The following is a 70,942-nucleotide window of genomic DNA, read 5'->3' as shown; positions in this document are numbered from 1 at the left end:
TTCTTTTTTAGGTAGGCTCCAGGCCCAGTGCAGAGCCCAGCACAGGGCTTGAACTCATGACCCTGAGATCAAGACCTGAACTGAAACCAAGGGTTAGATGCCCAACCAGTTGGCTGAGCTCCCCAGGCACCCCAGTGGCAGAAACTTCTAATCGTATGTCCTGTCCTTGGGGCAATATTGGAAGAACTGAAGTGAAAACCCCCTTTTAATTTATGTAGTGCTTGTTGTTGCTCAGGGCCCCATCAAATATGCAAGAGTTATGGACTACTACCCAGGAGCTAGGGCCTAGCAAATAGTTAAGGTGAAGAATGTGTTGAAACTCAAATCCAAATTTTTCTAGCAAATGGTGAGCCTCCATTCTGATGTGGGCATTGGGAACACTAGAGTTGTTTTTTTGTTTGTTTTGTTTTTTTTTGTTTTTTACCAGGCTGGGAATGGTTGCCCTTCTCAGTTCCAAATGTAACCTCTGAATTTAATAGACTAGGAGGACCCTTGTGTCTTATGGGAGGGCAGGAGCCCATCTTCACTCAGTGAGGTGTTCATTCAGGGCTGTGACAGCTCATGAGACAGAGTTTTGGCTAGGTCCAGTGAAAAGTTTTCTTGGCGTTTAACAAATACTAGCACATTTGAATTACAGATTAATTAAAGATAGTGGGAAAGAAAATCAAAAGGAATTCATTTTATCCCCCTACGTCTATACGTCCATTCTTAGACAGTTTTAGTGTTTTAGGGCTCTGGGTTTTTAAACATTTCACATATAGTTTGAGGTTAGATTGGTTCCATGAGTTTAACCGCGGACCAAGATGGTCCATTCCAATAATGGGAACTGGGGGAGTCTCCAAGGGACCAACCAGGAAAGAAACATCTTTTAGCAAATCTGGACCGACTTTATTTTTTTTTTTATCTCTTTCACCCTCCCTGGGAGGGGGCAATCTTAATAGTTAAGTTGGTAATTTTGCCTTTAATTAATTCTCCTCCCAATCTAGTCCTCTCCTGTGAGGATCCATTTGAAGCATGGGTGCTCCCTGGCATTAGGGAGGTTTGAGCACCCACGTCCAACAGAGCCAGCCAGTGCATTTACTCTTTGGTGCCCCAAATCATATGTTACAAGGGTGATTTTCTTCTAGAAGGGTCCTCACTTCTGTGGCTGCTGAATCCCTACGTGGGGGCTGTCCTGGGTGCTGATGGAGGTCGCAGGTAGGGATTGAAAGTGTGGCTGCCTCTGAAGGGGAAGCCTTCTGTAGTTTGTAATCTAACCCTAGCATTGTAATTCCTCCCCTTATTTATTAGAGAACATCCAATCTGGGACCCTCTTGTCTCTCAGGGTTCAATATCAGTTCTGATGGTTAAGTTTATGTGTGACCTTGACTGGGCCATGTTGTGCTAAGGGTATTTGGTCAGTCGTTATTCTGGGTGTTGTCTGTGAGGCTGTTTCTGGAGGAGATTCCATTTCAGTCAGTGGACTAAGGAAAGCAGATCGCCGGCTGCAGCGTGGGCGACCAGCAAGCCATCAGTTAAAGGCTTGAATAGAATAAAAATGCTGACCCTCCCGTGAGTAGGAGGGCGTGACTTCCTGTCCAACTGCCTTGAGCAGGGACTTTGGGTTTTTTGTTTATTTGTTTGTTTTGTTTTGTTTTCTGCTTTTGGACTCAAACTGAACCACTGGTTTTCCTAGGCCTTGAGCCAGCAAGTGTTTGGACTGGAACTATGCCGTTGGCTCTCCCGGGGCTCCAGCCTGAGGACTGTAGATTTTAAGGCTTCTCAGTGTCTCTACCCACGTGAATTCAATTCCTCCTAATAAACCTCTTTCTATATGTGTACATCCTATTAGTTCTGTTTCTCTGGAGAAACCTGACTAATGTATAACCTATCTTGTTTTCTTAAGGTTCACCCTTAAGCAGAGGCCTGGCTGTAGGTGGTTTGTTTGGTTGGGGGTGGGGGTTGGGAGGGAAGGGGGAGGGGGACAGCTTCCCTCTTGATCCTGATTTTGATTTGGGTCAGATGGCCCAAACACTTGGCCCTGAGTTTGTTTTTCATGAATCTCTATTTAATTCAGGGCAGCTATGGTTTCTTGTATTGTTTTAACATTAGCCATCATTGTCAGGAAAGATGACTTATATTTGTCAGGAGCCTCCCCGCCCCCCCAGAGAAACAACTGTGTGGACTCAGGATTCAATTCCGCCTCCTCTAACTTGCCAAGTCATGAGGCACACCATCTGTTACCTGATAAGCCCACTCCAGCACTCCCAGCTGATGGAGGAGATCTTTGGGCTCAGCTAGCATTTTCTGTTGACAGTCTGCTCAGGTGGATATAAAGCCTAATGTAGGGTGGGTGGTCCTTGAAGCCGTAAAAATCCACATCAACAAGGTATGCGTGGAATGGGGTCTGCAGCATCATCTGGGGGTCATTCCCACCTTCCTGACCAATTGCTCAGGGTCCTGAAGTAGGCCCTCCACCTCCCATCCTGTACTATAGCGGCCAACTGGTTGTGTTTTAGCCCCTATTAGGTGGAACTCTGAATGGGCACGTTGGGTTGGGGGTAGGGGTTGGGGTGTGGGTAGGGAGAGAGAGAGAGAGAAGGAGGAAGAGGAGGAGGAGGAAGGGGAGTCCCCACCTTCAAATGAAAACCAGCCCCTCCTTCTTGGCCCTCCCCTCTTGTCTTTTGGATCTATATTACCTTGCAGGAGGTCTTGGGGAAAGGGTAGGTTCCCTTTTCCACAACCATGGTGGTATCGTGCTGCTTGTTCCTCTAAAAGGCACCAGTTCTCTTCCCCACGCCACCCCCCCAGCCTCCTCTCCATCTTGTCTCCCGGTCCTGGTGAGGACCCATCAAGGGGAAGGCCTAGTGTGTCTCTCCTGGTGTGGAGCCTCTGTTCAGCCCCCTCCGGGGTTGGGACTAGAATGGCATCTGCAACAGCCGATCTGGGGGCCACAGTTTCAGAGTTAGGCCAGCTGTGTGCAAAGGTGCCTCCCCCAGGTGCACTCAGGAGACCAACCTTGGCCTGATGTCTCTGCCACATAAGCTTGTTCAGCTGCCTTAGTGGTCCCGAGATGAAGATGGCCTCTCCTCTAAGAGGACGGCTGAGGGACTGGCCCATGACAGGGAGTTCCTCCCACCATAGCTAGGATGGGGTAAGGGTAGCTCACCCTCAGTGCGGGGGCTGGCAGGGGGCAGGGAGGCACGTCCTCCTGCCCCTTCTCTGTTGGTCATCGCCATTTAATGGTGAGCCTAGGAAGGCGAGCTCAGTGCCTCTGACCTCAAGAGTCAGTTTCAGTGGCTTGGCTTCATTCAAAGACTGGTGTAACTGCCCTGCTGAGGTCACCAGGCACAGGGAGACCATGATAAATGCGAAATATAGCCCAGAGCAATGCCATACCCAAATGAGGCAGTGGCATTCCAGATTCTGAATCCCAGCCATTTGAGGCTGTCTCGGATTTTTGCCAATTGGTACTGGGTCCCCCCCGCTCGTCCATTTCCTAATTATCTCCAGAAATCTGCTCTTGCTCGTTGCCGCTGTGTGCAGGAGTTGGAGGTATGGGGCGTACTGAGCATGGAAAAATATATGACCACAAGGCGGCAGTAGCACACACAAGTTTCATCGGGCGACATTAGGGTTCGCCCGCAGGGTGAGTGCTTGGCGAGGAGAGTCTATACGGGGGCGTCTGGGCGGCTCAGACCGTTAAGCACCTGCCTTCTGGGGTCCTCGGATCGAGCCCCACCTCGGGCTCCAGGCCCAGCGGGGTGTCCGCTTCTTCCTCTCCCTCTGCCCCGCCCCCTGCCCTGGCTCTTTCTCTGTATCTCTCTGTCTCAAATGAATAAATAAGACCTTTTAAAAAAATCTAGCATTCTGAATATTTGCAGCTACCACCAAGTATGCAAGGCCCAGTAGAGTGTCTATTCCGGTCAAGACCCATTTAGAAAAGAAATAATAATTATGTGGTATGAAAGAGGTGTTAGCTAATGAATGCTATGGTGGTAACCATATTGGAATATGGAAATGTACCAAATCAACACCACTGCACACTTGAAACTTAAGTAATGTTACATGTCAGTTATAACTCAATGAAAAAACAAAGGGGGCATGTGTGTGGCTCAGCCGGTTAAGCATCTGCCTTCAGCTCAGGTCATGATCTCAGAGTCCGGGAATCGAGCCCCACATGGGGCAGGGGGCTCCCTGCTCAGTAGAGAGTCCACTCCTCCCTCTACCTCTCACCCAGCTCATGCTCTCTCTCTCAAATAAATAAATAAAATCTTTTTAAAAAACACCCCCCAAACCCAAAGACTCTTTTAAAACTTCCCAAGATTACCAGCAGTGGTCTGACATAACTGACTTGCCAGTTTATTTGTGGGGCCTTCTCCAAAAGAGTCTGCCCATAGTCATCCAGAGGTCTCTTTCTTGTCATTCGACAGGACAGAGATCAAGATTTTATTTATTTATTTGTTAAAGAGAGAGATCACAAGCAGGGGAAGCAGGCTCCCTGCTGAGCAAGGAGCCGGATTCCGGGCTCCTTCCCAGAACCCCTGTGATCATGATCTGAGCAAAGGCAGACACTTAACTGACTGAGCCACCCAGGTGTCCCTCAACAGGACAGTTCTTTTTTTTTTCTTTTTAAATATTTTATTTATTTATTTGTCAGAGAGAGAGAGAGAGAGAGAGTACAAGCTTGGGGAGCAGCAGGCACAGGGAGAAGCAGACTCCCCACTGAGCAAGGAGCTTGATGCGGGGCTCGATTGCAGGATCCCCAGGATCATGACTGGAGCCAAAGGCAGACAGCTGATCGACTGAGTCACTCAGGCGTCCCTCGACAGGACAGCTCTTGTTGACATTTTGTGTCTCAGTGGGTGCTGGAGGAAAATGTCTACACTGCTGCATCTCTCCCATGTCCACTCATTTCACAGACCGGCAGGGCTGCCTCAAGCCGGCACACCAGGATATCCACTTGCCAGTTCCTTTGCATCCTGGAAACGGGCTCTTCTGATGGGCATTGACATGCTCTACTTATTGTGCCATTTAAACTCCCCAGTGATTTTCACAGGACAGGTGACCCCCATGGGGACCCCTTTAACAGTCCAGTTTTCTATTCCCCATCTGCCTGACCATATGGCCAGCCCAGCGACTACTACCCATTAGTCAGTGAAAACTCAAACATAGTGGTTCTTACCCTTGCTCTATTTATCCATCAGTGCAAGGAAAACAGCATGCAATTCAGCCCGCCGAGCTGATTTGTTCTCACTTTCTTTAACTAGAGTTTTTACAGCAGTCAGCTGCCGTGTGGTGGCCTTCCAAACAGGATGTCGTCTGTCCACGTTGGAGTTACCATCTGTGGACTCAGTCGCTTTTTGTTGTTCCGTGTATGCCTGTTCATAGAACACCACTCCGTTTAGCAATAGGATCTGGCGGCTCCTTGGGAGATTCCAAAGCCGGCCCTCAGGAAAGGGGTCTACCCACTTGGGAATAAGATTTCTAGCATTCTTCTGGCAGCATGTTCCTATGTAAACCATTTCCATTTAATTATTTAACACTTCCGGCTATTGCCTTTCTTCTCGGAATGTTTCTCTGACATTACCCAAGACATGAAGGGTATCTCATATTTCAAGGTCATTGTATTATCTTCAGTCATGGGGACGGTTTCAAGGACCGCCTAATAGCAAGGTAACAATTGTTTCTCAACCAGTGTCTATTATATTTGCTATCTGGAAATTTTCTGGTCCAGACTCTTAGTGATCGCCACTGGGTGGCGCTCATGGACTTTTGCCATAGGTTCCCATCTACTGCCCATAGGTCTTCTATGCTGTTTCTTTATTTTTGAAGATTTTATTTATTTATTTGACAGAATGAGATAGAGAGCACAGCAGGGGCAAGAGGGAGAGGGAGAAGCAGGCTCCCCAGGGAGCAGGGAGCCCGATGCAGGGCTCTATCCCAGGATCTTGGGATCATGACCTGAGCTGAAGCCAGATGCTTAAGCAACTGAGCCACCCAGGCACCCCTTCTATACAGCTTCAAATTAGGAAACTGTGTGGGGTCTGACAATTCTGTAGGTTCCCATTAGCATGTTCAATTAATACTGGCCGAAGGGTAAACTTCCATGCCTTCTGTTCTCCAATACTAGGTAGGAGAGGAGATCCGTAGTCGGACTCATCCCAATAATACAACAGATAAGGGAGATGCAAACACTTCACATAAAGTCCATTCACGCATTTCGATTTTCATCCAACTTTTCATCTTAATCTCATCAACTATTACATCCCAATGTTCTCCGAATCTAGCTGTATTCTCTGCTAAGACCTCACCAACAGGTTTTGGAAAACTGCATGGGGATCTCATGTCAAGGAGTCCCAGAAACTTTTTCCCTACCCTGACCTTTTTACTCACTCATGTTCATATAGCCTTAGGTCCTCAAGCCAGGGATCTTTCCATGGGATTTCTGGCTCCTTTATCAATCTTTATCCTGATTAATTTGCCAAACCATGACCCCTGGTAACTCAAGGTCAGTTTTCCCATCATCATTATCTTTGCCTTCTGGCCCTTTAAAAAAACAAGATTTTATTTATTGAGGGGGAAGGCAGAGAGAGTAGGACTCGATTCCAGGACCCTGGGATCGTGACCTGAGCTGAAGCCAAATGCTCAACCAACTGAACTACCCAGGTATCCTGCCTTCTGGCTTTAAAAATTCCTCCAGACTAGGGAGAATAGAGTGGATTCGTTTAGGGCACGCCACTGTTGGTGGACCAGCAGAGGGCCCATCAGTCCACCGAACCTCCAATAGAGCTGCATGAATGCCTTGGTTCTGGCTCTGTCAATATCTGCTTTATTAATCCTATCTCTCAATAACTGTTTAAAGATTTTCACCCTGCTTGGACAAGTCCCTTGACTCTCCCTTTTGTACTCCCCATTCTTTTGTGCATCACTCTAATTTTTCTTAGCACCTATGATATCATAATTGATAAGACATATATATTTAGTCATTCAGATGACCACGATATATTTCTCAGATGTACTTGGATTTCATCCACAGTTCCTAAGAAGGCTTCAGAAACCTAAAGGTGACATGGGTGTGTTGATACTAATGAAGGTGACTTCTGGATCCCACCTTTGGGGAGGCCTGTTGCCAGGAGGACCAACCATGTGATTAGAAGGTTGGAACTTTCAGCCCCACCCCCCACCCCTTGACCTCTGGGGAGAGGAGAGGGACTGGAGGTTGAATCAGCCGATTGCCAATGACTTAGTCAATCATGGCTATACAATGAAGCCTCCATAGAAACCCAAAAGGACTGGATTCAGAGAGATTCTGGGTTGGTGGACACATGAAAACATGAGGACAGTGGTGCTCTTTCCCCATACCTTGCCCTATGTATCTCTTCATCTGGCTGTTGCTTTGTATTCTTTAATAAAGTGGCAAATGTGTTTCCCTGAGTTCTGTGAGCTGCTCTAGCAAATTCAAAGAAGTTCACAAGAAAGTTCTGGGAACTTCTAATTTATAGTTAATTGGACAGAAGTAAAAATAATAATCTGGAATTGTGACTGGCATTTGAAGTCCAAGGAGGAGGTTGCTGGAACCTCCAGTCTGTAGCTGGTCAGTCAGAAACATAGGTAACAGCTTGGGGCTTGTCACTGGTGTCTAAAGTTGGAGGTAGGGGTGGGTGAGGGGATAGTCTTGTAGGACTGAGCCTTTAACCTGTGGAATCTGATTCTACCTCTGGGTAGATAGGTCGAATTCTCAGAATTGGGTCAAATTCTCAGACATCCTGCTGGTGTCCTAGAATTGCTTGGTGTGTGTGTGTGTGTTTAGGGGGGAGCTCCCTTCCCCTACTTTGGAGTTAGGTCTGGAAACTCAAAAAATGTTGGTGTCAGTAGAACATCTGTAAGATCCAGAAAAAGTTGATGTTACTGATCCAAAAAACGAGATAATTCCTTGTTCTGATTTTATTAAATTAGAATCTGTTAAATAGAACCTTGGGGAGCCAGATGGTGAGCCCAGGTTCAACAGAGAAATTGAAAATAGGGAGGCTTATTATTCTTAGGTCCTGAAGAGACACACCTTGATGGGCCACATGGTGAGGTCAAGGCATGGTGCAGGCAGAGAGAGAGGTAGGGTCTGGGGGACAAGTCTTTATTAGCGTCTGTGGGTACACTGCTTTGGGGTTTCTGGTCTAAGGCCAGATTGGTCAATTGAAACCATAAAGAGTGAGGTTTTGGTAAGTTCCACAGGGTCTTAGACAAGGGGCACGCAAGGGGAAGGTCCTGGGATGGGGGAAGTCCTGTTTATCACAAAGGTCGTTGAGGAAATCATACCAGGAACTTACATTTACTTGTGATTCTCTGGGCTGTGGACACCACATGTTCTTGTAAGAGGTGACCAAGTGTCAGTGTAAGGCTTCTGTAGGCACTGGGTGCCCAGATACTTGGCTAAACATTATTTCTGGTTGCATCTGTGAGGGTGTTTCCAAGGAAGATTAGAATTTGAATAGATTGAGTAAAGCAGATTGCCCTTCCCAGTGTGGGTGGGCATCACCCAATCCATCAAGGGCCCAGATGGAACAAAAAGGCAGAGGAAGGGCTTTGCCTGACCTTTTGAGCTGAGACATTGGCTCTCTCCTGGCCTTGGACTGGGACTTACACCATTGATGTTCCTGGTTTTCAGGCCCTTAGACTTGGATGGGAACTTCTACAACCACCTTTCCTGGATCTCTAGCTTATAGACAATATCTTGTGGGACTTCTCAGCCTCCATAATTGCATGAACCAGTTCTCTATAAGAAATCTCATTATATTATGGAGGTTGTATCTTTTTATACAAGTTCTATTCCTATTTGGAAATATATAAAGTAATATAGAACAGAGCCAGTAATAAATAAAAATTTTAAAAAATATAATTGGTTGTTTCTCTGGAGGACCCTGAGTAATATATCCAGAGACCCAGTTGCTCAGGAGTTAGGTCTGTCATTTCTGAATTCCACTGGTAAATTTCACCTCTAGTAACTGATCACAGCATAGCTGCTATTTATACCATGGGTGATTTGGTATCTATCCAGGTGTTAAAGGTTCATTAACTTCCACTGCCTCATCTTTCCTTTTCTCCAAAAATACCTTTGCCGTGTTTTGGTGAACCAGGGTCATTCTAGAGAACGTCACTCCTGATGCCAATGTACGGTCTCCAGGATCACTTGTAGGTTTCATGACTCACTGGAAAGACTCAGAGAACTCAAAGAAGTGATCGTATGCATGATTGTGATTTATTACAGCAGAAGAACACAGATTAAAATCAGCAAATGAAAAAGGTGCCTAGGGCAGAGGGCAGGAGAAACCAGGTGCTTAGCTTCCAACTTCTTCTCCCAATGGAGTTACATTGACAGCACTTAATTTTCCCAACAATAATATGTGACAATATAGATAAAGTATTGCCAATCAGGGAAGCTCACTGGAGCCTGGAGTCCAGGATTTTTATTGGGGGCCAGTCTCTGGCATGGGTCACCTGTGTGCTTTAGCTCTTTAGTCTCCAAACCCTCTAGAGACCAAACAAATACAGTGTGATCTAAAGACCTGGACATAAAAAAATGTGCATTCTCCATAAATTAGATTGTTAGCATAAACTAACTGGTGTGGCCCAAAGTCTTAGGCATACAAAGACACTCTTATCAGGCAAGATATTCCAAGGACTCAGATGTTATCTCCCAGGAGCTGCTTAAGTGCCAATCCTGAAGACATTTGGAAGGTGTCAGGTTTGGGAAGCCCAGGCCTTATGAATTAAGTCTCTATAGAACAGTGTAAACAAACATCTCAGTAGGGACCATATCACTTTCTACTCCTGCTTAGAAAGGCCCTAAGGGGAAGAACAGAGTGTTCAGAGACCAGAGTGGTAGGTATTTTTATATTGGAAGGTGTAAAAATGTTAGCTCTTCATATGGACCACTTGTTGCCCTGCTGAAAGCAAATAAATCTGTCAACCAAAAATTCTACATCCAATCTATACCAGTAGTCAAAAAAAAAAAAAAAAAACCAGGTGAAATAAAGCCCTCTACATACAAAGCTATGAGAATTGATCAGCAGTAGACTTGTACTGCTAGAAATACTAAAGGGAATTACTGAATCTGATCCCAAATGGAATCGAGAATTATAGAAAGGAATGAAGAAGTGGAGAAAGCTTGAACATAAAAGGGAGGGCAAAGATATGCCATGAAAACACTGATAGAAAGCTGTTGGAGCTACACCAATACCAAAGTAGGCTGTCAAGTAGAAGAAATATTGGTAGAGATAGAGAGGGAAATTTCATAATAATAAAAGGGTCAATTCAAGGGAAAATATAACAATCCTAACTTTTTAATCTACCTGTGTTATTCATTTTTTTAAACAATAACCATTTATCACTTCCCAGTTTCTACAGGGCACAATTCCAAGCAACATGCACCTCAGTTGGGTTCTCTTCTTTGGGGCTCTTAAGGTTGAAATTATGGTGCTGTCAAGGCTGTGTTCCTTTCTGGAAGCCCTGGGACAGAATCTACTTTCGAAGTCAGTTTGTTGGCTGAATTCAGTTCTTTTTCCCCTGCCCCCCTCCATCCTTAAGCCGACAACAGCCAGGTCAACTTCGTTATGAGCTCTAAATCTTTGACTTTCCTTACTGCCTTACTTTTCCACTACCCAACATCTGCTTTTAAATAAAGTTTTCGTTTAAATTCCCATTAGTTAACATACAATGTTGTATTAGTTTTGAGTGTATAATACAGTGATTCAACACTTCCATCCAATACCCAGGGCTCATCACAAGTGCATGCCTTCATCCCCATCACCTATTTCACACATCCCCCCCACCTGCCCTCTAGCAACCATCAGTGTGTTCTCTAGAGTTAAGAGTTTGCTTCTTGGTTTGCTCTTTCTTTTTTCCCTTTGCTCATTTGTTTTGTTTCTTAAATTCCACATAAGAGTAAAATCATGTTGTATTTGTCTTTCTGTGACTGACTTCTTTCAGTTAGCATTATACTCTCTAGCCCCATCCATGTTGTTACCAATGGCAAGATTTCTTCCCTTTTTTGGCTGAGTAATATTCTAGTGTGTGTGTGTGTGCACACGCACACGCACACACACATGTGCACATACCACTTCTTCTTTATCTACTCATCAATTGATGGACACTTGGGCTGCTTCCATAATTTTGCCATTGTAGGTAATGCTGCTCTAAACATTGGGGGTATCCCTTTGAATTAGTGTTCTTGTAATCTTTGGGTAAATACATAGTAGTGTGATTGCTGGATCATAGGGTAGTTCTATTTTTAACTTTTGGAGGAACCTCCATACTGTTTTCCATGGTGGCTACATCAGTTTGCATTCCCACCAACAGTGCAAGAGTGTTCCCCCTTCTTCACATCCTTGCTAACATCCGTAGTTTCTTGTATTATTGATTTCAGCCATTCTGACAGGAGTGAGTTGACAACTCATTGTAGTTTTGACTTGCATTTCTCTCATGATAAGTGGTGAGCACTTTTTCATGTGTCTGTTGGCCATCTGGATGTCTTCTTTTGAAAAATGTCATTCCTATCTTCTGCCTATTTTTTCAAAGATTTTATTTATCTATCATAAGTATGCAGAGAGACAGGCAGAGAGAGAGGGGGAAGCAGGCTCCCCACTGAGCAGAGAGCCTGATGCGGGGCTTGATCCCAGGACCCTGAGATCATGACCTGAGCCGAAGGCAGAGGCTTTAACCCACTGAGCCACCCAGGCACTGCTTTCTGCCTATTTTTTAATTGGATTATTAATTTGTCGGGTGTTGAGTCTTATATGTTCTTTATATATTTTGGATACTAACCTTTTATCAGACATGTTATTTGCAAATATCTTCTCCTATTCTGTAGGTTGTCTTTTAGTTTTGTTGATGGTTTTCTTTGTTGTGCAGAAGCTTTTTATATTGATATAGTCTCAGTAGTTTGTTTTTGTTTCCCTTGCCTCAGGAAACAAGCTAGAAAGAAGTTGCTATGGCTGATGTCAAAGAAGTTACTGCCTGTGTTATCTTCTAGGATTTTTGTGGTTTCAGGTCTCACATTTAAGTCTTTAATCCATGTTGAATTTATTTTTGTGTATGGTGTAAGTAAGTGGTGCAATTTCATTCTTTTGTTTGCTGCTGTCCATTTTTCCCAGCATCATTTGTTGCAGAGACATTTTTTCCCCCATTGGAAATTCTTTCCTGCTTTGTCAAAGATTAATTGACCATATAGTTGTAGATTAATTTCTGAGTTTTCTATTCTGTTCCATGGATCTATGTGTCTTTATTTGTACCAGTGCCATACTGTTTTTGATCACCACAGCTTTGAATTATAACTTGAAGTCCAGAATTGTGATGCCTCCAGCTTTGCTTTTCTTTTTCAGGGTTGCTTTGACTATTTGGAGTCTTTTGTGGTTCCATACAAATTTTAGGATTGTTTATTCTAGCTCTGTGAAAAATGCTCTTGGTATTTGGCATATTGGTAGGGATTGCATTAAACGTGTAGACTGAGCTTTGAGTAGTATAGACATTTTAACAATATTTGTTTTTCTAATCCATGAGCACAGAATGTCTTTCCATGTCTTGTGTCATCTCTAATTTCCTTTTTGAAAAAAGATTTATTTATTTATTTGAGAGAGAGAGAAAGAACAAGCAAGTCAGAGGAGGGGCAGAGGGAGAGGCAGTGGCAGAGAATCTCAAACAGATTCCCCGCTGAGGGCAGAGCCTGACACAGGGTTTGAACTCACCACCTTGAGATCATGACCTGAGCTGAAAGTAAGACTCAGATGCTCAACTGACAGAGCCACCCAGGTGCCCCATCTTCAATTTCTTTTATCAGTGTTTTATAGTTTTCAGAGTACAGGTCTTTCACCTCTTTGGCTAGATTTATGCCTAGGTATCCTATTGTTTTTGGTTCAGTTATAAGTAGGACTGATTCCTTAATTTTCTCTTTCTGTTGCTTCATTATTGGTATATCAAAATGTAACAGATTTCTGTACACTGATTTTGTATCCTGTGACATTACTGAATTTGTGCATCAGTTCTAGCAGTTTTTTGATGGAGTCTTTTGGGCTTTCTATATATAATATCCAATCATCTGTAAATAGTAAAAATTTTACTTCTTCCCTACCAATTTGGATGACTTTTCTTTTTGTTGTGTGATTGCAATGACTAGGACTAGGACTTTTTGTTGTCTTATTGCAATGACTAAAAGTGGTGAGAGTGGATATCCCTGCCTTGCTCCTGACTGTAGAGGAGAAGCTCTCAGTTTTTCCTCATTGAGTATGATGTTAGCTGTGGGTTTTTCATATATGGCCTTTATTACTTTGGGGTATATATTCCCTCTAAACCTGCTTTGTTGAGGGTTTCTATCATGAATTGATGTTGTACATTGTCAAAAGTTTTTTCTGCATCTATTAAAATGATCATATGGTTCTTATCTTTTATCAATGTGATATATCACATTGCTTGATATATGAATTTTGAACCACTCTTGCAACTCAGGAATAAATTCCACTTGATCGGGATGAATGATTTTTTTTTTTTTAATGCATTGCTGGATTTGGTTTGCTAGTACTTTACTGAGAATTTTTGCAATTATGTTCATCAGGGATATTGGTCTATTCTCTTTTTTAGTGGGGTTTTTATCTGGTTTTGGTATCAGGGTAATATAGAATGACATTTGGAAGTTTTCCTTCCTTTTCTATTTTTTGGAATAGTTTGAGAAGAGTAGGTATTAATCCTTTTAAAAATATTTGGTAGAATTTGCCTGTGAAGCTATCTGGTCCTGGATTTTATTTGTGGGGAGTTTTTTGATTACTCATTCAATTTCTTTGCTGGTTATTGCTCTGTTCAAATTTTCTATTTTCTCCCATTTCTGTTTTGATAACTGGTTGCAAGAACTCATGAAATATAGTCCCTCTTGTTTCCCAAGCCAATGGCTTTGGGGAAACCTCCTTTTGTGTTCTTCTCTCTCTTGGCTTTCTCTGTGACCATCATTCCCTTCCCTCTGCAGCACCCATGATCCCTGTGTCCCCAAAACACATTCTTCAAGGTGGCCTCTTCTCTCCTCTTAGTTGTGGAGTTCATTCTGTCAGTCTTTAGGTTGACTTCTGAGGTGTTTAGGATGATTTGGTAGTCATCTAGTTTTGTCTTTGGGATGAGGCAAGCCTAGGGTCCTCCTACTCTGCTGCCATCTTCCTGCCTCCGTCCCCCAACATCTGCTTTATTTATTTATTTATTTATTTGACAGAGAGAAATCACAAGTAGATGGAGAGGCAGGCAGAGAGAGAGAGAGGGAAGCAGGCTCCCTGCTGAGCAGAGAGCTCGATGTGGGACTCGATCCCAGGACCCTGAGATCATGACCTGAGCCGAAGGCAGCGGCTTAACCCACTGAGCCACCCAGGTGCCCTCAACATCTGCTTTTAAAGGCTCATGTAATAACACCAGGCCCATTTGGGTAATCCAGGATAATCTCTCTACATTAAGATAAACTGATTAAAATCTTAATTATATCTGTAAAATCCATTTTGTCATGTGACAACATATTCATGTATATGGCAACTCATCACTCAGTTGCTGGGAATGAGGGCAGGGTATCTTTGGGTCTCCATTATTCTGCCTATTATACCACCTAATCATATAGGTTCAAAATATATAAAGTGAAAGTTGATAGAATTAAAAGGAGAAATAGACAAATCCCCAACAAAGTTAGGGACTTTAACCCATCTCTCTCAGTGATGGAACTAGCAGAAAGAAATCAGAAATGATATAAAATGATATAAAAATTTCAGAAATGAAGTATATAAAATAATTTATATATTAAAATGATATAAATAATATTCTGACATAATCAGAGTAACACAATTAAAGAATTTCATCTAATTGGTACATGGACAACACCATGCCCTGCAACTGAAGAATTCACATTCTTTTTGGATACACAAAGAATATTTACCCAAATAGATCTCATGCTGGTATACAAAGAAAGTCTCAACAAATTTCAAGGGATGAAGTTTAACCGTACAGATACAATGGAATTAAATTATATATCTATAACAGATAACTAGAAAACCCTCAAATATGTGAAGATAAGTCACACACTTGTAAATAACTCATGGATCAGGAAGAAATCACAGTAGAAATTAGAAAGTGTCTTGGACCACATGTTAATGAGAATACGTCATCTCATTGATGCAAGAAAAGAGACTTGACAAAAATCCAACATCCTTTCATGAAAAAACATTCAACAAATTAGGAATAGAAGGGAACTTCCTCAATCTGATAAAAGGCATTTATGGGAAACCCATAGCTAACATCATACTCAATACTGAAAGAACAAAAGCATTTCCTTAAGATCAGGAACAAGACAAGGAGGCCCACTTTTGCGGCTTCTTTTTTTTTTTTTGTAATTTATTTATTTTTTTTCAGCGTAACAGTATTCATTGTTTTTGCACCACACCCAGTGCTCCATGCAATCCGTGCCCTCTCTAATACCCACCACCTGGTTCCCCCAACCTCCCACCCCCCACCCCTTCAAAACCCTCAGATTGTTTTTCAGAGTCCATAGACTTTTGCCACTTCTATTAAACATTGTACTCAGAGTCCTAGCCAGAACATTTTCCGTCAAGAAAAAGAAGAAATCAAAGGCACTCAAATTGGAACGGAAATAAAACGATTTCTGTTCCCAGATAATATCATCTTATATATATAAAATCCTAGAGAATCCACAAAAAACTATTACAGTTCATAACTGAATTCAGCAAAGTGGCAGAATAGAAGATCAACACACAAAAGCACTTGTATTTCTATACACTGGTAATGAACAATCTGAAAAGGAAATCAAGAAATCAATTCTATTTCTAATAGGACCCAAAAGAATAAAATACTTAGAAATAAATTTAACTAAGCAGGTGCAAGACTTGTGCACTGAAAAGTTTAAAACATCAGTAAGAGAAATGAAAGAGACTTAAATAATGGAAAGACATCCAGCGTTCATGGTTTGGAAGATTTAACATTGTGAAGATGGCAATACTTCTCAAAGCAATGTGCACATTTAATGTAATCCTTATCAAAACTCCAATGGTCTTTTTTTGCAGAAATGGAGAAGCAGATCCTAAAATTTATATGGAATTGCAAGGAGTCCCAACTAGCCAAGACATTTTTGAAAAAGAACAAAATTGGAGAACTCCCACTTCCTGATTTCAAATCTTATCACAAAGATACAGTAATTGAAACAGTGTGGTACTGGCATAAGGAGATATATATATATATATATATATATATATATATATATATATATATAATCAGTGGAATAAAACTGAAAGTCCAGAAACAAACCCACCCACATACAGTCAGTCAATTGATTTCAACAAGTGTGACAAGACAGTTAGGTGGGGGAAAGAGCAGTCTCTTCAACAATGTGCGAGGACAACTGGATGTCCACATACACAAGAAGGCAGTTGGATCCTGACCAAACATCACATATAAAAATTAGCTCAAAGTGTATCAAAGACCTAACTAGAAGAACTAAAAGTATAAAATTCTTTAACAAAAATATAGTGGTCAATCTTCATGACCTTGGACTTGGCAGTAGCTTCTGAGATATGACACCAAAAGTATCAGCAACGAGGAAATGGTAGGTAAGTTGGAATTCATCAAGATTGAAAACTTCTGTATATCAAAGGACATTATCAGGAGAGTAAAAAGACAACTTAGAGAATAGAAGAAAGTATTACTAATCAGATATCTGATAATGGTTTAGTATCCAAAATATATAAAGAACTCTTACAAGTGAACAATAAAAAGACAAAAATCCATTTTGAAAAAATGGGCAAAAGTGCCTGGCTGGTTTAATCAGTGGAGCATGTGACTCTTGATTTCAGGGTCATGGGTTCAAGCCCCATGTTGGGCATGGAGCCTACTTAAAAAAAAAAAAAGATTTAAAAACTGGGCAAAGGATTTGAAAGGACATTTCCCCAAAGATGATATACACATGGCCCATAAACACATGAAAATATTCTTACCATCATTAGTCACCAGGGAAATGCAGATCAAAACCACAATGAGATAGCACTTCATACCTCCTGGTATGGCTGTAATAAAAACAAATAGAAAATGAAAGTGTTGGGCAGGATGTGGAGAAATTGGAACCCTCCTACATTGCTGGTAGGAATGTAAAATAGTGTAGCCATAGTGAAAAACAGTTTGGTAGTTCCTTAAGTAGTTAAACATAGAAATACCATATGGTCCAGCAAGCCCACTCCTAGGTATATACACAATAAAATTGAAAACAGGTGTCCAAACAAAAATTTTTACACAAATGTTCATAGTAGCAGTATTCGCGATAGCCAGAAGGTAGACACAACCCAAATGTCTACCAACTGATGAATGGACAAACCAAATGTGGTCTATCCCTACAATAGAGTATTTAGCCATAAAGAAGAATGATTACTGATACATGACACCACATGGATATATCTTGAGGCCATTATGCTCAGTGAAGGAAGCCAGATGCAAAAAACCACATAGTATATGATTCTATTTATATGAAAATCCCAAACTGGCAAATCCATAGAGACAGAAAACAGATTAGTGGGAAGCATGAACTGAAGGCACAGGGGAGAATGGGGAATGACTGCTTTATGGGTAGAGTTTCATTTCAGAGTGAGAAGGTTAGTCTGTAGCTAGATAGTGGTCATGGTTGCAGACCATTGGGAATGTACTAAATGACACTGAGTTGTACACTTTAAAATGGTAAAAATAATAAATTCCATGTTCTATGTATTTTATTGTGATAAAAAAGGGGTTCATTCTCTCTCCCTTTCCCTGCTATTGTGGCATGTGCAATTGATTTTGTTCTATATCATGTCTTCTCACAAGACCTTTAGGATCAAGTGATTCCTGGCCAAGAAACATAATCAGAATTATCTTATCCCTCGATGGGTTTGAATAAAAACTGGTAATAAAATCAGGTATAACTCCAAGAGGAGACAATAGGGAAGAACGAAGCTAGGTGTGTAAGGAATTGCACATGAGATCACACATGTATTTGTACTGTATCAAACTCACTAGCATCTTAAACCATATCAAGCTGAAAACATCACCACTACCTGGACAGCTAGGCATGCTTAATTGGGAAAATGATTTTTCTGTTTGTTTCTGTGCTTCTGCACTAGAAGGTTGTTTGTGGGACGTTTTTTAAAGGTGTTAATATGGGGTACAGTATGGGTGACTGGTGGCCACAAAGCAGAGTGAATGCGAAGTGAGTAAACAGTGGGACCCGATGGGGAAATCTGGGGCACAGTGGGAGGGAATAGATTTGAATGATTGATAGAGTAGGAAGGAATGGGAGCCAGGAGGGACAAAGGTGAGCTGGAATGGAGGGGCCTGGCGTTTTCAGACTTTATAGCTGAATGAGTCCTGTTCTTCTGGAAAGCACTGACGGAGAAGAAATACCCCCACTCATTCGTGTTCCAGGAAATGGAGAACCACAAAGTTCCCAGTATTAGCTCGAGCTGCCATAACAAAATAGCACAGACTGAGGAACTTAAAAATAGAATTTAGTTTCTCACAGTTCTGGAAGCTGGGAAGTCCAAGACCTAGGCACCAGCTGATTTGATTCCTGGAGAGAACTCTCTTTCAGGCTTTCTGAGAACCACCTTCTCAGTGTGTCCCCACATGACCTCTTTGTTGTGTGGCAGAGGTGTCTCTTCTAAGGACATTAATCCCATCCAATCTGGGCCCCCCTGTATGATCTCATCTAACTTTAATTAACCTCCCAAAGGTCTCATCTCCAAATATCATCATTTCAGGGGCCAGGTCTTCAATGTATGTGTTTTGAAGGGGACACAATTCAGTCCATAGCAATTCCCAATGCCTTTGCATATTCCAAGGTAAGACCTGTCTCTGTCCTTCCTGATTCAAGGATGACTTTTTTTAAAAAATATGCCTCATGTTAAAAAAAAGTAGGTTCAAAATGGTGTCACTTAGACCGAATTCCCAAATATATTCCCAAAGACATAATCTTTTTAAAATTATTTACATTTTGTTAACATACAGTGCGATATTGGCTTCTGGAGTAGAATTCAGTGATTCATCACTTACAACACCCAGGGCTTCTCACAAGTGCCCTCTTTAATCCGCATCACCCAGCTAGCCCATCCCCCACCCATCTCCCTCCATCAACCCTCAGTTTGTTCTCTATCATTAGGAGTCACAGCAGTTTCCCTCCCTCCTTATTTTTTTTCCTCCTTCCCCTTTGTTCATCTGTTTTCTTTCTTAAATTCCACATGTGATGGAGATCATATGGTATTTGTCTTTTTCTGACTGACTTGTTTCACTTAGCATAATATACTCTAGCTCCATCCATGCTGTTGCAAATGGCAAGATTTCATTCTTTTTGAGGATTGAGTAATAGTCCACCACATATATACATCTATCTATATCTATGTGTGTGTGATATGTATATCTCACACACACACATATATATATTATACACACATACATATACCACATCTTCTTTACCATTCATCAGTTGATGGATGTTTGGTCTCTTCCCATAGTTTGGCTTTTGTTGATAATGTTGCTATAAACATTGGGGTGCATTTATCCCTTTCAATCTGCATTTTTGCATCCCCTGAAGACATAATCTAATTGCAGTTCCAACCTCCTGAAGAAGTATAGTCTTAACCAGACAGCCAGGAATTTTTCAGTCCACATCAATGAATCTGCCACTTGAGCCCTTTCCTTATCACTCCCAAAAAAGATGAGGTAATATGTAGGATAAGACATCTTGCTTTTGTTGCACTACTGGGTATTTACCCTAAAGATAAGAATGTAGTGATCTGAAGGGGCACGTGCACCTGAATGTTTATAGCAACAATGTCCACAATAGCCAAACTGTGGAAAGAACCTAGATGTCCATCAACAGATGAATGGATAAAGAAGATGTGGTATATGGAATATTATGCAGCCATCAAAACCCAAAATTGCACCATTTGCAATGACGTGGATGGAACTAGAGGATATTAGACTAAGCGAAATAAATCAATCAGAGAAAGGCAATTATCACATGATCTCACCGATATGAGGAATTTGAGAAACAGGACAGAGGATCATAGGGGGAGGGAGGGAAAAATGAAACTAGAGAAGGAGGCAAACCATAAGACTCTAAATCTCAGGAAACAAACTGAGGGTTGCTGAAGGGGAGAGGGGAGGAAGAGAGGTGGCTGGGTGATGGACATTGGGGAGGGTATGTGCTATGGTGAGTGCTGTGAATTGTGTAAGACTGCTGAATCACAGAACTGTATCCCTGAAATAAATAATACATTATATGTTTTGTTTTGTTTTGTTTTTAAAGGCACCTTGCTTTTCCCCCTAGAGTGAGGCCTGGCCTGAAACGATCCTTTTCTTTTGTTAATAACTTTCTTGCCCTCATCCTTTTGTACAAATGTGCCATTTTTTACAACTCCTTAGAGCACCTCTCTACTTGGTGGGGGAGGGGGTGGCTTCTTGCCGATTCATGAACCATTTAACAAAACCAATTAGATTTTCAAATTTACTTGGTTAAGTTTTGTTACTTAACACTCTATAAAACCCCAGGTCCCTTTTCTTGCCTTTGAGATGTTCCTCGTTAATGGGTTTTCCCCATTGCAATAGCCTGAAAAAAAAATCATCTCCTTAATTATCACGTACATTTTGACTTTCACATGACTAAGTGGTAGAGTGTGATTAATAGGGTAGAGTGTTTAAGGTCCAGAATCTGAGCACACTGTCCTGGTTGTTCCTCCATAGGTTACTAAGGCCCAGAGGCCAGGGACCTGGGACTGCAGGACTCGGACCCTGGCATCTCGACCCTCCCGCAACTTTCTGGGGGCAGATGCCTAGAAGTGGGATGGAATGTGGGCTTGGCAGATCACTGTCAGGTTCAGATTCTTATTTAGTCTCTAACTGATGAAGTTCTAGAACCTAGGTGAGGTTCAGTGGGGTGAGGTCCGGAGCCGATGACTAAGAAAGAATTCTTGAGACATCTTTGGTGCAAAATGGTGGTTTATTAAAGTACGGGGGCAGGACCCGTGGGCAGAAAGAGCTGCTGCCCCGCTATCCTGAGGAGTGGCTGATTATAAACACAGGAGCTGGGTAGGTGAGGACAAAGGGGGTGTTCAGAAGGGCTATCAGGGTAAAGAAGATAGTCAGGATATTGAAGGCCTGGTTATTATCAAGCCAAGGCCATTTTCCCCTCTAATGGGGCACTAACATGAAGACAATTGGGAGTTTCCTGGTGGAATGTCACATTCCTCCTATTAGTGAGATTTAGGTTTAGAAGAAATTTAACTTTATTTACATTTCCTTCTACCTCAGCCTCCTTCAGTTTTGTTTATGGAGGGGAGGCTGATGTTAGGGCTTGAGGAACTGAGTTATGTGTCTCTGGAAATTGGGATATTGATAAGATAACTTCCTTGTTGTAAATTTCTAGAGCATTTGTAAACCAAGGGAGACTCCTGTCTTGCAGGATTGTGTTCTCTGCAAGTTAACTATTTGTTTTTCTTTTAGGGCAGCCAGGGGTGCCTGAGGAATGTCACACATATTATGGAGGGAGGGGAGCGGGTGGAAAGGGGGTGCAAGGTGCTAGCTTTTGCTTTGTCCTCAGCCAGCCTCCTGCTCCCTCATCATAACTAAGACCTCCCTGTTGTCCCAATCCTCCCAGGCTTCTGTCTTTGGCTCTCCTTGTAATTCTGTTTACCCTTGTCACTTTCTTCACCTGTCTCTTTCTGCGAGGACAGAATTTCCCCCATCTGCACTAGTGGTATCTCCCAAAGAGGACGGCTAGCTGAATCGTATCTATCAGAAGGACTGTACTCCCCGGTTCTCCACGCCCCCATCTCCCCGGTGTTATGTTCTTGCACCCCGACACTTTCTCTCTATTGCCCCAGTGGTAGAGGAAGGGATCATTCCCAGTTTGCTTCCCTTCTTCCCACTAATAGTTCCCGGGTATTTCTGTAATACTCCCGGTCTCCTCACCCCCACCGCGCCGTGGTATCTTCCCACGGAGGCGGTGGTCTCGTCCTCAGCCCTACGTTGGTACAGATCAGTTCCCATCACACCCGCAACCACGCGCAAAACTCTCCCATCACTAGCCTTTGCGTCTAGGGCTTCAGTCATGGCAAGTTTTCAAAGTCCTCCCGAAAGCTCATCTCTTCTGAACTTTCAGAGACACCTATCTCCGCTGTACGGAATTGGCACCTTCGAAAGATGTCTGCTCCCTGACAAACCGGTTTATCGCCGCGGCCATTTCTTTACACACACCCCACCCCCACCCCGCCCCGCCTTCACTTCTGGCCACGGCAGAAACAGGCAAGCCCGGCGCGGCCACTGGCTACTGGCCCCGACGGCTTCAGCGAGGGCCACTGCGCATGCGAGGGACAGAGCTGGACCCTGCCGAGGGCTGGGTAAAGGACCGAGAGAGTGGTTGTCGGAGGAACTGGTGACTGATTTGGGGAAACTCCAGGCGGAGCTCGCCAGAATCCAGGGGGAAACAGGAAGAGTAGGGGATGGAGGGCGGACGGTTCGCTCAGAGCGGCGGGGAGACAGCGCGAGTCTGCGGGCGGAGCGGCACGTGCGAGTGCGGGTTCTGTAGAGACGCGACGTCTCCAGGTGAGTACTTGGAGGGGCCTCTGAGATGGGTCGTGAGAGTTGTTGGGGGTATGCGATGGGGGGGCCTCTAAGGTGAGTGATGGGGCCTGTGGAGTGGGGGTGTGGAGTGAGGGATGGGGTGTCAAGGGGGTGGGGTGTGTGATGGGAGGTCTCTGGCGTCAGGGATGGGGGATCTGTGGGGTGCGTCCTGGGGTCCGTGGGGTGAATAATGAGGGTATTTGGGGGTGATGGGGGTTGCTTAGAGTCAGTGATAGGTGAGGGTGAGTACTGGGAAGTCTGTGGATTCCGTGACAGAGCGGTGTTGTGGAACGATGGGGCTCTGTGGGGCAAACAGATATCCTTTTCTGTTTTGTCTTGCCTACAGCAGGGTCATTTAACGAGCTGGCGTTTATGGATTGCTAGCCTGATGATTTGGTGAACTTTCCAGTTTTCCATGCTGTTACAACTTTTTTCTTCTCTCCGCTCTCAAAAGCTTTGCTTTTCTAGGCCACTGCCACTCTCCATAAGGCAGACATGACTAATTTCCAGGTAAGTTCTTATTTGCTCTCCCCTCCGGGACTCATGTTAAAACACTTAGAAGCAAAGAAGCAGTAATGTGTAGTGGTTGAGAGCCCAGACTCTGGGGCAAAAATGTTCATAATAGCTTTGTGAACTTAAGCAGGTCTCTAACTTCTCTGTAGCTTAGTTTCCCTATTTGTAAAATGATGATGATGATACCTAAGCCTTTATGATTGCTAGTGAAGATCAACTGAGTTAATATTAAGTGTTTAGGGGGCGCGTGGGTGCCTCAGTTGGTTAAGTGTCTGCCTTCGGCTCAGGTCATGATCTCAAGATCCTAGGATCCAGCCCTGCCTTGAGCTTCCTGCTCAGTGGGGAGTCTGCTTCTGTCTCTTCTCTCCCTCTGTGCTCTCTCTCTCAATTAAATAAATAAAATCTTTTTAAAAAAGTTAAGTGTTGGGTGGGGGGTTGGGTAAGCCTGGTGGTGGGTATTATGGAGGGCACATATTGCATGGAGCACTGGGTGTGGTGCATTAACAAAGAATGCTGGAACACTGAAAAGAAATAAAATAAAATAAAATGGAAAATTAAAAATTAAGTGTTTAGAACAATGCCTGGCATACACATAATAAGGTTTATATATGGGGTTGGCATTGTTATTTATGCCATAAAATGAGCATGTATAAACACATGAAAAGTTAGGATTAGGGAAATAGAGTAATACCAAAGCAAGGTTGATATGTATACATGTAGATCATAGGATCTTACATAATTACATTGAGCTACAGTTCTTTTTCTGAGCTTCTTGGAAGCTGTGACATATAGGGGAGAAGCACTCATTTGTTTTATTTATCTTACCTATAGAGAGAAAGTAAGCCACTCCCTCAGAAGCAAAGATTTCCTGATGTTGAGGTTTCTTTCTTTTTTTTTTTTATTAAAGATTTTATTTATTTATTTGACAGAGAGAAATTACAAGTACACTGAGAGGCAGGCAGAGAGAGAGAGAAGGAAGCAGGCTCCCTGCTGAGCAGAGAGCCCGATGCGGGACTCGATCCCAGGACCCTGAGATCATGACCTGAGCTGAAGGCAGCGGCTTAACCCACTGAGCCACCCAGGCGCCCCAATGTTGAGGTTTCAAAATAATTCTGTAGTGGGTTAGCCATAGCCTCATCACCAATCTTGTGATAATCACAGGGAGATGATTGCTTTGTGTGTGACTTAAAATATGTCTTCATACCAGCCAAAGGTGTCCTGCTGGGCCAGAACTAAAGGGATGTGACACTTCAGGAAACCAGAGCCATGTCAGTACAAGCAGCTGTCATGTTCAGGGTCAATACAAGGATAAAACCTTAAGGGTCAAGAAATAACCAGTAAATGGGGGCATCCAAGTGGCTCAGTCTGTTAAGCATCTGCCTTCAGCTCGGGTTGTGATCCTGGGGTCCCGGGATTGAGCCCTGGATCAGGATCCCTGCTCAGTGAGGAGTCTGCTTCTCCCTCTCCCACTCCCCCTGCTTGTGTTCCCTCTCTCACTGTCTCTCTCTTTCCTTGCCAAATAAATAAATAAAATCTTAAAAAAAGAAAGAAGCAGTAAACCCCATACCCTCCAAATTATTTTCCAGTATTTATTTATGTTGAAGTATAATTTAACATACAATGTTATATTAGTTTCAGGCGTACAACATATTGATTTGACAATTCTCTACCTTACGGAGTGCTCACCGGAAATAAGTGTAGTCACCATTTGTCCCCCGACGACATTATCACAGTATTATGGACGATATTCCCTATGCTGTACTTTCCTCTCCTGGACTTATTTATAACAAGCTCTTTGTACATCTCAATCTCCTTTCTCTATTTCACCCATCCTCCCACCCACCTCCCCCCAATACTTTGTTTTTTTTTCTCATCTGGGATTTTTGGCAAAGCTGGAGCAATCCAAAGATCTGCCTTTTTCCTTTTCAGGCTGGGAATTAATGATGTCCCTGACTGTATTCAGTTCTTTCCCTTTTGACCTTTGCATGTATGTATGTATGTATGTATGTATTATTTATTTAATTCACTTGAGAGAGCAGGAGTGCACAAGTAGGGGGAAGGGCAGAGGGAGAGGGAGAAGCCCATTCCCACTGAGCAGGGATCCTGGTGCAGAGCTTGGTCCGGAGCCCAGGGATCACGACCCGAGCCAAAGGCAGGTGCTTAACCAACTGAGCCACCAAGGCACCCCTCCGTTTTGCCCTTTATAAAAATGTCTATTTCGTTGTGTCATTTTTCCCCCTCTCACTACAAAAGAAGTGGCACCAAAAAACTCAGACTCTTAGGAATGTACAGTCTAAAAAGAGAAAATATCTCTAGATGTCCTATCATCACTCATTCCAGAAAACCAATTCTATGGTAAATTTAATTTCCATCGACACCCCTCTCTGTCCTTTCTTCTTTATATTTACATACACATAAAACCAGATTGTTCCTGTTGACCTTCCTTTGCTAAAATTTGCTCATAATATACAAACTGTTTTGCAACTCCGTGTTTTCTCTTTACATGGTAATATTGATGAAGGTAGTAGGAGTAATGATAATGATGATACAGAGGATAAGGAGGAGGATGGTATTAGTGGCAGAAACAGGAGCTAACATGGAAAGAGCCTGCACTGTGCCGGGCACTCTACAAAGTATTTTATTTTATTTTATTTTTAAAAAAGATTTTATTTATTTATTGAGCGAGAGAGAGCACGCGCAAGCGAGAGCGCATGGGCACACAAGCAGGTGAAGGGGCAGAGGGAGAGGGAGAAGCAGGCTTCCTGCTGAGCAGGGAGCCCAGCACAGGGTCTTGATCCCAGGACCCTGAGATCTGACCTGAGTCGAAGGCAGACGCTTACCTGAGTCACCCAGGCACCATTGTTTTTATTTTTCTCATCATGAGAAGCATACTCCATAATCCCCATCCCTACTTCCCCCATTCTCCCACTTCTCTTCCCTCTGGTGACCATTAGTTTGTTCCCTATTCTTAAGACTCTGTTTCTTGGTTTGGCTCTCCCTCTTTTTTTCCTTTGTTTGTTTGTTTTGTTTCTTAAATTCCACCTATGAATGAGATCACAGAGTATTTGTTTTTCTCTGACTGCCTTACTTCATTTAGCCTAATACTCCAGCTCTATGAATGAAAATACCCTTTCTAATCCTTTTGTCATGTTTTTAGTCCTTGCCATTTGGTAGTTAAAATATTTCTTTTGTTTGTGTTTATTTAGTTGGCAATGAGGTTGAGTGTCTTTTCATATTCTTTCCTTTGTTGGTGAATTGTTCTTTTACATACATGGCTCTTTTTCATGTGGGTTCTTTTTTTTTTTTTAAAGAGTATTTTTAAGTAATCTCTACACCGAAGGTGGGACTTGAACTCACAACCCTGAGATCAACCGTCTTGCTCTACCGACTGAGCCAGCCAGGTGTCCCTTTCCTACAGGTTCTTAAATCTTTTGTTGTTGTTGTTCTTATTATCTTTGTCTTATTTTTTTATGGAAATATTTTATTTATTTATTTATATGATGCAGAGAGAGAGAGAGAGAGGGAGGGAGAGGGAGAGACAGTGAGAGAGGGAACACAAGCATGGGGGAGAGGCAGAGGGAGAAGCAGGCTTCCCGCTGAGCAAGGAGCCTGATGTGGGACTTGATCCCAGGACCCTGGGATCATGATCTGAGCCGAAGGCAGATGCTTAACAACTGAGCCACCCAGGCACACCTTTTTATGGAGATATTATGGGAATATTATTTAGATAAGAATTTGGGGGTTGACATTTTGTTGAAGCATAGCATACAGAGAAAAGTTTATAATTTGTGCACTTCCATGAACTACAAATTGGAAACACCTGGGTAACCAGTACCTGAATCAAGAAACAGGAAGTGAGAAGTCACCCAGAAGCCTCCTTCACACCCCTTCCAATCACCATCCCCTGACTCCTGGGTAACAGCTGATTTCTCTAAGCATAGATTATTTTGCCTGTTCTTGAATGTCACATGGGTGGAATCATACGTTATTCTTTTATGTCTGGCTTCTTTTTTTTAAATAAAGATTTTATTTATTTATTTGACAGACAGAGATCACAAGTAGGTAGAGAGGCAGGCAGAGAGAGAGGGAGAAGCAGGCTCCCCGCTGAGCAGAGAGCCCAATTCAGGACTTGATCCCAGGACCCTGGGATCATGACCTGAACCGAAGGCAGAGGCTTTAACCCACTGAGCCACCCAGGCACCCTTATGTCTGGCTTCTTTCAGCTATAATGTTTTTGAGATTCATCCTTGTTGTTTTGTGTATCATTGGTTTCTCCCGTTACTGTGTACTGTTCTATTGTATAAATACATCACAGTTGTTTATCCATTCTACGGCTGGTGGATGTCCCCATTTTGGCTATTTCAAATAATGCTTCCATGGATGTCCCCATTTTGGCTATTTCAAATAATGCTTCCATGGATATTCTTGTACATGTTTTGATGTGTGTGCATTTCCATTGGATATGTACGTAGGAGTGGGATTGCTGGGTCCTTGGTTAGGTGCACAGTCAGCATTAATAGATTCAGCTGAAATGTTTTCCAAGGTGGCTGTACTCTTATGGTTTACTCTCACCAACAATACGTGAGAGTTCCAGTTGCTCCATACCCTTGCCAATTTTGGGGTCTTTAGTCTTAATTTTAGCCACTCTGTTGGTAGTTATATCTCATTATGGTTTAAATTTCTATTTCCCTGTTGAATAAAGATGTCGAGCACCCTTTTGAAATAAAATTATTTATTTATTTATAAGAGAGAGAGAACACAAGCAGGGAGAATGGCAGGGAGAGGGAGAGGCAGGCGCCCTACTGAGCAAGGAGCCCAATGTGGGGCTTGATCCCCCAGGACCCTGAGATCATGACCTGAACCAAAGGCAGACACTTAACTGACTGAGCTGCCCAGGCGCCCCTTGAGCACCCTTTCATAGGTTAACTAGTCAGTTGGATATCATCTTTTGTGAAGTATCTATTCACATCTTTTTCTAGTTTTTCTATGAGATTGCCTATATCTGTCATGATTTGTAAGAGTTCTTTATGGTTTCCATAGTGTAAAAGTCCTTCGCTAGAGATAGCTATTGCAAATATCTCAGAGAAAACTTTTTGGAAATTATTATTATTATTTTTTAAATATTTTATTTATTTATTTGACAGACAGAGATCACAAGTAGTCAGAGAGAGAAAGAGAGAGGAGGAAGCAGGCTCCCCGCCAAGCAGAGAGCCCGATGTGGGGCTCGATCCCAGGACACCAAGATCATGATCTGAGCCGAAGGCAGAGGCTTCAACCCACTGAGCCAACCAGGCGCCCCCTTTTTGGAAATTATTAAACACTAGCCTCTCTCTGAAGAATATTTCATTTATCTTAAAATATATAAAATATATCACCATTTATCTTAAAATATATCATCATTGAACTGATCAAGTAGAAGGATGCGATGACAGGGATCAGTGTCATTTGAGGATGTAGCTGTGGACCTCACCCAGGAGGAGTGGAATCATCTGGAATCTTCTCAGAGGACACTTTACAGAGCTGTGATGCTAGAGAGCTATAGCCATTTGGTCTCTGTGGGTGAGCATGGCTTCCCTGAGTAATTCACAGTGTGTCAAATAGGATAACTTTCGACCTCTGAAGTGTTTCAATACTTTGACCTCAAGTTCTAGGGATTCAAGATTCCTGATCCCTTTTAGGGGTACAAATACCTTTTAGGTGTTTGTATTTTCATCTCTTGTGTGAAATTTATACTTATTAAGATGTACCTTCCTAATTGCCTTGAGGCCATGAAACCCACACAGTTGTGCCTAAGTCATCTATCATTTCCATTACAGGGTATCCCGTTACCAAACCAGATGTGATCACCTGTTTGGAGAAGGGAGGACTTCAGATCATAGAGAAATTCCACGTTTGAGTTATACAGATAAATAAGAAACAGATGGAGATGATGAGTAAGACCCTGGTGGGTGAGTGAGGGCTGGATGTCCTTAGAAACTGAGAAATGTCTTCCTCAAGGATATACCTTTCTTTTTTCTTTTTTCACTAACTCCAAATTGTTACTCTTGTGAGTTGCTGTCTCATGGTAATCTTGGAATGGAGTGGTGAGGAACTAGACTGTGATCTATCTTGTCCTTCTGCTTATTTTCTTGGTCATGTCAGTTGTTTTTAGCCTTCCTTTTTATTTTAAGAGCAAGAGAGAGAGCAAGCGCACATGCACAGGTGTGCACATGAGCAGGTCAGAGCAGAGGGAGAGGGATGGAATCCCAGGTAGGCTCCATGCTCAGTGTGGAGCCGGGCATGGGGCTCGATCTCATGAACCTGAGATCATGACCTGAGTTGAAACCAAGAGTCCATTGCCCAACTGACTGAGCCACCTAGGTGTCCCATTTTCAGCCTTCCTGAAAGGCTCTTCTGTTTGAGTCCTCTTCCTCCGAATCCTAGATCTACTACCTTTCAGCAATCCCTTTTCCCTACTCATGGCTCTCTAAACATATTTTCACCTTCTCTCTTCCATTTTAAGGTATTTTTCTTAATCAAAGTCACTTGTATTTTTTTAAAAGATTTTATTTGTTTATTTGACAGACAGAGATCACAAGTAGGCAGAGGGAGAGGAGGAAGCAGGCTCCCCACTGAGCAGAGAGCCCGATACAGGGCTCAATCCCAGGACCCTGGGACCATGACCCAAGCCAAAGGCAGAGGCTTTAACCCACTGAGCCACCCAGGTGCCCCAAAGTCACTTGTATTTATCATTACTTTCTTGTTCCAGTTTCTGTTAGAGCAATTTGTGCTTTCTTTCCCTCAAGCTCAGAATATGAGACATATAATTTGAATTTCTTTCTGACTGGTATCTAGACCTAAAAGAAAATAAGTCAACCTTTCAGAGGTCTGCTTCTAACAAAAGGTAGATTCACAGGGAATGCTTTCTTCTTCTTTCTAGAAGTCTGGCAAGTTGACCAGCTGGAGAGGCACCAGAAAAACCAAAATAGACACTGGAGGCAAACTACGTCCATTAGAGAGAAAGATGTGACTAAGGAGTAAGGTCTTGAAAGAATAGATTTGTAAATCCACTTCCTCAAAGCACATGGGTGGTTTCTGCATTACACATACCCTATATACAGGACTCCTATGGCATAAGTTTTTTTTTTTAAAGATTTTTTTATTTAGGGACATCTGGGTGGCTCAGTCAGTTAAGTGTCTGCCTAGGGTTTGGGTCATGATCCCAGGATCTTGGGATCGAGTCCTACATCAGGTTCCTTGCTCAGCAGAGAGCCAGCCTGCTTCTCCCTTTGCCTGCCACTCCCCCTGCTTGTGCTCTCTCTCTCTGTCAAATAAATCATCTTTTTTCAAGGATTTTTTTTAAGGCTTTTAGGCTACCTGATAAGATTTTAGGAGATCTTTTTACTTAAATTCAGCAGAGTTCATTTTTGCTGCTTTTGCTGACAGAAATCAGTACCCAGAGTGATGGCACCCTTTATGGATCTCCAGGGAAATGTGAGATTGGGCCCTCCAGGCTGGCTGGGTCTGAAGGCAGGAGAAATCAAATTGGCATTAAGGAGGGGGGCTCGGTCATTCTCCCACTGGTGGATATCTGCTTTAATGATCATCTGTGCTTACCCTGGGTAAAGTAAACACTGAAAACAAGACTCTGGGTAGGTGAATAGCCACCCATAATCAAAAAGTACAAAAGGCATGAGGGACTGCTTCCTCACAGGTGTGGTTGCTTCTGATGGGGCCAGTACAGAGAGTGGCAAGTTTAAATTCCTAAATTCTCTGCCCAAGACACAGATCCAAATCCAGTCATTCTGTAAAAAAAAAGAAATTACTACCCTGTGCATCCATTGAATTCCCGGCCTAGATTCCCTCTTATTCGAAATTTACCATTACTTATGAAAGAGGGAGTGCGGGGCCAACTCTTAGAATAGGGAGATATGGGAGGGTGTGGGAGAATGTGAGCACTGAGTTTCCTGTGTAAGCTGAAACCAATCTTATTTTCCATGGAGAGACTGTATCTACCTTAATTAAAGACTCTGTAGTGACTGCTTTTTAAGGAAAGAGAATTTTCATAGCTCTACCCTTCCATCTCCAGACCGATAACTGCCTTGTGATACTCTAGGTGCTTTCCAAACATTCACTTAATTCTCCCAACAATCCCATGAAGTAGGTACTACCATTATCACCCTCATTTTGCCAATGAGGAAGCAGAGGCACAGAGAAGTTAAATGCCTTGCCTGATGCAACATAGCTCCTGAGTGGTAGAGATGGTATTTGAACCCAGGAGAAGCTATGCTCTTACCTTCACCCCAAACAATATGGTATCCCTGTTGAGAGCTTTGAATGTATGTGGGCAGTGATTAAATGGAGGGTACCTCCAAGCATTGGGAAAATGAAGAGAGTTAGTCATCAGAAGATGCTTGTCTAGTTTATAGATACCATTCTTTATTAAAACCACAGAAGAAAGAAAAGAAAGGAAAAGAAAAATCTCTTCTTCTGGGAAACCGAGTCACGAATTATTAATCTTCCTTGCGTCAGGTTTCACATGCATATTGCATCCCTTGAGCCATTCAGATAAATCATGGCCAGAACAGTGCCGGGTCCATGAATCCCTGGGAAATGAAAGGAGAGGAGGAGGGTGAAGCAGACAGGCTGATAGGGTGGCAGTGGCATTATCCCAGCTGCCCAGGATCCAAGCCACCCCTATGAACTTACCAAGCAGCCATACCATTCTGTGAGGACACCACCTGCCTGGCACACAAGATATCATCTAGAATATGGCGGTTGAGCAGGTCTAGGTGGGGAGGGGAGAGAGGGACATAGTGATCTGGTGCACTGGGGACAGGGTGACGGTGTATGGTGGGCTCAGGGGTTCTGGATTCCTTGGAGCCTGAATAACTTCAACCACTACGTCTACTGATTCTAGATGACCTTGATTCACTTGTCAGCTGGTTATGAGTGACCTCAACTGCCATGTTGGCTGGTTCTATAGAACCTTAACTCATACTGAGAGATCCTAGATGATCTGGACTGTCATCCTACCTGGTTATGAATATCCTCAGCCATCATACTGCCTGGTCCTAACAACCTCAAACTCTGTTGGCCAGTTCTGGATGACCTCAACTGTAATTTTGTGTGATTATGGATGATCTCAACTGCATAGGCAGCTGGTCTGACATCATCTTAACCTCCGTGCTGGCTGGTTGGGAAGCTACTCAGCTGCAAGGCTGGTCAGTCTTGGTGACTTCAAACACTATGTTATCAGGTCTTGGATAACCTCAGCTGCCACTTTGGTTACAAATGGCCTCAGTCTCCATGCTGGCTAGTTCCATTCAACCTCAGTCATCATGGTGCTTGGTTCTAGGTGATCCCAACTACTCAACAAGGATGACCTTCACTGCCATTCTGACTGGTTAATGATCTCCACTACCGTGCTGACCAGTCCTGGACCACCTCAGTTGACATTTTGACTCGTTATAAATAACTTCACCCTCCATGTTGACCATTCCAGGACTGCAACTTCCATTATAGCTGGTCCTGGACTATCTCAGCTTCTATGTTAGCTCAAAGTGAACAACCTTAGCCTTTATTTTAGTTAATCTTGAGAAACCTTACTATTCATGTTACTCTGTCCCCGGCAGCTTCAACCTCTGTGGTGGCTAGTTCTGGACAACCTCAACCTTCAACCTGGCCAATCCTGGGTAACCTCTTCTGTTTCTGTAGCAGGGCTTGGACAGCCTCAACCTCCATTTGGCCTGGCCCCCAATGGCCTTAGTCCCCATTTTGGTCTGTCTTGGACAACCCAAGTACCATTTTGGCCAGCCCCGAACAACAACCACTATTACATTTTGTCCTCAAAACCACCACACTCTTGTCTGGAAAGCTCTCTTCTTTCTGCACAGATATTCCTTATTTCTGTTCCTACAGCCAGATGTGCATTTCTTCCCTCAGGGCCTGAACCACCTCAACCCCAAATCAGGACAACCTCCCCCTTCCATTCCACATGGAGCTAAGTTTCCTGTTTTCTGAGTCCCCGAAACCTTCGGCCTCCATTCTCGGGGAGGTATAGGACTTCTGAGCGCTCTTGACCTGGACAAAATCTCCACGTAGTCGGTAAGTATACAGGAGGTGGTGTCTCTGACAGCCCAGGCAACTGTACTCCTTTCCCTATAATTTTTCTGCTTTTGTTACTAGAGAGTATGGCTCAGGCAACCTTGCCCTCTATGTGTTGGGCAGAGGAGCCACGCAAGGCTTCAGGGTGTCCCCAGCGCTGCCTCACCTCGACACTCTATGTGACAGAGGTTCTGGGTGCGTGTAAGGCCGTTGTTGCACCACCAGGCAGAATTCAGCTGGAAAATGCCGTACTCGCTGCTGCCGTCAGGATTGTGGTCCACGAAGGAGGTGTCAAAGCCACTCTCATAGTGTGCCATGCACAGCCCTGGGGCAGGGAGGGCGTAGATAGGAGGTAAGCATGAGTCCTAGGACTGGCTGGTGGTAGGAGAGGGGGAGGATATGGGGATGGTCGTCATCTCGATTGTGCGGGGGGTGATCTTGGTTTGCTGGTGGTGTAGACGTTGTTGATTCTGGTGAGAGACGAGGGATGGCAAGGGGTGTTGCCCCGTGATGACTCAGGGTAGTGACAGTGTTGATGGCAGAGGTGAGGGTGACGGTTGTGAAGGCAATGATGGTAAGGACATTAGAGCAAGTCAGGGGGTGGCCGAGAGGATCATACCCTGGCCTAGGGAGGTGATAAATGAGAAGGAGGGGCCTGGGTCTGAGTGTGGTGGGTAGCTCGGGGGGTGGTGGGACTTGGGGCACTGGAGTCTCACAGTCTCCAACGCTGTAGCCCCTGAAGCCATTGAGGCCTGCCTTCTCCAGCTTCACTGCGAGTTCACAGCGTTCATAGATCTTCGCATCCATGGTGGCAACCATCAGTGTGGCCAGAGTCACCACCACAGTGACCCAGGTCTGCATGATAACGCCTGTAGGCCCTCCTATCCAACTCTTTGCTCCAGACTCAGACGCTGCCCTGTTCAGAACTAGGAGCATTCTGGAACTCCGGGCCCTGTGAGCAAACACCATGTAGTAGATTCTGGAACCCAGAAGCCAGAGGGCTGGACACCCTCACTGTCTTTCCCAGTGCCATCTTTGTTAGAGACGGACACACAAGGGAAAAAATGATACTGACCTGTACATAAAGATGGGAGGGGGCAAAACCAGGGAGAAACGCTGAGATGTCAGAAAGAAAGGCAGGAAGAAAGGAGCTGGAGACACAGAGATAGGACTCAGGTCCTGGGCCTCACACTCAGCCCACATTCCTGCACTTTCCTTAACATGGTGCCACTCCACTGTTTTGAATCTTGCGCTACCACTTGGTTCCCTCCATTTCCCCTCACTCTGCCCCTCATCGCCTCCATTCCCCTCACTCTGCTCAGCAGTCAGCTCGGTTCACCACACTGCCTCCTACCACCTCGATTTCTCATGCTCTGCACAATATGGCCATCATTCCCTCGCCTTCCGCCCCTTGTTACCTCCATTTACCCATTCTTGGCACCTCGTTCACTTCACTTACTACACCCTAATTTCCAGGGATCTGGCCATGTTTGCCCCATTCGATCACACTGTGCCCTCCACTACATATTATACACGACACGTGTATAATCACGTGTATGATCACGACACGTGATGGAGATGTGCCCTCTACTGCTGTTCTGCCTCCATTCTTGTTCGAGCTTTTATTCCAACCCCCTCCACCCTGCCCCATTCACTTACACTGCCTCTTGTCCACTACCCTTCCTGCGTGCTGGGCCTCCTATGGCCACGGTTCCTTAACCCTCTCCTCTCATGGCCCCAGTTCTCTCACGTCGTATTCCTTCACCTCTGCTCACTCTCAGACTCTCATTTTCCAGGTTCCCCTCTGCTCCTTGACACCGCACGAAGCGACTCCCGTTCACGCTCATGTAGCCCAGCCTTCGGCTTGGTTCCCGGACTCCGGGCCTCATTCTCTCCCTCATTCACTCTCTTGCTGCCCCTTCTTCACCATTGTTCTCTCCAACACCACTCCCACATTTACCCCCATTTCCTGACACTAGCTCAGGTTACCTGCAGATTCTCCTTCTACCCTTGCTCAGCCCCATTCCTCACTTTCTCTTTGTTGACTCCATTAAGTCTGCCCCTTGTTCTTCGAAACGATCTCACTCATAGAAATTTCCAGTGTAACCCCTGTTCCTCCTGGAACCACTCCCATTCTGCACCTGATCTCATGTCTAGTTGTTTTCATTCTGCCCCATAGTACCTTCATCCAATCACACTCTGCCCTGAATTCACCACTTTTTGCTAACACTGGTCCCCATGTTTCCCCAGTTTATTCACTTGGGGCCATGTGACCTGTGACCTTTGTCTTTCCCTTTGGCTCACAGTCCCCACAGTCACTTGCCTTCTTCTCTTTGCTTCTATTCCCTCTCTCTCTGCCCAGCATTAGCTCCATTCATGCACATGTGGCATCTCCTTCACCTGGCTGATGGATGTTGGGATCTCTGGACATTCCTGGAGCCCCGCATCACCCCTGTCGGGTCCCAGTCCGCCCCTCATTCACTCTAGCCACTCCCCTTCTCCCTCAGAGTGTCACCACTCGAACTCAACCTGATTCACACATGCACGTTCTACCATGTATATGGCTTCAGTCCCTCTACTTCTGTCCCTTGTGCTCCCCATTCTTCCCTTTATGCCCCACATTACCTTCATTCCCTCCCATGTTCCACCTAAATTCACCTCTCTCACCCTTAACATGCCCCATAAACCATCATTTATTCACACTCTGGTCCTCCGTGCTCCAAACAATTTGCACTCTCCTGCTTTATCAACTCATACACATTCACCATGTGAATTGCTCCATTTACTCAGGCTGCTCCTACTTTCACTTTTGGTCACTTTAGCCCATGCCTCAATTTCCTATCACTTACTCAGTCTCACCCATAATCTCGATTCATTCAAAATCAAATGCGCAGGCATTCCCTCATGTGGCTCCACACTACCCCCTTTCATTCCACTCTACTCTTGCACCTCCCTCCCATCCCCCTCTGACTCTCCTTGCCACCATTCACTCCCAATCTCCCCTTCATTCACCATTATTCACCCCTGCCCCCAGCCAGTCCCATATGTCTCCCATTGAGTGACACTCACATTGGCCAAGACAGAACAGTCTGACAGGATTCATGTACCAGTGATGGCATGTACCACAAATACCAGTGGCTTCAAAAGAATGGAAGGGGGTTCCTCCCTTAGAAGCAGGTAGTTCAGGGCTAGCATGCCAGCTTCAAGGTCACCAGAGAACTGGCTCGTGAGCTGTTGCTCTGACAAACTCACCCACTACCTTATGGTTCCAAGTCACTGCTTGTAATTGGCCAAGCTTCTATAGTTTTGATGAAATGTATCTTGTGTTGTAAAGTAAGCTCTATACCCAATGTGGGGCTTGAACTCATGACCCTAAGATCAAGAGTCACATGCTCTACCAACTGGGCCAGCCACATACCCCTTGATGAAAAGTATCTTAAGAGCAATCGTGGTGACGACTCACTGGTGAGGTGGGGGAACTGTCGCTGGGAGTGTCACACTGTACAAACTCTGTGGTGGGACCAGCTGCTGTCAGCTTCCCATACTCCTTCAGCTAGCTACTTGCTGCTTAGACCGCTGTGTGAGGAGGTTGCTCCTGCAGGGACTGTTGGCAGAGGATGCCCAGCACAGAGTGAGAGTCCAGCTCCTCAGCACAGAAAAGCTGGCCTCACATAGGTTGTCAATGTGCCTTGTGAACCCTGGGACAGTTCTTGAGGGGTGTATCACTGGCTCAGGGACATTTCTGGAGCTGGCAATCTCTGTACCCCAATACCCACCAATCCTAAAGGATTCTTTCTATACACAGGTGTGTGTGTACAAGGTGGTGGGGGGATAATGTTTGTAAGATGGAAGAGGCCAGGCTGGGATGGGCCCTATAGTCTGGCCCTTCCTATTTCCCACTGACATATTTTGTACCCAAGAAGTACTGATCCTTCGGGGAGCAAGAGATAGGAACTAGTCTTCTGTTTTCTCTCTTTGCTTTGTCTGCCAAGAAGCTCCAACTAGATTTCTGGTTAAAAAAAAAAAAATTCCTTGTCTAGTTTTAATGGTTCTGGCATGAGGACCTGCAGATTCTTTCCAGAAGTTCTATGGGATAGCGAATAAACAAAAGAATATTATTGGGTAGAAGTTAAGGATCCAGCCTTGGAAAAGTGTGTGACTATGCGCATGTTACTTAGTCTCTCTGGGACTCAGTTTCCTCCTCTGACAAGTAGAGGCCATGGGACTGTTCACAGTGGGGACTGAGTGAGGCAGGTCATACCATGTGCTTCCCACAGTGTGTGGCACACACGAGATACTGAGCTAGGTCTGAGCCCCCATTATCACTTGCTGGGCCTGTTGGCAGAAGCCACAGTTTTCCCTGCTTTCGCCCTTGCCCTCTGTTGTCTGTTCTTCAAAGCAGCCTGCAGGTTATCTTTGAATTTTTTCCTTTTGATTAACAAAAGCTCAATACATATAGATGCCTAATTTTATTTAAATAATAATACTAAAACATGTAGCACTTGCTGTGTGCCAAGCATTGTTCTAAATCTTTACAATTATCAGTTCGTTTGTCATCGTCCCATTTTACAGATGAGGAAACAGCACAGAGAAGAGTTCTGCCCTAGTTACAAAGCTGGTGAATGGGGCTTTGAAACCAGGCTGTCTCCATCATGTTTGGTTGGTTCTGTCTTCTTCCTTGCTGTGTTCCAAATGTCTGGAATACTGTCTGTCATACAGGAGAAGCTCATGTTCTAGTGGTGCACGACTCGCAATAAACAAGAATTCGAGATTGCTTCTGATGGGTCTTTAAAAAAATCTTACCCCTTTCACGGCTCAGCATTCTGTCTAGAATGAAGCATGAGCTCTGTTCCTGGCAGAGGAGGCCCTACGGCATCTGCCCCCACTCCCTCCCTCCCACCTCCTACGCTCCGAACACACTGCCAGTTTCCATTCCTCCCAACACGCCAAATTGGTCCCACTTCCCGGCCAGGAGGCTCTTTTCTTCGGCTCTTTGTGTGGCCGGTTCCTTTTGGTCAGCAAAATTGTCACCTCCGACGAAAGGATTTTGTTCCTGCCCATCCAGAGAAAAGAACCCGTCAGCTGCTGCTTAACACATTGGCTTCACCAAGGGATGTGTGTGTCCTAGGTCGCCGTTTATGTATCCTTCAGCTTGTTTGTATGCTGTCCTTCAAAACTCCCGGCTTTAGCCACTGGATGGAGCCAGTGTGACCTTTCCCAACCTCCCGGCCTTTGTGTACGCTGGGCGATTCTGCCAAGCGTCCCGTCTTCCTGTTCAATTACACCTGTAAACCCGACGCTGCCCTTCGGGTTCAAGACACCAAATTCCCGCCTGCCAGAATTTTCCTCAGTTGGGCAGTTCCCTTCCCCATCATAAGGAAAATGGTTTTCGAAGCCTCAGGCATGACGGTCTCTGTATAACCAAGTAGACACCTGCTCTACACCACAGCCCTCGAGGTGTAGAGCCCCGGTGGGCGCGGCCATCTCAAAGCAGGGACCGCGCGGGCGCGGCCATCTTCCCTCCGCGCAGGCGCCGCGGCCCCGCCGCGTTCGCGTGGGGCTGGCGGGGGGGGGGCGGGAGGGGGCCCGGTGTTGACTATTGGCGGACGCGGGCTCAAAGCCCCCACTGAGCGTGCGCACATCCAACCGCTGCAACCCTGTAGGTTGCGGAGCCTGAGTTGGTCCTGAAGCGGAAGTGCTTCTTGGGGCCAGTTCTTGCACTGGTCTCCTCTGCAGTGAGCAGAAAATCTATTGTCGAGAGGGTGAGAGAGAGAGAGAGAAAGAGAGGGGTTGAGAGGGCGAGTGCTAGAGGTGATGGGCGGAGTGATGGGGAGTTCCGGGGGGAACGAAAGAAGGGGGATTTGGGGGGGTCATTGATGGTGGGACTTGTGGGGTTAGTGATGGGAGACCGAATGACGCTCTCTGGGCACGATGGTGGACAAAGTTATGGGACTAGTCAGGGTTGAGTGGGGCTTGTTAAACGTTGACTTTTACACATTTTCCAGCACAGTGACCTGCGCTAAGGGTTCATACGCACTCCTCAGGCCCCTCCTTAGGCGCCCCCCGCCTCTCCCCGTGCCCCTCTCCCCTTGCCCGCGCCCCAGGGTAGGGGCCTGATGTGAATGCTACAGCCGAAGTGAATCTGCACCCGAACGCTTCCTTCTGGCTCCTGGGCAAGCCGGCCCCAGTGAGGTGAGGAGAAGGAAGAGGCACCTCAGAGGACTCATCTCCCGAGCTGAGAGCTTGGGGCTTGGGAGGGGGGTGGGCGAGGCCTGGTGCTGCAGGGTCTGGGAGGGGATCATCAGGCTTAAAACGTCAGGAGGCCGATAGTTTTCCAAAAGTTCAGTTTTCTTGGCGTTTAACAAATACTAGCACATTTGAATTACAGATTAATTAAAAATAGTGGGAAAGAAAATCAAAAGGAATTCATTTTATCCCCCTACGTCTATACGTCCATTCTTAGACAGTTTTAGTGTTTTAGGGTTCTGGGTTTTTAAACATTTCACATATAGTTTGAGGTGGGTTCCTGCGGTTTTATAACCTACCTTTTTTTTTTTTCATTTAGAAGTTGACTGTGATTCAGCTTAATTTATTCTGTGATGTGTTAAAAACTTTCATTTAGGTATGTGTACAGAAAAGTACACAGATGCTAAAGCATACAACAGTCTTTTGAATAGCTATGTAGCATTTCACCCCTTGTATCTCCTTATTAATCTTCTTATTTTGAGTCATACAGGATTAACTTTGGCATTCATAAAGTCGACGCTGAGATGAAGGTACTTACAGAGGAATTGTGATGCATTAGAGTACATTATTTCATTAAGGAAAATGCCTGGAAATACTATTTCTGGGTCAGTACACAAGTGTATACAGAAAAAACCCTTTTGTGTTAGATGCTCATGTTTGGAAAAGAATCAAGAATACACAGGTGGTTGTTAAAAACCACACGGTTGCCCACATTTCCACAGAGTGGCCTCATGCCCAGCTTATGGGAGGGAATTCTTGGGCAGATAATTCTAGGCAGATAGTCCCGATGGATTCTCTCATACTCTGTATACTTCTCCATTCTTCCAGCTCAGCCTTCGCACATCTCTGCCTTTTCCCAAGAAGAACAGAAAATGGCCAAACCCCAGGTAAGTATGTGGTCTGTTCCTTTTTTTTTTTTTTTACCATGGATGTGATGAGCTTGGAGGAATTCCTGACATAAAATAGGAAATTATTTGTAAATAAGCATTGGGATCAGGAAAAACGAGAAACAGAAGCAAGGCCAAGTTAGAGTGTAGACATGTGGAGGACTTAGGGTGTGACTGGTACTAACATTGACTTACAGATGTCTCTTTGAGCCTCTGGCTGCCAGAGGGAAACTTAATTAGGATGCTGGCTCACCTTGCTCATCAGGAGAGCACACCAAGTCCTCAGGGAAGTGGAGGTTTCCTGTAATTGCCTTCCATGGCATTTCTTTTCAGAGTCTTCCTGTGGATGGCGGAATTGTCTTTAAGCACAGCCTAGTGATAAATGCAGTCCCTGGTTTCCTGCTGATATTTCTTACAGCATTCCTCAGTGAGCTGGCGACATAACGTCAAGGTGTAATTTGGGAACGAAATGTCTTAGGGAAATGGCTTTTCTTGAAATCATTTTCCTGAAGTAAGTTTATCAGTCAGACTTTGGATTCTCATTTGGCCAAGAGACAGAGTCTTGCAGATGTGCTTATAGCCAACCATCTTTTTTCTTTCAGTAAAAAAAAAATATTAAGTTAGTGCGTAGGAATATTGAATTTGTTGTCACTGTCCAGTACAGTAAATATGAACCCATTTGGCATTGTTAATGTCAGTGCTGAGGTGAAGGTATTTCATGAATACAGATGGGTGTAACTAATCTATGGGATAGAGAATAGTTTCATCAGGCAAAAAAATGCCTTATGCTACTCCTTTATGGTTCTTTTCCTTCCCCACTTGTAACCTCAGACAACCACAGATCTGTTCTGCATCACTACAGTTTTTATCTTTTCCAGGATGTCATATAAAAGGAGTCATATGTATGTAACCTTTTTTTAAAAAAATTAAATGTTCATTGGAGATAATCGATTGATGTGCAGTTATAAAAATATAGAGACATCCCATGTATCCTTTACCTGTTTCCCCCAATAGTACATCTTACAAAGCTATAGTAGAATGTCATGACCAGGATGTTGACTTTGCTGTGGTTAAGACAAGCCCCGGCACCGCAGGGACCTCTTACGTTGCCCTTTTATAGCCAAATCCATCCCTTTTCTCTAATCCTCCCATTCTTAGCCTTCTAGGAATTACCACTCTCCATTTCTCAAATTTTGTTGTTTCAAGGATGAGATAAAAATCAAATCCTGGGGGCGCCTGGGTGGCTCAGTGGGTTAAGCCGCTGCCTTCGGCTCAGGTCATGATCTCGGGGTCCTGGGATCGAGTCCCGCATCAGGCTCTCTGCTCAGCAGGGAGCCTGCTTCCTCTCTCTCTGCCTGCCTCTCTGCCTACTTGTGATCTCTCTCTGTCAAATAAATAAATAAAAATCTTTAAAAAAAAAAAATCAAATCCTGGGTGGCTCAGTGGGTTAAAGCCTCTGCCTTCGATCCCAGGGTCCTGGGATCAAGCTCCATGTCTGGCTCTCTGCTCAGCAGGGAGCCTGCTTCCTCTCTCAGTGCCTGCCTCTCTGCCTACTTGTGATCTCTGTCTGTCAAATAAATAAATAAAATCTTTAAAAAAATCAAATCCTACAGTATGTGACCTTTTGACATTGAGGATATTTTTACTCAGCATAATTCCCTGGAGATTCAGACAAGCTGTGTTAGGTCTTTTTTTTTTTGCTGGGTGGTATTCCATGATATTGATGCACCACTGCTTGTCTGTCCCTTCTTCTGTTGAAAGACATTGGAATTATTTCCAGTTTTTGACAGTTACAAGTAACACTACTTTAAACCTTCGTACACGGGTTTTTGTGTGAACATCGGTTTTCATTTCTCTAGAATAAATATTGGATTGCTGGGTCACATGATAAGTGTATGTTTAACTTTTTAAGACACTGCCAGATTGTTTTCCAGAATGGTTGAATCATTTTTCATTTCCCCCAGCAATGTATAAGAATTCCAGTTGCTACGTTTTTGCCAGCGCTTGGTATTGTCAGTATTTTTAATTTTAGTCATTCTGGCGATATAGTTGGTATCTCATCATGGCTTTAATTTGGGTTTCACTAATAGCCAATTATGTTCAAGGTCTTTAGATACGCTTATTTACTTTTTGTGTATCCTCTTTGATGAAGTGTTCAGTCTGCTCTTCTGCCCATTTAAAATTAGATTGTTTTCTCACTACTGAGCTTTGAGAGTTCTTTATGTATTCTGTGTGCAAGTCCTTTGCTGGATACATAGTTTGTGTGGTTTGCCTTTTTATTCTCTAAACAGAGTGTTCACAGAGCAAGAATTTTTAATTTTGAAAATGGCCTGTGTATGAATTATTTCCTTTATGGATGGTGATTTTGGTGTCATGGTTAAGAACTCTTTGCTGGATCCTCAAGTCGTGAAGATTTTTTTTTGATTCTGTAAGTTTCATAGTTTTAGCTTTTACATTTAGACCTGTGATCTCTTTTGCATTAATTTTTATATAAGGGGTGAGAAGTAGGTTGAGGGTTATTATTTTGCATATGGAATTCCATTTGTTCCAACCCCATTTGTCCAAAGGATCATTTTTCTCTTTTGAATTGCTTTTGCAGGTTCGTCATAAATCAGTCGGCCATATTTGTGGATCTATTTCTGGACTCTACTCTGTTCTGTTGATCTATGTATCTAATCCTCTGCCAGTCCCACACTTTTTTTTACACTTTTATTTAAATTCCAGTTAGTTAGCATACAGCTGTTTCCATAATTTGGCTATCATAGATAATGCTGCTATAAACACTGGGGTCTGTATGCCTTTGAATTAGTACTTTTGTATTCTTTGGCTAAATACCTAGCAGTGTGATTGCTGGGTTGTAGCGTAGCTCTATTTTTAACTTTTTGAGGAATCTCCATACTGTTTCCAGGGTGACTGCACCAGTTTGCATCCCCACCAACAGTACAAGAGGGTTCCCCTTTCTCCACATCTTCCACAACATCTGTTGTTGCTTATGTTGTTGATTTTACCCCTTCAGACAGGTGTGATGTGATAACTCATTGTAGTTTGGATTTGCATTTTGCTGATGGTGAGTGATGTTGAGCATCTTCTCATGTGTCTTTTGGCCATCTGGATGTCTTCTTTGGAGAAATGTCTATTCATGTCTTCTGCCCATTTTTAACTTTTTAAAAAGATTTATTTATTTTCATGCTTTACAGGTGTTTTATTTCCTAAAGCTGATGTCACTGCAAGCTGCTTTTCCATTTTAAGTAAAACACTCAAATTGTTGATAGGTTTTGCTGGCGGCATGGGGTTTGTAGTGACCCCTGCACATTGTTTAAAAATTGGATCATACTGCACTGGGATACTCAGGTCCCTTCAGGAATCTTTTCTTAAATTACTTACTTCAGTTAGTCACTGGTATTCTGGGGAAAAAAATTGGAAAGTTTCTGTTTGCATTTTATTGTAGTTTATAATAAATCAAATTATTTTTTATTAGTTTCTGTGGAAGAATTTAGTGATTCATGGGTTGCGTACAATACCCAGTGCTCATTCCATCAAGTGCCTTCCTTCATGCCCATCACCCAGTTGCACCGTCCCCTACCCGCCTCCCCTCCAGCAACCCTCAAGTTTGTTTCCTAGAGTTTAGCGCCCCTTATGGTTTGCCTTCCCCTCAATTTTCATCTTGTTTTATTTTTCCTTCCCTTCCCCTATGTTCATCTGTTTCGTTTCTTAAATTCCAAATATGATGAAGTCATATGGTATCTGTCTTTCTCTGACTGACTTATTTTGCTTAGAATAATACGTTCCATCCACGTCTTTGCAAGTGGCAAGATTTTATTCTTTTTGGTGGCTGAGTAATATTCCACTATATATGTGTGTGTGTGTGTGTGTGTGTGTGTGTGTGTGTGTGTGTATAAAATATCTGTTCATGTCTTCTGTCTGTTTTTTTATTTGAGAGAGAGAGAGCATGCACAGTGCAGAGGGGGAGAGGGAGAGAATCCCACTCAGTCTCTGTGCTGAGCTTGGAGTCCGACGTGGGGCTTGATCTCATGACCCTGGAATCACAAACGGAGCCAAAACCAAGAGTCAGACTGTTGACAAACTGTGCCATTCAGGCATTCCTTCCATCCATTTTTTTAATTGCATTATTTGTTTTGGGGGTGTTGAGTTTTATAAGTTCCTTAGATGTTTTGGATACTAACCCTTTTTGAGATATGTCATTTGCAAATATCTTCTCCTGTTCTGTAGGTTGCTTTTTTAGTTTTGTTGGTTGTTTCCTTCACTGTGTAGAAGACTTTTGTTTTGATTTAGTCCCGATAGTTTACTTCTGCTTTTGTCTTCCTTGCCTCAGGAGACAGATCTAGAAAGAAGATGCTTCTACCCATGGCAAGAAGTTACTGCTGGTGTTCTCTTCCACAGTTTTTATGGTTTCATATCTCACATTTAGGTCTTTCATCCATTTTTAATTTATTTTTCTGTGTGGTGTAAGTAAGTGATCCAGTTTTTTTCTTTTTTTTTTCTTGAATGTTTTCATTCAAAAAATGTCCGTTTTTCCATTCACCATTTCCATTCACCATTCAAAACTGTCCGGTTTTCCCAACACCATTTGTTGAAGAGACACTCTTTTTCCCACTGGGTATTCTTCCTGCTTTGTCCAGGATTAATTGACCGGTAGTTGTGGATACATTTTGGGGGTTTCTTGTCTGTTCTGTTGACCTATGTGTCTATTTTTGTGCCAGTATCGTGCTGTTTTAATTAGTACAGCCTTGTAATATAACTTGCAATCTGGAATTGTGATGCCTCCAGTTTTGCTTTTCTTTTTCAGGGTTGCTTTGGCTATTTGGGGTCTTCTGTGGCTCCACAGACATTTTTGGATTGTTTGTTCTAGCTCTGTGAAACATGCTGGTGGTATTTTGATAGGGATTGCTTTATTTTTATTTTATTTTATTTATTTTATTTTATTTATTTACTTGACAGACAGAGATCACAAGTAGGCAGAGAGGCAGGCAGAGAGAGAGAGGAGGAAGCAGGCTCCCCGCTGAGCAGAGAGCCCGATGTGGGACTCGATCCCAGGACCCCAGGATCATGACCTGAGCCGAAGGCAGAGGCTTTAACCCACTGAGCCACCCAGGCGCCCCAGGGATTGCTTTAAATGTCCAGATTGAGCTTTGAGTAGTATAGACATTTTAACAATATTTTCTTTTCCAATCCATGAGCACAGAATGTCTTTGCATTTCTTTTTTTTTAAGATTTTATTTAAATTATTTTGAGAGACAGAGAGAGGTGGGGAGAGAATGGGGGGAGAGGGGGAGGGAGAGAGAGAATCTCAAGCAGACTCCATGCTGAGCGTGAAGGCTGAATGGGGGCTTGATCTTACCACCATCGATATCATGACCTGAGCTGAAATCAAGAGTCCAGTGCCTAGCTGACTGAGCCACCCAGGTACCCATCTTTCCATTTCTTTGTGTCATCATCAATTTCTTTTATCAGTGTTTTAGTTTTCAGAGTACAGGTCTTTTATCTCCTTAGCTAGGTTTGTTCCTAGGTATTTTACTGATTTGGGTGCCATTGTAAATGGGATTGGTTTCCTTTTTAAAAAAAATTATTTGAGAGAGAGAGAGAGAATGCAGGAGAGCAGAAGCAGTGGAGACGGAGAAGCAGGCTGCCCGTGGAGCAGCGAGCCTGATGTGGGGCTCAATCCCAGCACCCTGGCATCATGAGCTGAGCTGAAGGCATATGCTTAACTGACTGAGCCACCCAGGTACCCCTGGAATTGATTCCTTAATTTTTCTTTCTGCTGCTTCATTATTGGTAAATAGAAATGCAGCAGATTTCTGTACATTGCTTTTGTATCCTGTGACTTTACTGAATTTGTGTATCAGTTCTAGCAGTTTTTTGGTGGAGTCTTTTGGGTTTTCTATGTATAGTACCATGTCATCTGCAAGTAGTGAGATTTTTAGTTTTTCCTTGCCTATTTGGATAATTTTTGTTCTCTGATTACAATGACTAGGACTTCCAGTACTCAGGTAAATAAAAGTGGTGAGACTGGATATCCCTGTCTTGTTCCTGACTGAAGAAGAGGAGCTCTCAGTTTTTCCTCATTGAGTATGATGCTAGCTGTGGGTTTTTCATATATGGCCTTTATTATGTTGAAGTATGTTTCCTCTAAATCTACCTTGTTGAGAGTTTTTATCATGAGTGGATGTTGTACTTTGTCAGATGCTTTTTCTGCATCTATTGCAATGATCATATGGTTCTTATCCTTTCTTTTATTAATGTGATATATCACATTGATTGATTTGTGGATTTCAAACCACACTTGCATCCCAGGAATAAATCCCACTTGATCGTAGTGAATGATTTTCTTAATGTATTGTTGGATTTGGTTTGCTGATATTTTATTGAGAATTTTTGCATCCATGTTCATCAGGGATATTGGCCTGTGGTTCTCTTTTTCAGTAGTTTTTTTTTTTTTATCTGGTTTTGCTATCAGGGTAATGCTGCCTTCATAGAATGAATGTGGAGGTTTTCCTTCCTTTTCTATTTTTTGCAATAGTTTGAGAAGAATAGGTATTAACTCTTTAAATATTTGGTAGAATTTGCCTGTGAAGCCATCTTGCTCTGGACTTCCTAGTATATGTGCTGCCAAAGTGAGCACTCTGGACTTTTGTTCGTTGGGAGTTTTTGGATTACTGGTTCAATTTCCCTGCTGGGTTATGGGTCTGTTCAGGTTTTCTATTTCTTTGTGTTTCAGTTTTGGTAGTTTTATATGTGTGTAGGATTTTATCCATTTCTTCTAAGTTGTCCCAATTTGTTGGCAGATAGTTTTTCATAATATTCTCTTATAATTATATTTCTGTGGTGTTAGTTGTGATCTCTCCTCTTTGATTTGTGATTTTATCTATTTGGGTCCTCTTTTATTTTTGGTAAGTCTGGCTAGAGGTTTATCAATTTTATTAATTTTTAAAAAGATTTTATTTAAGAGAGAGAGAGCACGCAAGCATGAGCAGGGGGAGGGGCAGTCGGAAAGGGAGAAGCAGAAGGCAGACGCTTATCCCACTAAGACCCCACCAGGCGCCCATCCCTAAATTTTAATTTTTTTGAAAAACCAGCTCATGATTTCATTGATTTGTTCTGTTGTTTTTTAAAATTTCAGTATCATTTATTTCTCCTCTAATCTTTATTATTTCCTTCTTTCTGCTGGCTTTGGGCTTCATTTGTTGTTTTTTACCTAGTTCCTTTAGTTGTAATGTTAGGTTGTTAGCTGAGATTTTTTTCTTGCTTCTTGAGGTAGGCCTATATTGGTATATATTTCTTTCTTAGGTCTGCTTTTGCTGTGTTTCAAAGGTTTTGGACCGTTGTGTTTTAATTTTCACTTGTTTCCGTGTATTTTTTAATTTCTTCTTTGATTTCCTGGTTGACCCATTCACTGTTTGGTAGCATATTGTTTAACCTCCACGTGTTTGCGGTCCTTCCAGATTTTTTCTTGTAGTTGACTTCAAGTTTCATAACGCTGTGGTCAGAGAAGGTGCATGGTGTAACTTTAGTCTTTTTGTATTTGTTAAGACCTGTTTTTGTGACCTAATCTGTGATTTATTCTGGAGAATGTCCTGTGTGTACTTGAAAAGAATGTATTTTGCTGTTTTAGGATAGATGTTCTGAATGTATCTGTACGTCCATCTGGTCCACTGTGTCATTCAAAGCTGTTGTTTCCTTGTTTATTTTCTGTCCCTTGATGTAAGTGGTGGCGTGTTACTATCCTCTACCATTTTGTATTGTTATCAGTTAGTTTTTTTATGTTTGTTATTAATTGTTTTATATATTTGGGAGTTCCCAGGTTGGGTGCATAAATACTTTCAATTTTTTTTTTTTTTTAAGATTTTATTTATTATTTATTTGACAGACAGAAATCGCAAGTAGGCAGAGAGGCAGGCAGAGAGAGAGAGGAGGAAGCAGGCTCCCTGCTGAGCAGAGAGCCCGATGCGGGGCTCGATCCCAGGACCCTGGGATCACGACCCGAGCCGAAGGCAGCGGCTTAACCACTGAGCCACCCAGGCGCCCCAATACTTTCAATTTTTATATATTCTTGTTGGATTGTCCCTTTTATTATGATATAGTACACTTCTTTGTCTCTTGTTGCAGTCTGTTTGAAAGTCTGATTTGTCCAATATTTGTAGTTACTCTGGCTTTCTTTTGACATCCATTTGCATGATAAATTTTTCTCTATCCCTTCACTTTCAATCTGTGGATGTCTTGAAGTGTAAAATGATTCTCTTGGGTGGAGTGCCTGGTTAGCTCAGACAGTGGCCATGTGACTTTGGATGTCAGGGTTGTGAGTTTGAGCCCCACGCTGGGTGTAGAGATTACTTAAAAAAATAAAAAGTAAAATAAAATGAATCTCTTATAGGCAACATATAGAAGGGTCTTGTTTGTTTTTTTTTTGCGTGTCATCCTTGCGCAGGGGCCATGCTAATCTTCTCTGTATCGTTCCAATTTTAGTATATGTGCTGCCGAAGCGAGCACTTGTTTGTTTTTTTTTTAAATCCATTCTGACACCCTGTGTCATTGGATTGGCGCATTTAGTCCATTTACAGTCAGAGCAGTTATAGATAGATATGCATTTATTGCCATTTTATTTCTTGTTTTGTTATTTCTGGAGATTTTCTCTGTGCCTTTCTTGCCTTTGTCACTTTTGGTCTTTCCTTTCCAGAGTCCCCTTTAATACTTCTTGCAGGGCTGGTTTGGTGGTCATGGACTCCCTGAGATTTTGTTTGTCTGGAACACTTGTTATCTCTCCTTCTATTCTGAATGCTAGCCTTGCTTCGAAGAGTACTCTTGGCTGCAGAATTTTACAGTCAGCACTTGGAACAGATCATGCCACTCCCTGCTGACTTGCCAAGTTTTTTTTTTGATAAATCTGCAGCTAGCCTTATGGACCTTAACCTTGTACGTTAAGTACTAATTTTTTTAAAGATTTTATTTTACTAATTTGACCGAGAGAGACAGTGGGAGAGGGAGCACAAGCAGGGGGAGTGGGAGAGGGAGAAGCAGGCTTCCCACAAAGCAGGGAGCCTGACATGGGGCTCAATCCCAGGACCCTGGGATCAGGACCTGAGCCAAAGGTAGACATTTAATGACTGAGCCACCCAAGTGCTCCAAGGACTAATTTTTTTTAAGATTTTATTTTTTAAGTCATCTCTATACCCAGCATGGGGCTCAAACCCACAATCCCGAGATAAGGAGTCACATGCTCTACTGAATGAGCCAGTTGGGTACCATTAAGGACTTATGTTATTTTACTGCTTTTTAGATTTTTTCTTTATCAGTATATTTCACAGACTTAATTACAATATGTCTTTGTGTTGGCCTGCTTTTGTTGATTTTGATGGGAGTTCTCTGTGCTTTGTGGATCTAGATGTCTGTTTCCATCCCCAGATTAGGGAAGTTTTTAGCTATTATTTCTCCAAATAAATTTTCTGCTCCCCCCTTTCTCTCCTTCTTCTGGGACTCCTATAATACAATCGTAATGTTTGATAGAGTCATTGAGTTTCCTAAGTTTATTCTCGTGTTGCATAATTTCTCTCTCTCTTTTCTTCATCTTCGTTATGTACTTCCTATTACTTTGTGTTTTAGGTCACTAATTCATTCCTTTGCTTCTTCTAGCCTGCTGTTTGTTACATAAGACATGTTTCCAATCTTGTTTATTGTCCTTTTCATCTTTGGTCAATTCTTTTTTTTTTTTAAGTTGACGCCCCAATGTGGGGCTTGAATTAATGATTCTGAGATCAAGACATGAGCTAAGAGTCAAACCAAAGGCAGACGCTTAACCTTCGGAGCCACCCAGGCACCCCTGATTGATTCAATTTTAATTTTTTTTCTCTTTGGCAAGCGTCTCACTGATGTCTTCTATTCTTTTATCAAGCCCAGTGTGTATCCTTATGATGATTGCTTTAAATTCTCCATGAGGCATGTTACTTACATCTGTTTCGGTTAGATCTCTGACTGTGGCCTTGTTCTTTCGTTTAGGATAGTTTCCTCTGTCTTCACATTTTATCTAAGTCTCTGTGTTTTTCTATGTGTTAGAGAAGCCATTTATGTCTCCTGCTTCTGAAAGTAATGAAGGGGCCTTGTAATGCCCAGGGCCTGGCACATCACAGAGTGTCTCCCGTGTGTGCTATGTGTGCTCAGCTGTTGTGTGCTGGCCACTCTTAAAAAATAAAATCATCTGCAGAGGCTCGTCTTGCCTGCTGTGGGCAGTGCTTGGTCCCTGGCCTGAATGTGGCGAGTTTGAACTAGACGTGCTGTGGTCTGCTTGTTAAATGAGACCTGTCACCGACCTTACTGGAACTAAGGCCCTGCAGAGAGGACTCCCTGGTCAGGCGATGTGATGTGGACAGGGGTTTCTGCTGGTCTCTGGGGGAGGGGCCTGCCGTGCTGGGACTGAGCAGGGCTGTTCCACCTGTGTGCAGGGGCGTGAAGCTTTGTGTAAACAAGTTAGGTAGCCAGTGTCAGTGTATGCTGTGCTGCTTGCCACAGATGGCTCCATGTATGAGGAGGGCTGGGGAATTGAAATGGCTCTGGCCAACTTCTTTGTTCCTGGGGAGGTGTCTCCATGAGAGCTGTCTCTCAGGCATGCACTCCAAGAAGAGTAAATAATCTCCCTACTATGTTCCCCGGGCCCTGAGCTTGTTTTTATATATGTGTATGAAAGTGGTCCAGTTTCATCCTTTCGCATGCAGCTGCCCACTTTTCCTAGCACCCATTTATTTAAGACACTGTCTTTTCTCCATTGTTATATTGTTGCCTCCTTTGTTCTAGATAAATTGACCATAATAAGCATGGGTTTATTTCTGGGTTCTCTATTTTGTTCCATTGATCTATGTGTTTGTTTTTGTCCGAGTACCATACTGTTTTGATTACTGTAGCTTTGTAGTATAGTTGAACATCAAGGAGCATGATATCTACCTTTGTTCTTTCTCAAGATTGCTTTGTCTATTGGAGATGTTTTGTGGTTCCATATAAACTTTGGTATTACTTGTTACAGTTCTGTGAAAAATTCCTGTGGTATTTTGATAGGGATTGTGTTAAATCTGTAGATTGCTTTAGCCACAGCATTTACACAATATTATTTCTTTCAGTGTGGGAGCATGGTATCTTTCCATTTGTGCCATCTTCGGTTTCTTTCATCAGTGGTTTATGGTTTTCAGAATAAATGTCTTTCATGTCCTTGGTTAAATTTATTCCCGGGTACTTTAGGTTTTTTTGATGTACTTGTAAATCTGATTTTTTTTTAAATCTTTTTCTGATAGTTTTGGTGTTAGTGTATAGATACACAACAGATTTCTGTGTATTAATTTTGTGTCCTGCAACTTTACTGAATTTATTCCAATAGTTTTTTGGTGGAGTCTTTAAGGTTTTTTTTCAATATAATGTCATCTGCAAATAGTGACAGTTTTCCTTCTTCCCACTTAGACGCCTTTTCTCTCCTTTTGTTTCTGCATAGTTACTGTGGCTAGGACTTCAAGTACTCTGTTGCATAAAAGTGGTGAGTGGACATCCTTATGTTGTTTCTGATCTTAGAGGAAAGGCTTTCTTTCACCTTTTCACTGTTGTGTATGATACTAGGTGTGAGTTTGTCATATATGGCCTTTATTGTGTTGACATACCTTCTCTGTATACCCACTTTGTTGAGAGTTTTTATCATAAATGAATGTTAAATTTTGTCAGTGCTTTTGGTGTATCTCATTGATTTGTTTGTGGATGTTAAACCATTAATTCCAAGTGGAATTAATTACTTGGTCATGGGGTGTGAGCCTTTTAATGTTTTATTGAATTCGGTTTGCTAATATTTAGTTGAGGACTTTTGCATCTAGGTTTATCAGGGATACTGGCCTGTAATTTTCTTTGTAGTGTCTTTGGTTTTGGGATCAGGGTAATGCTGGCTTTGTATAATGAGTTTGGAAGTGTTCCTTTTTCTTTAAGAATTGGAATAATTTGAGGAAGCCAACTTGACCTGTACTTTTGTTCTTCGGGAGTTTTTTTTTTTTTTTTAAAGATTTTGTTTATTTATTTATTTGACAGACAGAGATCAGAAGTAGGCAGAGAGGCAGGCAGAGAGAGAGGAGGAAGCAGGCTCCCTGCTGAGCAGAGAGCCCAATGCGGGGGCTCCATCGCAGGACCCTGGGATCATGACCTGAGCCAAAGGCAGAGGCTTTAACCCACTGAGCCACCCAGGTGCCCCTCTTTGGGAGTGTTTTGATTACTGATTCAGTTTCATTCTTAGTAATTGGTCTTCAGATTTTCTGGTTGTTCATGATTCAGTCTTGGAAGATTGTATGTTTCTAGGAGTTTATCCATTTTTTTCTAGGTTGTCTAATTTGTTGATGTATAGTTGTTGATAGTATTCTCTTACAATCTTTGTATTTCTTTTTTTAAAAAGATTTTATTTATTTATTTGACAGACAAAGATCATAAGTAGGCAGAGAGGCAGGCAGAGAGAGAGGGGGGAAAGCAGGCTCCCTGCCGAACAAGGAGCCCAATGCAGAGCTCGATCCCAGGACCCTGGGATCATGACCCAAGCTGAAGGCAGAGCCTTTAACTGCTGAGCCACCCAGGTGCCCTCAATCCTTTGTATTTCTATGGTATTGGTTGTAATTTCTCCTCATTTGATTCTGATTTTATTTATTTGGGCTCTTTTTTTTTTTTCTAGAGTCTGGCTAAAAGTTTGTTGATTTTGTTTATCTTTTCGAAGAACCAGCTCTTACTCATTGATGTTTTCTATTGTGCTTTTAGTCTCTATTTCATTTATTTCCATTCTGATATTTATTCTTTCCCTTTTTCTACTAACTTTGGGCTTTGTTCTTCTTTCTTTATTTCCTTGAGTGTTAAGACAGATTGTTTATTTGATGTTTTTCTTGTTTCCTGAGGTAAGCCTTTATTGCTATGAACTTCTCTCTCATAATTGCTTTTGCTGTGTCCCAAAGGTTTTGGAACATTGTGTTTCCATTTCATTTGTGTCATGTTTTCTCTTTTTTTAAGATTTTTATTTACTTGTTTTAGAGAGAGAGAGAGAGAGAGAGAGAGAGTGCGTGTGAGCGCATGAGCAAGTGGGGGGAGGGGGCAGGGAGAGAGGGAGAGAATCCCAAGCAGATTCCCCACTGAGCTCAGAGCCTGACTTGAGGCCTAGTCACGAGACCCTTAAATCATGACCTGAGCTGAAACCAAGAGTTGGACACTTAACCGAATGAGCCACCCAGGCACTCCCATGTTACCTTTTGATTTCTTTTCAATTTCTTGGTTGGTTGTTTAATAGCATATTGTCAGACTGGTTTTGTGATCTAACATGTGGTCCATCCTGGAGAATGTTCTCTATGCATTCAAGAATGTGTATTCTCCTGTTTTTGGATGGGGTGTTCTGTATGTATCTATTAGATTCATCTAGTCTAATGGATTGTTTAAGGCCAGTGTTTTCTCACTGATTTTCTGTGTGGATAGTCTATCCATTGATGTAAGTGAGGTGTTGTAGTCCTTCACTATTCCCGTATTGCTGTCTCTTTCTGTTTATTTTTGTTAATATTTGTTACATGTATTTAGATATTCCTATGTTCAGTGCATAGACATTTACAAATTCCATATCCTCTTGTTGGGTCGACCCCTTTATCATTGTGTCTTTTGTTATGGTCTTTATTTTAAATTCTAATTTGTCTGATACAAGTATTACTACCCCAGGTCTCTTTTCATTTCCATTAAATGAAATATCCTTTTTCATCCCTTTACTTTCAGTCTGTGCATGTCTTTAGGTTTGAAGTGAGTCTTTTGTAGGCAGCATATAAAAGGGTTTTTTTCCCCATTCACCTACCCTTTGTCTTTTGATTGGAACATTTAGTCCGTTTACATTTTATTATTGATAGGTATGTACTTACTGCCATTTTGTTAATTGTTTTCTGGCTGTTTTGTAGTTCCTCTTTGTTTCTTCTTCTCTTTCTTCATTTGTGGTTTATTTTCTTCAGTGTTATGTTTAGATTCCTTTCTATGTATTTACTGAAATTTTTTTCTTCATGGGTACTGTTAGGTTCACATGTAACATGTATGTAACAGTCATTTTTTAGGAGACAGTAGTTTAATTTTGAACACATTCAAAAGCAAAGCTTTATATTTTTACTCTTTCCCCCAAATTTTAGATTTTTGATGATACATTTTGTATCTTTTTATTTCATGTATCCCTTAATTATTTTTTTAATTTTATTTTTAAGTAAGCTCTACACACACCGTGGGGCTTGAATTCACAACCCCAAGATGAAGAATCAAATACTCTACTGACTGAGCCAGCCAGGTCCCCCTAATTATTTTACTGTCAGTTAATTTTACTATTTCTGTCTTTTACCCTTCATACTTGCTTTATAAGTGGTTGAACCACTGTCTTTGATTTTTACTTACCTTTTCAAATGAGAGTTTTACTTTTGTATGTTTACTTTATTATTATTATTTTTAAAGATTTATTTATTGGTGGGGGGAGAGAAAGAGAGAGGAGGGGCAGAGAAAGAGAGCCATCACACAGACTCCCTGCTCAGAGTAGAGCCAGACATGGGGCTTGATCCCAGGACCCCAAGATCACGACCTGAGCTGAAATCAAGAGATGGATGCCTAACCAACTGAGCCACCCAGGCGCCCCTCCTTTAAATATTAATTAGTGCCTTTTCTTCATAGCTTCGAGAAATCCCTGTAACATTTCTTGTAAGACCAGTTTAGTGGTGATGAGCTCTGTTTTTAAGATTTTGCTTATCTGAAAAACTCTTAATTTGTCCTTCAATTCTGAATGATAACCTTGCTGGGTAGAGAATTCCTGGCTGGCAGTTTTTCCCTTTCCACACTTTGAATATGTCATCCCATTCCCTTCTGGTCTAAATGTTTCTGCTGAGAAATCTGACAGACTTCTGGGGTTTCCTTTGTAATACTTGGCTTTTCTTTCTGCTTTTAAGATTTTCTCTGTATTCTTATCTTTAACCATTTTTTAGAAAGATTTTATTTATTTGACAGACAGAGATCACAAGTAGGCAGAGAGGCAGGCAGAGAGGAGGGGGGAAGCAGGGCTCCATCCCAGGACCCTGAGATCATGACCTGAGCCTGAAGGCAGAGGCTTAACCCACTGAGCCACCCAGGTGCCCCAACTTTAACCATTGTAATAATAATGTGTCTTGGAGTGTTTTCCCTTTGTATTCATCTGATTTTGAACTCTGATTTTGAATTTCTGAAACAGATGTCTGTATCCTTCCCCAGGTTAGGGAGGTTTTCAGCTATTTCATCAAATAATTTCCTGATCCTTTCTCTCCTATCTTCTGGAACTCCTATAATGCTATTATTCTGTTTAATATTGTGCCAGTGGGGCGCCTGGGTGGCTCAGTGGGTTAAGCCGCTGCCTTCGGCTCAGGTCATGATCTCAGGGTCCTGGGATCGAGTCCCGCATCGGGTTCTCCGCTCCGCGGGGAGCCTGCTTCCTCCTCTCTCTCTCTCTGCCTGCCTCTCTGCCTACTTGTGATCTCTCTGTGTCAAATGAATAAATAAAATCTTTAAAAAAAAATATTGTGCCAGTGGTCTCTTAAGGTATCCTTTTAGTTCTTTTTTTTCTCTTTGATGCTCTTTCTGTATGTTTTCCATTGCTCCTCTGATTTGTGCTTCTATATAATCTCTTTTGCTTTTGAACCCTTCTGGTGCGTTTTCAGTTTAGTTATAACTTCTGTTTGGTACTTACATATTTTTCTTTTTTTCCCAAAAGACATTTATTAGAGAGAGAGAGAGTGTGTGTGCATGAGTCAGGGGAAGAGGCCAAGGGAGAGAGAGAAGCAGATTCCCTGCCCAGCAGGGACCCCGACACAGGGCTCAATCCCAGGACCCTGAGATCATGTCTTGGGCTGAACACAGATGCTTAACCTACTATTCCACCTAGGTACCCACATATCTTTTTTCTTTTTGTTGAAGTTCTTTTTTTTAAAAAAAGATTTTATTTATTTGTGACAGAGAACACGAGGAGAGGGAGAGAGAGAAGCAGACTCCCCACTTAGCAGGGAGCCTGACGCTCCATCCAGGGACCCTGAGATTGTGACCTGAGCTGAAGGCAGATGCTTAACTGACTGAGCCACCCAGGCATCCCTCTTTGTTGAAGTTCTTATTGTGTTTGTCCTTTATTCTCCTGAGATCAGTGAGCATCTTTATGACCATTACTTTGGATTCTGTATCAGGGAGTCTCCCTATCTCTGTTTCATTAAGGTCTTTTTCTGAGGGTTTGCCGCCGCCGCCTTTGGTTTGGAGAATATTCCTCTGTCTCCTCATTTTGCCTGTTTCTCTGTGTTTGTCTATATGTATTAGGTAAAACAGCTACCTCCCTCGGTCTTGAAGGAGCAGTCTTGTGTAGGAAGTGTTCCGTGTGGCCCCAAAGTCTCCCTTGGCCACCAGAGCCTGGCACTCTGTGGGTGTCCCTTGTGTGGGCTGCACGTGCATGCCGGTGGTGACGGGGCCACGGCTGCTGTGTGGGGAGGGCAGGGCTCAGGGCTCAGGGCCCTTGCCCAGCTCTGTTGTGGTTGGGCGGCTGCATGGGGAGAGTGGGATACAAGCTGCTTTCCCTTTCCTGGTGGCCTGGTCTCTGCCTGGGGAGGGCAGGGCTTAGGGCATTCACCCTGTCCATGTGCAGCTTAGCCACTGTGTGGGAAGGTGCGGCTCAGGGCACTGACCGGGCCTGCTGGCGTCTTGGCCACTGAGCAAGGACAATGGGGCTTGGGCTGCTCACCTGTCCTCCCCATGGCTTGGTCTCTGTGAGGGTCGCATGGTGCTTGGGTCGCTCACCCAGCTCTGTTGTGGCTCGGATGCCTTGCAGGGCGTGTGGGGGGCTAACCCAGCCCCGTTACAGTGTGGAATGGGCAGAACATGCCCTCTGGTGCTGGTAGGAGCCCAGAATGGTGCCTGTCGGCTTCATCACCAGCAAATTAGGATGAGGTTGCAAAAATGTTGTTAGTCAGCACGTCCTTTCCCAGACAAAATCCTTGTAAGTTCTGTCTCTGTGGCAGCTGCTTGAAAATTAGTCAGTGTGTCTCTCTTCTTTATGGGCTAGGCGCTTTTCAGTCTGTTGCTTCTGTGCTGGATATCAGGGTGGGTGGGTTTTGCACAAGAGCCCTTGAAGAATCTCTTCAAGGGATCTCTCTGTTCCCGACATTCTCTGATTCTCCTGGCCTTAATCCCCATTGACTTTCAAAACCAAACATTTTGGGGGCTTTCTGGTGCGGGCCGCAGGGTCAGGGGTGCTGATGTGGGCCACAGTCCCTTTACTCTTTGAGTAGAGTACCATATTTTTGTGATCTCTTCCGATTGTGGGGTCGCCACTCCTGGTGTAGGGTCCCACGTCAGGTTCTGTCACTGCCTCTCCTGGCCTTCTCATTTGTGTCTCTTTGTCTTTTGTTGTGGAGGTGCTGCTGTTCATGTAGTTCTCAGGTCTTTTTTAGAGGAAAATTACTCTATATAGAGCTGTAAGTTTGTCGTGTCCGTGGAAGGAGGTGATTTCATGGTCTTCCCACAGAGCTGTCTGGAACTCCCATTGTGGTTTTAATTTGCACTTTCTTCAGGACTAATGATGTGTTAAATATCTTTCTGTGTGCTTATTTGTGATTTGTATGTTTTCTTTGGTTTAATATCTTTCTTTTGCCTTTTTTTTTTTAGTTATGAGAGCTCTTTATATATTCTCAATACAGTTTTTTTTTTTTGCCAGAATGTGATTTGTAAATATTTTCTTTCATTCTGTGGCTTTTTCTTCTTTTAACAGAGTCTCTTGAATTTCACTCTCCCATCTAAGAAATATTTGATTAACCTAAGGTTAAAAAGATTTTCTCCTGTGTGAGTGTATTTTTTTTTTTAAAGCCCCAACACAGGGCTTGGACGCATGACCCTGAGATCAAGACCTGAACTGAGATCAAGAATTGGACGCTTAACTGACTGAGCCACACAGGTGCCTCTCCTGTATCTTCTAGAAATTTTATAGGTTTAGATTTCACATTTAGGTCTGTGATCTGTTCTGTGTTTTGAGTTTTATATATGTTGGAGGTATTTATTGGAATATTTTGTTTTTGCATACGTATATCCAATTGTTCCAGCACCATTTGTTGAAATGGGAACTCCCATTTTCCATTTAATTGCCTTTGCACTTCTGCTGAAAATAATTTTGGGGGCACCGGGGTGGCTCAGTGGGTTAAAGCCTCTGCCTTCAGCTAAGGTCATGATCCCAGGGTTCTGGGATTGAGCCCCGCATCGGGCTCTCTGCTCAGCGAGGAGCCTGCTTCCCCACCTCTCCCTGCCTGTCTCTCTGCCTACTTGTGATCTCTGTCTGTCAAATAAATAAATTAAACCTTTAAAAAATGATTTTTTAGTATAAAGATATAAAGTATATTTAACTATACATGAAATGCAGTTTGTAAGTGTACAGCTTGGTGCGTTATCACAGAGCGAACACACTGTCTAGTCACCCCCAGGTCGAGATTAGAAGAGGACGAGGACCTCCGAATCCCACTCATGCCCTTTCCCAACCAGTACCACCCACAAAGGTAATTACTCGCCTGACTTTTAATTTTTTTTAAGATTTATTTATTTGACAGAGGGAGACACTGAGAGAGGGAACACAAGTAGGGAAAGTGAGAGAGGGAGAAGCAGGCTTCCCGCCGAGCAGGGAGCCCGATGTGGGACTCAGTCCCAGGACACTGGGATCATGACCTGAGCCAAAGGCAGATACTTAACGACTGAGCCACCCAGGTGCCCTTGCCTGACTTTCAACATCATGGATTAGCCTTGCCTGTGCTCTTATTCTCTATATAAATAGAATCGTGTAGCATGTACTCTCGTGTCTAGATTCTTCTGCTCTTCAGTACATCGGTGAGATTCATCTGTGTTACGCAGTTTGTAGTTCATTTATTTTCATCACCACACAAGGTCCCGTTGAATGACTGCCAGTTTCCCATTGTGTTGTTGAGGGACATCTGATTTTTTCCCCCTGATTTAGTTTTAGAAGTAGGGCTTCTGTGAACATCCCTGCACTCGTTTTCTAGAGCACGTGTGCATGATTTTCTTGAAGCTGTGTACCTAGAAGAATTGCTGCGTCGTACCGCATGCAAATCACTAACTTTAGTAAACACCGTTAAACAACTTCCCCAAGCAGCTCTGCCAGGATTCATTCCTGCTAACTGTGGGAGTTCTCATTTCACCACAGTCCTATGCTATTTTAGGCTGCTTCATTATAACCTTTCTAGTGGGGGCACAGGAGTGTCTCAGCGTGGCTTAAATTTTCATTTACCTGAGTGCTAATCGGGTGGAGTACCTTTTCTTATGTTCATAGGCCATTTGGATCTTGTTTTCAGTGAAGTACACATTCACATGTCTTCTCGGCTTTTTGGTGTTGTCTTTCTTCTTGATGTGCAGGGGTTTTGTATGCACCAGAGAAGATCCCTTTATCAATGTTGAATGTTGCAGATAATCTCCCATTTCAGGCTTGCCTTTTTACTGTTCTACCTTTTTTGCTTTTATTTAAATTGCAGTTAGTTAAGGTACAGTGTATTATTAGTTTCAGGCGTACAGTATAGCGACTCAGCACTTCCATACAACACCCAGTGCTCGTCATGACAAGCGCCCTCCTTAATCCCCTTCACCTGTTTCACCCATCCCCCACCCGGTCCTCTGTGGCGACCATCAGTTTGTTCTCTATAGTCAGGAGTGTTTCTTGGCTTGACTCTTTTTCTCTTTTGTTTTCCCCTTTCCTCATTCATTCTGTTTCTTAAATTCCGCATATGAGTGAAGCCATATGGTATTTATTTTTCTTTGACGAACTTATTCCACTTAGCATAATACTCTCTATCTCCATCCACATTGCAAATGGCAAGATTTTGTTCTTTTTTATGGCTGAATACTAGTCCATTGTAGATATATAACACATCTTTATCCATTCATCAGTTGATGGACACTGGGCTCTTTTTTCATAATTTGGCTATTGTTGTTAATGGTGCTATAAACATCAGGGTGCACGTATCCCTTCAAGTCAGTATCTTTTTTTTTTTTAAGATTTTATTTATTTGACAGAGGGAGACACAGCAAGAAAGGGAACACAAGCAGGGGCAGTGGGGGAGGGAGAAGCAGACTTCCTGCCACGCAGGGAGCCCAGTTCGGGGCTCGATCCCAGGACCCTGGGATCACAACCTGAGCCAAAGGCAAACGCTTAGCCAACTGAGACCCCCAGGTGCCCGTCAAGTCAGTATCTTTGAATCCTTTGGGTAAATAGCTAGTAGCAGAGTTGCTGGATTATAGGGTAGCTCTATTTTAAAGTTTTTGAGGAACCTCCATACTGTTTTCCAGAGTGGTTGCCCCAGCTTGCCGCCCCACTACCCTTTCTCCACATCCTCACCAACACCTGTTGTTTTGTGTGTTCTTAATTTTAGCCATTCTGACAGGAGTGGGCTGGTGTCTATCTCATTGTGGTTTTGATTTGTATTTCCCTGACTATTGTATTTTTAATCTTGTAACATTTACAAATCTTTTCCTTCATGAGTAGCACTTTCCACATCTTGTTTCAGAAGTCTTTCCCTCCACCAAGACCATGAAAACATTTTCCTGTCCTGTTTTCTAGGCACCTCCTTGTGTTATCGTTCACATTAGATTTACAGTTCCTCTGTAGCGGATTCTTGTATATGGTGAGTTAGTGGCTAAAGGTGATTTCCCCTCATAGACACCCAGTAATCCGTCCACATTTATTTGAAAAGATCAGCCCCCCCCCCAATGCCTTGCCATGTCAACTTTGTCATAACTCAGGTGTCCAGAGGGCATTTGGATTCTCTTTTTAGTCCTACTGGACTGTCCTTCCTTGTGCAAATACCACATCGTTTAACATACATTCTGTATACTTACGAAACAGTCCGTATTCTCGATGGATCAGTCTTTCTGCTAGGGCTTGTGATTTCCCAACAAAGCAGGAGTCCGGTATTAAGTCATCCTCACGAACTGGGAACCCAGTCAGCAGTTCCCTGTATTTCATCCTCCTCACCCAGTGGTCAGTATTTTGGAGTACAAGGAATGTGCAATTACAGGGCCTCGTGACATTCGAGGATGTGGCTGTGGATTTCACCCCGGAGGAGTGGCAGTACTTGAACCCTCCACAGAAGACTCTGTATCGAGAAGTGATGCTGGAGACGTACAGCAACCTGGTCTCTGTGGGTAAGAATGGCCTCCTCAGGTCATTTTGCTGCTCGTGACTACTGTGTCTGATGGAGGGCCTTTCCTTGCTCGCTCTGGAAAACTTGTAAGGTCTCTGAACTGCTTGAAGCCTTGGATGTTGAGTTCCGGGGATTGAAGTTTCCTCATAGGGTGTTTGTGAACATAACCCAGGTGCAATGGTTCGACTTGACCACTGGACCATTGTGTCAAGTGAGCGGGTCTCCCACACTGGCTCAGACCCCCCCGCCCTCTTTCTCAGAGGCTCTCTGAGGACCCAGACTCTCTGAAGACTGTCATTTCTCATTAGCAGGACCGCAGGGGACCAAACCAGACCTCATCCTCAAGTTGGAGGTCAAAGAACCATGCTTGGGAGAAACAAAAATCTCCTTCTGGAGCTTTCCAGGTGAGTGGGATCGACTCAAGATGATGGGGACAGGGGGTGCCAGCTTGTCAGCCAGGGGCAAGGACATCTGAAAAAGCTTTCAAGAATGTCTGGAGAAGCGCTGTGACCCTTTATTCTTGTTGGACAGGGACATGAATACCTCAGACATAGGACTGACACCACTTGCCCCATCCCACACCCACTAGACCACTCCCCTTAAGTTGGTGCTCACTCCAAAGTTTCTGCACAGCTTTTTTCCCAGTGGCTGAGTGTCTTGTAAGTGCCAGTCCTGCCCCATGCCCTCTCCCCGTCTCGCTTCTCACTGCCTTCTCTGAAGCCAGGCCCCCCTGAGTCCCAGGCCTCGGCACTGCTGTCCTGACGCGGGCCTGGGCTATCTGTTGCCATCCAGTCTAGATAATCCTATCAGGTTTGCTCTCCTAAAACATCTTGATTATCTTTGTTTAAAAATAGCTTTATTGAGAGAGAATTCCCAGACCACAAACTTCACTCTCTCTGATGGATACAAATGCAGGAGTTTTTAGTATATTCGCCAAGGTAGGAAACCATCACCATTATCTAATTCTAGAACATTATCATCACCCCAGAAAGAAGCCCATACCCCTCATCAGTCAGTCTATTTCCTCCTTCCCCCATCCCCTGGCAACCACTTTCTGCCTCTATGCTTTTTCCTGTTCTGGAGATTTCATGTAAATGGAACCATATAAAATGTGACCTTTCGTGTCTGGTTTCTTTCACTCAGCATGGTTTCCAGGTTCCTCCACGGGGTTGCATGTATTAGGACTTCATTCCGTTTTATGGTGAGATGATACTCTGTTGTCTGGATTACACTTCTGTTCATTTGTCTGCTGATGGATATTTAGGCTGTTCCCACTTTTTGGCCATTAGAAAGCTGCTGTGAACATTCATGTAGAATTTTTATGGAGATGAATGTTTTCATTCCTTTTGAGTATGGACATAGGAGTGGATTGTTTTTTTTTAAGATTTTATTTATTTATTTGAGAGAGAGAGAGAGAGACAGAGTGAGAGAGCATGAGAGGGGAGGTCAGAGGGAGAAACAGACTCCTCATGGAGCTGGGAGCCTGATATGGGGACTCGATCCCAGGACTCCAGGATCATGACCTGAGCCGAAGGCCCTCGCTCAACAAACTGAGCCACCCAGGTGCCCCAGGAGTGGGGTTGTTAAACCACATGTTTAACATTTTGTGGAGCTGCCAAATGATTAATATCCTGTTTTCAAAAACTTTTACTGAGTGGTTTTATCACCCAGAGGATTCTTGCCTGAATCATTTTATAAGATGTTTGGAAGAAGGGGGAATTTTCTATCATTCCTTCTCCATTTATAAGTTGGCCCTCTTCTCTTACCCTGTCCCTTTAATGAATGCATTTTAGTATCGGTATGGACTCAGAGTTTTATTTCTCAGGATGTTATAATGCACTAATGTCTTTTGTCCTTACTCATTTTGATGTTCAAATTGTCCTCAGTTTGTCCAGTAGGAGTCCCTTCGGGCTGGCTCCTCTGTCTCTTAACATGACCCCATCCTTCTCTGAGCACTTTCTAGCACAGAAATGTGTTCCAGGTTCACACTGTACTTGGCCTGTTTCAGACCTAGAATCAGCAGCTTCTCCAAGGATTTCTGATCCCTTTTAGTGGGGGATGGTACTGAGAAATGAGGATCCGGGGGCGGAGGGTTCTCACAACTCCTTGCGTTCTCATTTCCCATAATGGACAAATGATTCCCAGCTATCTCCTCCCCCCTTTTAAGTAACTGGTTAATTTGTCTTTTAGTTTCCCACGTTCTGGACTTCGCTAAATACCCTACTTAACATATTCCTCTGTCCCTTATTTTTTCTTATAAATTGATGGTTAGATTTTGAAGTTTGACCAGATTCAGGGTTTTATTTTTTTTTTTCTTTAAGCAAGTTCACTTCCTAGCCGGCATGACATCCTCTCATCAGGAGGCATGTAATGCATGGTTTTCTGTTGTAGCTATGAGTTCTGGGTGGTCATTGTTTGTATCTGTTCATTAATGTTGCAAAATGGTGATATTCTGTCATGCCTTCTTTGTTGATTAGCTGGAATAGTTCTATAAAGAACACTGATTGCCTTTCATCTGTTACTTATTGTGTGTTCCAGGAGTTCCATTTCAGTTATATACATTTCCCATTTGTTTACCAGTTTTAAAAATAATGAGTTGGTTTTATAGCAACATTCAAAAGGTGACTAATAGGTCTTTTTTTTAGATTTTTAAAAAAGATTTATTTATTTGACACACAGAGAGAGAGAGAGAGAGAGAGAGATCACAAATAGGCAGTGAGAGCGGGGGAAGCAGGCTCCTCACTGAGCAGGGAGCCCGATGCGGGGCTTGATCCCAAGACCCTGAGATCATGACCTGAGCCGAAGGCAGAGGCTTAACCCACTGAGTCACCCAGGTGCCCCAATAGGTATTTTTATTTTTATTTTTATTTATTATTTTTAAAGATTTTATTTATTTATTTGACAGAGATCACAAGTAGGCAGAGAGGCAGGCAGAGAGAGAGAGGAAGGGAAGCAGGCTCCCTGTTGAGCAGAGAGCCTGATGTGGGGCCCGATCCCAGGACCCTGGAATCATGACCTGAGCTGAAGGCAGAGTCTTTAACCCACTGAGCCACCCAGGCGCCCCCCCAATAGGTCTTTTAAAAAAAATAAATATTTTGTGTTTTAATCCATTGCTTTATCCTCATTATGAATCAGACTGCCTTATATCTGGCCAGCAGAAACTTTCTGGTATCACCGGATGTTCCAGGCTCATTTTATATAGTTCTCATCTCTGGCCTGGAATGAGCCATTTCTCCAAGGAACCCTGTTTTTTGTTTGTTTGTTTATTTGTTTGTTTTGGGTTTTTTTGGTTGGTTGGGTGGGTTTTTTTGGTGGTAAATAATGTTTTTTTAAAGATTTTATTTATTGATTTGACAGGGAGAGATCACAAATAGGCAGAGAGGCAGGCAGAGAGAGAGAGGAGGAAGCAGGCTCCCTGCCAAGCAGAGAGCCTGATGTGGGATTCGATCCCAGGACCCTGAGATCATGACCCAAGCCGAAGGCAGAGGCTTAACCCACTGAGCCACCCAGGCGCCCTGTAAATAGTGTTTTGAGACCACAATTTGGATGCTAGTGAATTGCTTCTAGGCCTTTTAAAAATTGACAGGGATGCCCGGGTAGCTCAGTCATTAAGTGTCTGCCTTCGACTCAGGTCATGGTCCTGGAGTCCTGGGATGGAGCCGCACATTGGGCTCCCTGCTCAGTGGGGAGCCTGCTTCTCCCTCTGCCTGTGCTCTCTCACTCTCAATCTATCTCAATTAAATAAAGTCTCTAAAAAAAGTAAAAATAAAAATTGACAGAGCTAGGAACCATGTAAAAAGATTCTTTAAAAGATTTTATTTGAGAGAGAGCGTGAGTGAGAGAGAGAGCAGGAGCTGGGCCTGGGGGCAAGCAGACTCCTCGCCGAGCAGGGAAGCCCAGTGCAGGCTTTACCCATGACCTGAGCCCCAGGCAGACGCCCAACTGACCAAGCCATCCAGGCGCCGGGTAAAAAAGTTTTTGTAAGAGAAAATACATCATGTATTCAAATTGATACTTCTCCTTCATTTAAAAAGGTTGGTATTTCCTAATCAAATTCTGGGCTTAAACGTTTCTGTTAATCTTACATCTGATGGTAATGTAGTTAGCATTCTTCTGAGACTGCTGTCGATTGTGGTGTGAATCAACTGAGGTAATCACGTTGGTGCCATTGAGAACCAAGACTTTCCAGCGATGGTGGTTTGGAAATACAGATGAGGGTATATTATTATTACGGGATCCTTTAAAATCCAGTTTTGCTTTAGGAATGTATAAAATACTGACTTGGTTCCAAAGTCAAATCTAGAGAAGAAGGTATATTTAAAGAAGTTCAGCTTCTTTCCTTGCTTTTCATTCTCTCCCTTCCTTCTGTAGGTAAGCATTTATTAAAGCGTACGGCTGTGTTCTTCCCTTGTTTACCTGTTGAGTCTATATAAGTATGTATTTATAGATTTCTTTCCTTAGAAATACGGTAGCCTACTATACAGTTTTCTTCACCTTTTTTCACTTAATGGTCAAGAGCCTGTGAAATGTGTTATTTCTTTTCAGAGTAGTGCTGTGGCGCTGAGTCAGCATAGCCGCTGTTGTGGTAGCAGCGTTGGTTGTGACACTTGGTGGAGCTTGGGTGGCCCCATCAGATGTATTTTGCAAAAACAACTTCTTTGAGTCTGATATTCATGCCTAAGAATGAGTTTTTTGCTAATGATATTAAGGATGTCATAGGAACATGGTCCATTTTCAAATTCAGTATTACTATTGTAAATGTTATCACTGTTAAGTCTGAGTGGTAGTCTGAATAGTTTTTTATACTCTTTCATCTTTTCTGTCCATTTTTCATACAAAATTTCAGGAAAAGGTGAAAAGTCAACTACAGAAATGATTAAGATTTGGTAGATGCAGAAAGTATTTACCATATTTTATTGACTTCAAGATCCAGTTGATTTTAATACATAGCCACTAAGAAAAGTTTCCACCACTTAATTGGTGACATGCCATTGATAATAAGTACATCTGGGTTCAGAAATGTGTTAAAATGTGAAATAATGTGCATCTTGCAGGTGATGAAATATGGTATATTTAAGCCGAAGCTTTGCAACTTTAACTTCTAAATGAGTGGGACAGATAGCTACTTTAGAAAAAAACAAAAATTAGTTATACAGGAAGATCAGAATAAGCTTCTTTGAAAAGACAGAATTGCTTCTTGAAAGTTATCTAGATTTTGTGGGGTTTTTTTTTAAGATCACAAGTAGGCAGAGAGGCAGGCAGAGAGAGAGAGGAGGAAGCAGGCTCCCCGCTGAGCAGAGAGCCTGATGCGGGGCTCGATCCCAGGACCCTGAGATCATGACCTGAACCAAAGGCAGAGTCTTTAACCCACTGAGCCACCCAGGCAACCTGAAAGTTATCTAGATTTTGAATATAGCAAAATATGGGAGACTAGGCTATGTGGGTGATAAAAAATGAGGAAGGGTTTGGCATTGATAGAGTCATAGTTTTTAGTGAAAATAGTATGGACAGGAGAAGATGGGGTTGAACTGTGAATGCAAGCTTGGATGAATCCAGATTGGGGGAAAAGTTTTTCTTCGTTTTTGTAAGGTTAATTATTCTGCATCTTTCTCTGATTGACTAAGAATGTGGATTCAGGATTGTCTAAGATTTGAGTCCATTAGCCACACTGTTGCATTTCTGCTTAGAAATTGTATAAGTCCTGGACACTTAAGAGTTCATATGATAAGTGAAGATAAAGGTTGATAAGGTCCCCAGAGTTGACAGGAATCAGAGATGATGTAAAAGTAGAAGTAAGACAGACTGAGATGTCAGGGAAAGATTGTTCTTGGTAACAAAAAGCCTAGCAGGTGGGAGTTTAGTAAAAGAACGGGATTTGATGGTCAGGATCTTCTCTAGAACTCAGATAAAATGAGATAATAGTATCAGCTTTTATATGGTAGGGCACTTTTAAAGAAGGGTCATTATATAATATTAAGTTACAAAAATGGTTTATTGTACTTCCTTCCAGAAGCAGTCTGTCAAATTGGTGAACAGATTGAGAGACAGCACCAGGATGACCAAGATAGGTATCTGTTGATGCAAGTTGGATTCCCTGACAAGAAAACAATTATCACCAAGACTGGCCACGACTATAATGAATTTGGAAACGCCTTTCATCTGGATACAAACCTTGTTGCTTCAATCCAAAGGTCCCATAAATATGAGCCATTTGGAAATAATATGGTAGATAGTTTAGACTTATTTACCAGAAGCTCTGTAGGAAAGAAACATGACAGTGGATGTGCAAAGTTATTCTTCCCTACGGGGTATGAGAAAACAACTCCTGGAGTAAAGCCGCATGGACATAAAGAGTGTGGGAAGGCCCTCAGGCGGAAGAAAGGGCTCAGTCTGCAAGAGAGAATTAAAAATGGAGAGAAACCCTTCGAATGCACCGCGTGTAGGAAAACCTTCAGCAAGAAGTCACACCTCATTGTACATTGGAGAACTCATACCGGAGAGAAACCCTTTGGATGTACTGAATGTGGAAAAGCCTTTAGCCAAAAATCTCAGCTCATTATACACTTGAGAAGTCATACAGGAGAGCGACCTTTTGAGTGCCCAGAATGTGGAAAAGCCTTCAGAGAAAAGTCAACCGTCATCATACATTACAGAACTCACACAGGAGAGAAACCTTATGAGTGTAATGAATGTGGAAAAGCCTTCACTCAGAAGTCAAACCTCATTGTCCATCAGAAAACGCACACGGGCGAGAAAACTTACGAATGCACTAAATGTGGGGAATCGTTCATACAGAAGCTTGATCTAATTATACATCACAGTACTCATACAGGAAAGAAACCCCATGAATGTAACGAGTGTAAGAAAACTTTCAGTGATAAGTCAACTCTTGTTATACATCAAAGAACTCATACAGGGGAGAAACCTCATAAATGTGCCGAATGCGGGAAGTCTTTCAATGAGAAGTCAACCCTCATCGTGCATCAGCGAACTCATACAGGGGAGAAACCCTATGAATGTGATGTGTGCGGGAAAACCTTCACCCAAAAATCCAACCTTGGTGTACATCAGCGAACTCATTCAGGAGAGAAGCCTTTTGAATGTAATGAATGTGAGAAAGCGTTCTCTCAGAAATCCTATCTCATGCTCCACCAGAGGGGTCACACAGGAGAGAAGCCCTACGAATGCAGTGAATGTGAAAAGGCATTTTCCCAGAAATCCTACCTCATTATACATCAAAGAACCCATACGGAAGAAAAACCCTATAAATGTAATGAATGTGGCAAAGCCTTCAGAGAAAAGTCCAAGCTCATTATACATCAGAGAATTCACACAGGAGAGAAACCCTATGAATGTCCCGTATGTTGGAAAGCTTTCAGCCAGAAGTCCCAGCTCATAATACATCAGCGAACACACACAGGAGAGAAACCCTATGCGTGTTCTGAGTGTGGCAAAGCCTTCAGAGAAAAATCCACATTCACTGTACACCAGAGAACTCATACGGGAGAGAAACCCTATAAGTGTGCAGAATGTGGGAAGGCTTTTACCCAAAAATCAAACCTGATTGTACATCAGAGAACACACATGGGAAAGAAAGCCCACGCGAAGGGCCATAGCCGGAAGTCAAAGCTCATCACACATTAACGAGTAGATCCAAGGTGCCTGTTAAGGTTCACTGAGGGAAAGTTTTGTCTAATTAACGTTTTAAAAGTACGTTCTGATTTCTGGTTTAAATATGGGGATTAAAAGGCTCTTTTCATCTTAGTCTTCACCCAGACACTACAAGGAGCAGAAGAGGAAGTGTAATCTCTGTATCTGCCACAAGGAGGAGATAGCTGAAACCCTGCCAGCGCAGCCAGAGGCAGAGGGGACCACGCGCCAGTGCAGGAGATCTCAAAGCAAACACTCAAGACTGCACACGTGGGGCCGCACTGGTGAGGACTCACCAGTTGAGGTTCAGGACATCCCCCAAGTGCAAGGCCAACTCCATCCACCACGGTAACAGAGGGCATTGACAGGTGGGAGTTAGGATGTCTCCTAGACCCATTTGGGGTCTGAGGAGAGGCTGGCAGAGGCCTTGACAAGAGATCACTCAGACAAGCCATATTTGTAGAAAGTAGTCTGCAGTCATGAGAGGAGCACTTGTGACAGGGGCTGGAGCAGGAGAAGGGGGTGTTCCTTGTGAAGAGCCCTACAGCTGCCCCGGTTTACAGACTCTGGAGAAGTCAAACCTAAAAGAAATACCAAATGTGGGGGGGACAATTTTAAGAAAAACTCTTACCTGCCTAGAATGTGGTCCCCGTTTCTTACCCCACATGAACCTCTGGGGAACAGCAAGTCCAGGCAAAACTCTTACTCAAATAATGATTCCAAAGTAATGAAGACCACAGAGGCAATGGCTTTTGAGCCTACAGTTCCACTTCTAGGAATGTATATACTCACGTATGTATGAAATGATGACCATGCAGAGATCTTCACAGGCGCACTGTGAAAACAAAAGGTTGGAAGCTGTCTAGGTGACAGGGGTCTAGATCCTGAAATCATGGTATGTTCATACAGCAAACCTCCTAGGTAGGCGAAATGAAAAAAAAAAAATTTTGTGTGTGTGCGTGTGTGTGTGTGTGTGTGTGTGTGCGCATTATATATATGTAGAAATATATAAAAATTTATATATATACATATATATAAAGAGAACTTGGACATCATCTGTGTAGTGATGTGGGATGATCTCCAACACAATTAGGTGCAAAAAGCAAGGTGCAGGATCATGAATATAATATGCTACCATTTGCATATAAAAACAAATTGTAAGTACGTAATTGAGCATATATGCATCAACTCTCTCTGGGAAGATACATGAGAAGCTGCGAACCCTGATTACCTCTGGGAAAGGGCAGGGGAAGTGGGTGGCTGGGGGAATGGAATTGGGAGGGAGACACCTCTGTGTCCTTTCATAGCTTTTGAAAATTGTGCTCTGTGGCTGTACTACCTTTTCAATAAATAAAACTTTTTAAAATGAACGTTTTGTTCCATTGCTGTGATAATGAAGTTAGATTCTAGATACAGGATTTCCTAACATTTGAGACATGGATGTTCAATATGGAGTTTAATGTTTTGAGTGAATAGTAAACAGAATAATCTGTCAGAACAACAGATAACCAGCTGGTTCGAAAGGCACACGGGCCTCACTTTTCCTGAGTGTGCCAAGTGCGGTGGTTCTTAGGTCGGCTGGGACCACATCACATAAACCTGAAATCATGGAGACTGGAAAACATTTCCTAATTTAGTGTGCTCCATGACCTCTGAAAATACCCTGTATTAAAGCCCATCACTGTCCTTACATATTTTAACAAA

The 70,942-nt window shown here is 43.1% G+C and overlaps 2 protein-coding genes and 1 non-coding gene across 21 annotated transcripts; 1 reads left to right on the top strand and 2 right to left on the bottom strand.

Annotated features, from left to right (window-relative positions):
• The first annotated feature begins 22,302 nt into the window (after positions 1-22,302).
• On the top strand, positions 22,303-70,604 carry ZNF182 (zinc finger protein 182). Of its 18 annotated transcripts, none has more exons than XM_032330535.1 (10): positions 22,304-22,626; positions 23,099-23,154; positions 28,974-29,105; positions 33,082-33,243; positions 37,816-39,005; positions 39,249-40,094; positions 40,318-40,376; positions 61,463-61,589; positions 61,897-61,992; positions 67,599-70,604. In XM_032330535.1, exons 7-10 carry the CDS (start codon positions 40,362-40,364, stop codon positions 69,230-69,232), a joined length of 1,872 nt encoding a protein of 623 aa, XP_032186426.1. In that variant the 5' UTR covers positions 22,304-22,626; positions 23,099-23,154; positions 28,974-29,105; positions 33,082-33,243; positions 37,816-39,005; positions 39,249-40,094; positions 40,318-40,361; the 3' UTR covers positions 69,233-70,604. The 18 variants fall into 18 exon arrangements, with proteins under 18 accessions (XP_032186435.1, XP_032186426.1, XP_032186425.1 ...); XM_032330534.1 differs by lacking the exon at positions 28,974-29,105 and having other exon boundaries at positions 22,991-23,154; positions 39,249-39,435; positions 39,980-40,019; XM_032330530.1 differs by lacking the exon at positions 28,974-29,105 and having other exon boundaries at positions 22,991-23,154; positions 39,249-39,435; positions 39,980-40,094.
• Positions 31,554-34,187, bottom strand: LOC116582796 (sperm acrosome-associated protein 5-like). Of its 2 annotated transcripts, none has more exons than XM_032330548.1 (4): positions 33,960-34,187; positions 33,410-33,568; positions 31,846-31,924; positions 31,554-31,742 (listed from the first exon to the last, which is right to left on the bottom strand). In XM_032330548.1, the coding sequence occupies exons 1-4, from the start codon at positions 34,177-34,179 to the stop codon at positions 31,640-31,642; spliced, it is 561 nt and encodes a 186-aa protein (XP_032186439.1). In that variant the 5' UTR covers positions 34,180-34,187; the 3' UTR covers positions 31,554-31,639. The 2 variants fall into 2 exon arrangements, with proteins under 2 accessions (XP_032186439.1, XP_032186440.1); XM_032330549.1 differs by having other exon boundaries at positions 31,645-31,742; positions 31,859-31,924; positions 33,960-34,164.
• LOC116583753 lies at positions 48,775-48,881 on the bottom strand. Its single transcript, XR_004282866.1, has one exon. It is a non-coding gene; the product is annotated as a U6 spliceosomal RNA (small nuclear RNA).
• Positions 70,605-70,942: the final 338 nt, after the last annotated feature.

The sequence above is a fragment of the Mustela erminea genome, chromosome X (genome assembly GCF_009829155.1).
Source record: "Mustela erminea isolate mMusErm1 chromosome X, mMusErm1.Pri, whole genome shotgun sequence".
Classification (NCBI taxonomy): Eukaryota; Metazoa; Chordata; class Mammalia; order Carnivora; family Mustelidae; genus Mustela; species Mustela erminea.
This window is presented reverse-complemented; position numbering and strand designations above follow the sequence as displayed.

Coding starts and splice junctions, on each gene's coding strand:
- LOC116582796 (XM_032330548.1), bottom strand. CDS start 34,179: ATGCTCCTAGTTCTGAACAGGGCAGCGTCTGAGTCTGGAGCAAAGAGT. Junction 33,569..33,959: donor GGGCTACAGCGTTGGAGACT/GTGAGACTCCAG, acceptor TCCCTGCCCCAG/GGCTGTGCATGGCACACTAT. Junction 31,743..31,845: donor CAGAATGGTATGGCTGCTTG/GTAAGTTCATAG, acceptor TTCATTTCCCAG/GGATTCATGGACCCGGCACT.
- ZNF182 (XM_032330537.1), top strand. Junction 61,590..61,896: donor CAGCAACCTGGTCTCTGTGG/GTAAGAATGGCC, acceptor ATTTCTCATTAG/CAGGACCGCAGGGGACCAAA. Junction 61,993..67,598: donor CTCCTTCTGGAGCTTTCCAG/GTGAGTGGGATC, acceptor ACTTCCTTCCAG/AAGCAGTCTGTCAAATTGGT.